Consider the following 54192-nt stretch of genomic DNA (forward strand, 5'->3'; position numbering starts at 1 on the left):
TTCCTACAGACAGCTCCATCCCAACCCAGAATATTAAGCCTTTTCAACAGGACGTCTTCTCTACTGTTTGAATTACGTGTGTGTGAGTGTAAATGCTGTTATAGTATTGAGAGGATATTTGTTGTTATCCTTTCCAATGGTTTATAGTTACATTTCAGAAACATTTTAAATCTGCCACACTACCCTGGAGCAAATCTGCCTTAGAGGCACTGGAAAATTTAATAAAGCAATTTTAACTATGAACTAATGTGCTAATTAAACAAGCTCAGGAGTTCGGTGGCACAAGAAAAGCAGACGACCTTTTTGCTAACTTTCAAATCTGAAACTGGCCTAACCAAAAGAGCTGGGGCCTTAGCATAATGTTCCCACTGCTATTTTTTGAGAAAGCTAGTGGGGAAGCATAATATGTGTAGTTACTTCCAGATACCCTTAAATTACATGCATATGTTAAAAGGCATTACAGGTGGTTGGCCCTACCATTAGTCAATATGAGGTGATAATCTTGGGAAGCAGATGTAGAATGCCATGAAAAACCAGCAAAGGTATTCTATTTTATATTATGGGTGATGGTACAGTCAGCCAAATGTTTATACTGGATTTGGCATTTTTAATATCAAGTTCTTCTCAAAAACCTGGGATAGGCAGATTTGGTGTCAACAGTATTGTAGCAGGATGCAATCTATTCCAAGAAGTTGCTTTTTACATTTGACTGATGGTGATTTTGTCAATACTGATATAGTGTTCAAATGGTGCTCCAGATGATTGGGGATTGTACCCAAGGTGCTTCTTAATATTATCATTGTTTTCTTTTGCCACAGTCTCTACTTCTATCTGCAAGTCTTTGTATTATTCTTTTCCCTTGCCAAGGATGGCGGAGATGCTTTAGAAAATTTGTTAATTATGTGTCAAAATAACTGGACTAGCTTTTATACTAAGCATCTTCTATTTCCCTACAATATATTCAAATTCAAACAATACAGCATCATTTTATTTCAATTTTTTAAAATAACAACTGACTTAGGAACCTTGATGTTGAGAAAGTGCCCTTTATCAGTCAGTCTAAGAAGCTTAATGTTTTTAGCCTTACTGTACTTAGACATCCCAGGACTGAAAGTGAGGACCTTTTGCACTCAAAACAGAATTCTCAGCTACTAAACTACCATTTCTGGGATGGATGGGAGATGCCACTTCAAGCCAATTTGATGCTGTCACAGTTTAAAGAGTTCTTATAAAATATCAATTATCAAGTCAGTGATATTAATGCAAATTAGAATATATGTACATCAGCAAATGATGTCTAATACTGAATCCCTGGGAATCAAATATAAAACCATCTTGATTTATTTTATGTTAGACTCTTGCTTCTTAAGTTATTAACGTATACCATAGTGTCAACAAAGGGGGAGGGAGGCTTTTTTTAAAAAAATCCACATTTGCCTATGATTTCATCTTTAAGCGATATGAATAACATTTAACTTTCTTAACACAGCGGATGCTTTCCAGGTTTCCCCCGACAAGTACGCAATGAATTATTCTTAAAATATATTCACCTGTTTAACTCAGTAGATGGAATAATTTCACGTAGTAACTTCACATACTTCCTAATATAGCCTATATCTTTTAATCCTACTAGTTTCAAGACGTATAAAATTGAAATATCAGTTCTTTTGACCTTCAAGCCAGCGGCGATTATAGAATGAAAAGGTAAACACCAAGTCAATTTGCGCGTGCGGAGAAGTTCCCGGGGATGGTCCAGTCGCTGCTCCTGCTGGGTTCTCGCCCAACCAACGGCACGTGGCTCAGCGGCTAGCAGGGCCAGGCGAGCCCCTGAGATGAGCTGTCCAATGAGGAGACGAGGCTGGAACCGAGCCTTCGAGTGGGCGGGGCCACTGTTTCGGAGGGCACCTACCTTCGGATCATGTGAGCAGAAAGCAAGAGCGCGAGGAGGAGGAGGAGGAGAGGGAAAAGCGGGAGTCTTGTAGCAATTGGCGATGGTAAGGGTTAACGGGCGTGGATGTTGGCGTGGAGGCGCGCGAGCTGGGAGCGAGAGAGAACGAAGGGGAACGGGGACGCGTGTCGCAGGGAGTGCCTGCATTTTTCACGGAGAAGGCTGCAGTGTATTATTACTGTAAAAGGGCCACTTTGGGAAGCTGGTGATTTGGGAAGGCACGCAAGGAATGTACTAACAGCCGCGTGTGAAAGAACTTCTTCCAAGAAATAGTTTTGCTGTTTCTCTGCCCCAGCTAGCTGGGTCGGAGACGGATTCACCACCAAGAGCCGATCTTTTTATCTTGGTTGCCGGGAAGCAAAAGTTCCTGCTCTGTGTTTATTTTAACATCCCCATCCCTCCCCACTCATTACATTGGAAACTGAGTGGGAAATAAATCCTGTGGGTTGTTTACTGCAGATGGCATGTGAAGTTTCCCACCGCTTCTAGTGGAAAATCTGGGCTTCTTGCCGCCAAATGACGGATAGCGCTTTTTTTCCCCAGTCCGATCTCCGCACCCCGAAAGCTTCAGAAACGCGGCCGAGTCCCATCACGCTGACAAACGTAATGGGGCTTCAGGAATCCAGCTAAGCAGGCTAAACTTCTAGAGCGGAGATTTTTACAGGCGCGTGAAGCAACGCGCCTCTGAACGCAAGTAACCCGAGGTTGCCGTCGGAGTCGATCTGCCTGACCTATCGGAAACGCGGAACTCTCTTGATTGATGGCAGACCTGCCCCGTGCTTCGGCTTGCAGGGCGGGACTCTTTGCTCCTTGGGATCTGCGCGAGGGGAAGCGACGCTGTAGTTAGTAGAAGGTGGAACCCGATAGGTGAGCCGAGGAGCGCGTGCAGGCCGGGCAGCCTCGTTCTTGCCATCTGAACTGCTCGCGCCCGGTTACGGAAAAAGCCAAGAGCGTGCGGGTTATGCGAGGCTCGGGATTCCCTTTCCGTGCTTCTCAAGCTCTGACAGCTGAAAGTAGAGCCTTAACCCCTTGTTTACTCTCCCTCCTGAAGTACGCTCCCCTGTGTTCCCCCCGTTTTGTCATTGCCTGTGACCGTCCACTCCTTTGTAGTAGAAAGCACCAGTCCCAATCTGGCTGGGAGTGATCCTCAAATATTAGCGTGAGATTGGCCTTTGATACCTTCGCACCCATTTTAAAACGAACGCACAAATTCTGTAATTGATCCTACTGGCTCACTCTTGAAGGAGTCTCCTGCACATCAAGTTTAGGTTCTGGTTGACAAGTCCCTGTAATTTGCAACAATACAGAAGTCGTTTGATGATGCTTTCCTTGGAGAGACTTTTTCCAATTCCCTAGAACAGTGGTTCTCAACCTGTGGGTCGGGACCCCATTTGGGGTCGAATGACCATTTCACGAGGGTCGCCAAACAATGCAGCCCACCATTTTTTCCCCTTTTCCTTAGCTGTGCTACTCCCTTTTATTCTATTGGCTTTTGAAAGCCAATAGAATAGACTCTCTTGAATAGAGTCAAATTCTATTGGCTTTCAAAAGCCAATAGGAATTGTCCAGGCTGTCTCTGCCGTGCTGAGCCCGCCAAAAGTCCCATTCTGCAAACGGTGCTGCACCAGTTGAATAGTCCTCAACTTATGACCAGTTGAGTAGTCCTCAACTTACGACCGGTTGGGGGTCGCGGCATTAAAAAGGTTGAGAACTACTGCCCTAGAAGCTACAACTACAAACTAGCTACAACTTTAGGATTTTAAGAAGGCCTTCCATCCAAGAACTTACCAGGTCTGATCATGTTTAATTTGTCAGGATGAAGTCAAACCTAGCTGGGCCTTCAGTCTTAAATCTTCTCTTTGCATATTTTTTTTGTCTCTGTTTTATAAGCCTCCAGCAATATTCTCTTCTTTCTGATTGATCCCTGAGATCCATCCAATCTGAATTTGCCTAAACCTAAATAGAGGTAGTCCTCAACTTAAATCATTCATTTAGTGACCGTTCTAAGTTACAACGGCACTGGAAAAAATGACATAACCATTTTTCACACTTATAACTGATACAGCATCCCCATGATTACATGATCAAAAATTGAGGTACTTGGCAACTGGTTCCTATTTATGACGTTTGCGATGTCTCATCACCTTTTGCAACCTTTTGACAAGCAAAGACAATGGGGAAGCCAGATTCACTTAACAACTGTATTACTAGTTTAGCTGCAATGATTCACTTAATTATGGAAAGGTCATAAAATGGCAAAACTCACTTAACAACTGTCTTGCTTAGTTACAGAAATTTTAGGAACAATTGTGGTCATAAGTCAAGGACTACTTGTAGTCCCACCTTCTCCTATCCCCCAAATATTCTGCAAACCATTTCTGCCTTTTTTTTTTTTGCTCAATCTTCTCTCTTTCCTCTACTTGTGACCCTGTGTCCCAGTCTCTTTCTCCCTCCCACCAACATTTCTCTCTAGGAAGAAAAGGAGCAGGTGCAGGGAAACTGGGATCTGTTCCTGTGAGTTACAGCAGGGCTTTTCAACCAGTGGTACGGGTACCACCTGTGGTACATTGGCACCTGGCAGGTGGTATGCGACCATCCTAGAAAAGTAGTTGGGGAGGGAAATGAGCTGAACCGGTGGCAGCACAGCACAAGCCTGAGCGAGAGATGGCTGGATCTGCAGGGCTGTCAGGGCTAAGCAGAAGCGCCAGGATCAGCACTTCGGGGTTGTCAGGGCTCAGTGGAAGCGCCAAGATCAGTGCCAGGCTCCAGCTGGAACTTGGCGCTGATCCTGGTGCTTCTGAGCCCAGAAGAAGCACCGATCTGCTGGACTGTTGCAGGATCTCCAGGGTCTTGTGATTTACATTCAGATGCTTGGCAACTGATTCATATTTATGACGGTCACAGTGTCCCAGGGTCATGTGAAGTGACCAAAACCTGCTGCAATCACCCAGCAGATGGGGGAAATAAAGACCAAACACCCCCCATCCCACCCCCGCTGCCAATCCTCAACAGAAATGCTCACAACAATGAAAACCTCAGACAGGAGGAAGAGCGCCGCTGGGTGGGCAGGCAGGTGTTTTGCTCGGCTGTGGCTTGGGGGGCACTTTTTTCAGTGCCATTTGAACAGTCACTAAGTGAACTACCTGTACTTCATCACTTTTTTCCTTTTTTTTTTTTTTTTGGTCATCAAGTTTTTGACACCTTGCTAGGCGACTGATGGTCCTCGGATATTGCCATATCCTAAAAGTGGTACAATGGGTGAAAAGGTTGAAAATCCCTGAGTTACAGGACTCAGGTCTGAGCCCAGGCAACATCCATATCTTCTCAAAGAGATTGACCTCTTATGGCTCTTACATCTCTCCAGATTCACTGCTCTCAGTTCTTTCCACCCATTTTACTTGGCACCTTCATTTTCTTTAATAACACACTGATGGTCATGCAACTGTTTTGGTCTTTCAGTCTCTTGCTTGTCTTGTTTATTTTAAAACATTTTCTTTCCCCTCTTCAATACTACCAAATTTCCATTTGTTAATGTGTCCATTATTAATGGGATTAATCAAGATTCAGGGGAAATTGGATGGCTTAGCTACATTTGTATATAATATTAAAATCTACATAAATACTAGAATTCAAGTATTTAATTTCTTTGTTCAACAGGCTCAATTTGCCACTGGCAAAACTGATTTTCAACAAAATTAACACAGTATCCAAGATAGAGGAATTGTTCTTATGCCAGATTTTCAGTTAAAGCATTATAAACAAATAATAATAATAATAATAATAGTAGTAAAGTTGGAAGGGACCTTGGAGGTCATCTAGTCCAACCCCCTGCTCGGGCAGGAAACCCTACACCATTTCGGACAAATGGCTGTCCAGTCTCTTCTTAAAAACTTCCAGTGTTGGAGCATTTACTGCTTCTGGAGGCAAGCTGTTCCACTGATTAATTGTTCTCACTGTCAGGAAGTTTCTCCTTAGTTCTAGGTTGCTTCTCTCCTTGATTAGTTTCCACCCGTTGCTTCTTGTCCTGCCTTCAGGTGCTTTGGAAAATAGCTTAATTCCCTCTTCTTTATGGCAGCCCCTGAGATATTGGAATACTGCTATCATGTCCCCCCTTGTCCTTCTCTTCGTTAAACTAGACATACCCAATTCTAGCAACCGTTCCTTATATGTTTTAGCCTCCAGTCCCCTAATCATCTTTGTTGCTCTGTACTCTTTCTAGAGTCTCAACATCTTTTTTACCTTTAATTAGGCTGTGAAACATCCCAATATCCATATTTTTTATGTTTACAGGTCCTCTGTGCAATAGGTAAGATGTCTTTCCTGTTTTAAATAGGTCAAAATTTAAGTGCAAAAAATGAAAATGTTTTATGAACTTGGCCTCCAAGTTCTTTCCACATGTACAAATTTCTTATTTAATTTTTCTTTATACTTGGCTTGCAGTTACATTTGTAAATTGACGGAGTCACTTTAGATATTTCCCATATGGAATAATAAATTGCTCATAGTGTCAATACCTACTGTTTGGTGAACCTCCTGACTTTATGGTTTTTTTCCCCTATATAAATTAAGAGACAATTCAGTCAAAGGTGCTTAAAAACATGTTTTCTTCCATTGCCTCGAAGGGTAGAAGATGCATTACATGAAATGATAGTCAACTGTTGCCTGTTCTGGTATTTTATTATTGAAAATATTTTCCTAGTAATTGAATTATAGTTTAATATGTATGCTTGGACTCTTTATTCCTGAAATTTTAATTACTATTTTATATAATAGCATTACATTCACATTTTGGTGACTGCCTTTAATGGCCTTGTCCAAAGGAGCTTATTGAAATAGAAAGACCGTAGGTAGACATTAGTCTGTTTCTGTGGTGAAGATAGGAAGCATGGAAGCTGAGTCTGTTTCACTTACCTTGATTTTAGATTTCTATTAATATACAAATCTTTTAAATAGATAATAAATAATTTTGCCACATAAAACAGGACAGAATTTGAAGACATTTAAGCAAAATAACATGTTAATTCAGTTATTGTGTTTTATCCATATATTAACTATGGTTGTATTCACAAAAAGCTAAGTCAGTCTTTCTTTCTTTCTTTCTTTCTTTCTTTCTTTCTTTCTTTCTTTCTTTCTTTCTTTCTCTCTCTCTCTCTCTCTCTCTCTCTCTCTCTCTCTTTCTCTCTCTCTCTCTCCCTCCCTCCCTTCTTCCTTCCTATTATTTTTATTTAGTCAATAAACCTTAGTTAAACAAACCACAGCAGTGCAATATGAGAATCCAGTTTTTATCTGCATCCAGTGCGAGTCAGTTCTCACTTGATTCACTGTTTACACTGAGGATGATTTGCTGAGGACAAATCCACTTTGTTATTGATAGAGCCTCTTTTGCAGATGTTGAATGCCTCTGTTGAGACAACAAGTCAAGTTGTTCCCTCATTACTTTATTTTTCAGATATAAATGTGCCATCAAGTATGAAGGAAGGAAACCCCCCCCCACACAGATACTTCTTTGACTTTAAATTGCAAATGAGATTTTTAAGTGGTTCCTGACAACACATACATAGACACACGTGCCTTTCATGCCTTCTAAAAATAATGTCAGCTCTGACAACACAGTGTTTTCAACACCTGCAGAAACTGCTGTTGTTTAAAGATATGAAACAGTGCTGGATCTTCAAAAAATCACTTTCTGAAAGAAAAACTTGGGGGTTAGGAAGGGGAGAAAGAGACATATACTGTAATTAAAAACACTAGTAATGAAAATAAACACTATTAACTAAAAACAAAATGGGAAAAATCTGGTAAAATGTGACCAACTGGTTTTGAATTCTGAACCATGTTTAATTTCTGTTCTAACCTATAAAATGAAGCCCTTTTAAATATTGGCTTATTTGTTAGACTAACAGCCTGTCTTTAGTTTAGTGTGCAAGGTGCCAAATGTAGCACTACCTCCTCTCATTTTTCCCAATACAGCAAACCTGTGAGGTTGATTGGACTGAGACAGAATGACTGGACTGAAGTTATCTAGCTACTACTTCTAGCTACGATGGCTAAATTCCAAGCTTGTAAAGTATTCATATATAGGTTGCTAACAAAGAATAAAGAGAGAACTGGTATAGCTATTTCGAATTCTGTTAACTCTCTTCAGCCAGACTTACTCTTCTGAGATTCGAACCTGGGCTTATCTGCATGTTAGGCAGTTGTTATAACCTCTAAGCCACAGGTTCTCTCCCACTCTGTTAGCTATCAGGACAGAGACAGGGGGAGGAGATTTTTACCTTGAATGTACACCCTGTCAGCCCAAATATGGGAGAAAGAAATCTTTCTTTTTCTTTTGCCTGTATCAGCTCAATCTAGAGCCATCCACAAGCAGCAGTCGCCAACTGCGACATCATTTTACATTTTTAGGTTGCTAACAAAGAATAAAGAGAGAACTGGTATAGCTATTTCGAGTTCCGTTAACTCTCTTCAGCCAGACTTACTCTTCTGAGATTTGAACCTGGGCTTATCTGCATGTTAGGCAGTTGTTATAACCTCTAAGCCACAGGTTCTCTCCCACTCTGTTAGCTATCAGGAGAGAGACAGGGGGAGGAGATTTTTACCTTGAATGTACACCCTGTCAGCCCAAATATGGGAGAAAGAAATCTTCTTTCTTTTTCTTTTTCTTTTGCCTGTATCAGCTCAGTCTAGAGCAGTGGTTCTCAACCTTTCTAATGCCATGACCCCATAATACAGTTCCCCATGTTGTGATGACCCCCAACCACTTATACATCACTGGGTGCCAGAGGTGTGGCCAAAGAAAAGGGGGAAAAAATGGCAGACAGCCTTGTTTGGCGACCCCCGTGAAATGGTCGTTCGACCCCAAATGGGGTCCCGACCCACAGGTTGAGAACCACTGATCTAGAGCCATCCACAAGCAGCAGTCGCCAACTGCGACATCATTTTACATTTTTAGGTTGCTAACAAAGAATAAAGAGAGAACTGGTATAGCTATTTCGAGTTCCGTTAACTCTCTTCAGCCAGACTTACTCTTCTGAGATTCGAACCTGGGCTTATCTGCATGTTAGGCAGTTGTTATAACATCTAAGCCACAGGTTCTCTCTCTATATATATTTAAAATAAGGTGAGCACCAGGGTGATAAAACTATAAAAGTTTAATTTAATTTAAAAATGCCAAGCTTTCGCTGTCACCAGCCGGCATCCTCAGGGCTTAAAACGCCAGGGAGTGAGAGAGTCTCTTATAAGCAAGCCAAAGTCTGCGCCCGGCTCCTCGATCTCGTCATCGGACCTAATTGGTTGGATTGTGCTCCGGTGACTCGTTTCTTCCTGCACCCCTTTTTTTCGCGTGTGTCCTCATTTGCCTTCTTTTCTTTGAGCTCTAAAGTAGGTGGAGCAACCCCCTTGTCTCTCTGATTGTCTCTGTTCTCTCCCTCGGGTTTATCTAGTGGTTTGCATTTCTCCTCTCCTTCTCCCAATCCACATTTGCACGACTATTCTCTCTCTGAATGTTTTCCCTTTCATCCCTAGTACCTCCCCCTTGTGCCCAACTGCTGTCAAGATGGTCACATGTACCACTCTGGGTTAACTGGGGTGTGGTAGTAAGCTGGGATGATTCAATAAGTTGTTTGTCTATGCAGCCAGTCCCGTAGATGCAGCTAAACCCAGTTAATGTGCTCCCCCCTTTCTTTCGTCTCCTGCGTTCTTTTTCCCCACGTTATAAACAAAGGTCTCGGTCTGGGGGGAGGTGGGGTTACGATCCTTCCGAACGTCACAGCATTCCTCTTCCATCCCCCTCCTCGCTCCGTTGCCTCTCATTCTTGCGTGTCTGTGACAAGGATCTTTGGAGTCGATGGGTGCTGTTGATGTGAGGCGCGGTAGGCTGATCCCGCAAGCTCCGCCCTCTCGTGCATTCCTCCATCTGGGTTCGCTCTTCTCTCCGCTCTCCAGGGTGTCCATCGACTCGCAGTCGCTCCTAGAGCTATCCCACACCCCATGCATCTCCAACTCGGTCGGCATTACAGAACGGGGGGGGGGTCGTCCCATCTTCTTCGGATCGATCATCCTATGCCTCTCGAGCCGTAGATGCGGTGTTGGTTTTAACAATCCCCTCCATCTCCGTCTATATTGCCTTCTGCCGTATCAGTTGGAAAGTCCCTGGTGTTCATAGTATGGGGATTCTGGGTTTTAGTTGTTATTGCCCTCCTGGTCTTTTGGGAGCGTGTCAACATTGTGGGGGTGGTGGGGGTTCTCAGACGTTGTTCTTCATCCTCTGGGTTGTCCACGACTAGTCGGGGGGTTGGCATGTTCCCTTTGGTTTTTCCACTAGGTCTGCTGTCGGGCTGTCGGTAATGGGATGGGTAACTGGCCGCACTCCATGATCTTAATGCCAAGTATGCAGAGCAGAGGTCAATGTGTCGATTAATGGAGTTACTATTGGAAAGCCATGGCTCTTTAAGAAGGCACCCTCCCTTTGTACTGTCACTTGCCAAGACGCATACCTCATTAAAATTAAAGCGGTGGCCCAATTCCGCCATGTGAACCCATATCTGGGAGTGCTGCTCGCCCCTTTTCACTGCTAGTCTGTGCTCATGGACCCTAGTCTTCATTCGTTTTGAAGTCTCCCCAACATAGTTGCATGGGCAGTCCATACAATCGATCCTATATATGGCTGCCGATCTTTCCATGCTGGGGAACGGGTCCTTGGGGCGCATGATGGCGGCCCATAGCGTTTGGTTGGGTCTATGTGCTACCTTTATGTTATACGGCGCCAAAATTCTCGCAGTAGACTCTGAGACATTGCAGATATAGGGAAGGGTGACACGTGTTGTCTGTGGCACTAGTTCACGGGGTGGTGGGTTGCTCCGAGATTCCGATGGTATACTAAACCGATTAATGAATCTTACCGGGTACCCATTGTGCCTACATACTTGGAAAAGGTGGTTTCTTTCCTCTTTCTTTGCTTTGGCAGTACTGCAATGTGACTCTACTCGTTTGAATAGAGTTCTGACGCAACTGACCTTATGGGCTGTCGGATGGTTACTCTCAAAATGGAGAATCCTGTCCGTACAAGTTGCTTTTCGGTATACCTTGGTAGTCAAAGATCCATCCAGTTGGCGTTGGACCAATACATCTAAGAATGCCAATACGCCCTGATTTTCCTCCTCCATGGTGAACCGGATGTCTGGGTATACCGAATTCAAAATACCCATAAAGTCAGTCTTGTGCTGCTTCTTGATGACTACAAACGTGTCGTCCACATAGCGGGCCCAAAATTTTGGCTGGTACTGGGCCATCGCTATGTGTTCCAAACGTTGGAGCACCACCTCTGCTATTACACTGGATATCGGAGACCCCATTGGTGTTCCCTTAATTTGTTCAAATATAGTGCCCTGAAAGGTGAAGTAGGTCTTTAAGCAGACTCCCACCAGTTTAATAAGATCCCCCGTCTGGAGGGAGTTCTGATGTTGTTCTTGGTCTCCTTGATTCAACCGGTCTTTAAGAACTGTAACCGCAAGGTCCTGCGGGATGGAAGTGAACAGGGAGACCATATCAAAGGAGACCATGAGTTCGTCTTCCTCCACCCTGAGGGCTCTAATTCTATTCAGAAATTCGTCTGCCGATCTCACAGTGGTGTTATTATTACTGGCCAAGTGGCAGATACGTACGCTCAGCCACTTGGCCAATTCCGAGGTAAGGGTGCCCCTGAATGGGACAATAGGGCAGAGGGGGACGCTGGGTTTGTGTATCTTGGGCAGCCCATAGAACCTGGCAAGAGCCGAGTCGCCAGGGTGTACCCTTCTCAGCACATCCTCCCCCATCCTCCTATTCCGTTTTAAGTCATCAAGAAGCTTGTTGATACGGTTTCTAAGAGTAGTGGTGGGATCTTTATTCACTACTCTATATGCAGTACTGTTATTGAGCAATTCAAGTGCCTTGTTTATATATACCTCCTTATCCATGACAACAGTTGCCCTCCCCTTATCCGCTGGGAGTATGACAATGGTGTCATCTTTTTTAAGTTGGCTCAGGGCTTCCCTTTCACTCCCAGATAGTGTTTGGTAGCGTCTGTGGTTCAACATAAGGCCTGTGACTTGTTGTCTGATAGAACTCCTGACCTCTTCCCCTGCTCCGATATGGTATAAGGCAGGCTTTAATGCTGCTATGAAGTCAAGGGTGTCTGCATCTGCAAGATTATGGCCCACATCCCGTTGTAATAGGGAAAGTTGTGACTGGGTTAATGTTTTAGTAGACAAATTGCATACCACTCTTCTTGATGAGGTGCTGTTGTGGGAGTTATGTAGCAGGTTCATTCTCCTTAGGAATGTCTCCGTCATATAACGAGTTGTTTGTTCCGTAGCTTGTTGAATGTGCCGGTCCAGCATCCAAAAATGCTGGTTTGTCAACTCTAAACTGCAATAGTTCCGATGGTCTTGGATCCATGCTTTTAAGTTCCTTATACGTCTATGTTGGTTGTTGATCAAGGCGTGCAAAGTGCGCCGCTGGAATTGGCGGACTGCTTGTCGGCATTCCAAGGAATCAACTGTCGGTCTCCTCCTCAGCGATTTTGGGGCCAGGTTCTCCTTAATACAGCCGTGCAGAAATGCTAGCTTACAGTAGTTAGATGAAACGCGCTGTGCAAACTTCTCCCACTTCCTGGCTCTGAGCAGAACTGCTCTATCATATCCATGAGAGCAGAGAGAAGAGCGAACCCGGATGGAGGAATGCGCGAGAGGGCGGAGCTTGCGGGATCAGCCTACCGCGCCTCACATCAACAGCACCCATCGACTCCAAAGATCCTTGTCACAGGCACGCAAGAATGAGAGGCAACGGAGCGAGGAGGGGGATGGAAGAGGAATGCTGTGATGTTCGGAAGGATCGTAACCCCACCTCCCCCCAGACTGAGACCTTTGTTTATAACGCGGGGAAAAAGAGCGCAGGAGACGAAAGAAAGGGGGGAGCACGTTAACTGGGTTTAGCCGCATCTACGGGACTGGCTGCATAGACAAACAACTTATTGAATCATCCCAGCTTACTACCACACCCCAGTTAACCCAGAGTGGTACATGTGACCATCTTGACAGCAGTTGGGCACAAGGGGGAGGTACTAGGGATGAAAGGGAAAACATTCAGAGAGAGAATAGTCGTGCAAATGTGGATTGGGAGAAGGAGAAGGAGAAATGCAAACCACTAGATAAACCCGAGGGAGAGAACAGAGACAATCAGAGAGACAAGGGGGTTGCTCCACCTACTTTAGAGCTCAAAGAAAAGAAGGCAAATGAGGACACACGCGAAAAAAAGGGGTGCAGGAAGAAACGAGTCACCGGAGCACAATCCAACCAATTAGGTCCGATGATGAGATCGAGGAGCCGGGCGCAGACTTTGGCTTGCTTATAAGAGACTCTCTCACTCCCTGGCGTTTTAAGCCCTGAGGATGCCGGCAGGTGACGGCGAAAGCTTGGCATTTTTAAATTAAATTAAACTTTTATAGTTTTATCACCCTGGTGCTCACCTTATTTTAAATATGAATATTCCCAGGGTTCATATTTTTTTAGTGTTATTAACCATATATATATATATATATATGATGTCGGCAGAAGCCAGCGAAAGCTTGGCGTTTTTTAATTGAACTTTTTATAGTTTTAACTTCCCTGGTGCTCACTTTTATTTCAAATTATATTGCGTAACTCAATGAAGCTATAAGCTATGCCGTGCAGGGCCACCCAAGACGGACAGGTTATAGCAGAGAGTTCTGACAAAATGTGATCCACTGGAGAAGGAAATGGCAAACCACTTCAGTATCTTTGCCATGAACACCCCATGGACAGTACTAAAAGGCAAAAAGATATGACGCTGGAAGATGAGCCCCTCAGGTCGGAAGGTGTTCAATATGCTACTGGGGAAGAGCAGAGGGCTAGTACTAGTAGCGCCAGAAAGAATGAAGCGACTGGGCCAAAGCCGAAAGGACGCTCAGCTGTGGATATATCTGGTGGTGAAAGGAAAGTCCGATGCTGTAAAGATTTTTTCTCCATAGGAACCTGGAATGTAAGATCCATGAATCAAGGCAAGCTAGACGTAGTCAAAAAAGAGATGACAAGACTGAACATCGACATCTTAGGAATCAGCAAACTAAAATGGACAGGAATGGGTGAATTTAACTCAGATGACCATCAGGTATACTACTGTGGGCAAGAATTCCTCAGAAGAAATGGAGTAGCCTTCATAGTCAATAAAAGAATAGGAAAAGCAATACTGGGATACAATCCCCAAAATGACAGAATGATCTCAATTCGAATCCAAGGCAAACCATTCAATATCACAATAGTCCAAATCTATGCCCCAACCGCTGGTGCTGAAGAGGATGAAATTGACCGGTTCTATGAAGCCCTACAGCACCTTATAGAATTAACACCAAAAAATGATGTCCTTATCATCATGGGGGATTGGAATGCTAAGGTAGGAAGCCAAAAGATAACCGGAATAACAGGCAAGTTTGGCCTTGGAGTACAAAATGAAGCAGGGCACAGGCTAATAGAATTTTGTCAAGAGAATACGATGGTCATAACAAACACTCTTTTCCAACAACCCAAGAGACGGCTCTACACATGGACATCACCAGACGGTCAATACAGAAATCAGATTGACTATGTGCTCTGCAGCCAAAGATGGAGAAGCTCTATACAGTCAGTAAAAACAAGACCAGGAGCTGACTGTGGCTCAGATCATGAGCTTCTCGTTGCAAAATTTAGGCTTAAATTGAAAAAAGTAGGGAAAAGCACTAGGCCACTCAGGTATGAACTAAATCATATTCCTGATGAATATACAGTAGAGGTGACAAATAGATTTAAGGAATTAGATCTGATAGACAGAGTGCCTGAAGAACTATGGATGGAAGTTCGCAACATTGTACAAGAGGTAGCAACTAAAACCATCCCAAAGAAAAAGAAATGCAAGAAAGCAAAATGGCTGTCTGAGGAAGCTTTGCAAATAGCTGAGGAAAGAAGGGAAGCGAAAGGCAAAGGAGAAAGAGAAAGATACACCCAATTGAATGCAGAATTCCAGAGAGTAGCTAGAAGAGATAAGAATGCCTTCTTAAATGAACAGTGCAAAGAAATAGAAGAAAACAACAGAATAGGGAGGACCAGAGATCTCTTCAAGAAAATTGGAGATATGAAGGGAACGTTTCATGCAAAGATGGGCATGATAAAGGACCAAAATGGCAGAGACCTAACAGAGGCAGAAGAGATTAAGAAGAGATGGCAAAACTACACAGAAGAACTATACAAGAATGAGCTTAACATCCCAGATAACCACAATGAGATGGTCACTGACCTCGAACCAGACATCCTAGAATGTGAAGTGAAATGGGCCTTAGAAAATCTGAGCAACAACAAAGCTAGTGGAGGTGACAGTATTCCAGCTGAGCTATTCAAAATCTTAAAAGACGATGCAGTAAAAGTGCTACACTCAATTTGCCAGCAAATTTGGAAAAACTCAATAGTGGCCACAGGATTGGAAAAGGTCAGTTTACATTCCAATTCCAAAGAAAGGCAATGCCAAAGAATGTTTAAACTATCGCACCATTGCACTCATTGCACTCAGACTCCAGCAGTATGTGGATCGAGAACTACCAGAAGTACAGGCAGGATTTCGAAGAGGCAGAGGAACTAGAGATCAAATTGCCAACATACGCTGGATCATGGAGAAAGCTAGGGAGTTCCAGAAAAACATCTACTTCTGCTTCATTGACTATGCAAAAGCCTTTGATTGTGTGGATCACAACAAATTGTGACAAGTTCTTAAAGAGATGGGGTACCAGACCATCTCATTTGTCTCTTGAGAAACCTATATGCGGGTCAAGAAACAACAGTGAGAACCGAACACGGAACCACTGATTGGTTCAAAATTGGAAAAGGAGTCCGGCAAGGCTGTATACTGTCGCCCTGCCTATTTAACTTATATGCAGAGCACATCATGAGAAAGGCAGGGCTAGATGAATCAAAAGTTGGAATTAAGATTGTCGGGAGAAATATCAACAACCTAAAATATGCAGATGATACCACTCTAATGGCAGAAAGTGAAGAGGAACTAAAGAGCCTCTTGATGCGGGTGAAGAAGGAGAGTGCAAAAGTTGGCTTGAAACTCAACATTAAGAAAACCAAAATCATGGCATCCGGCCCTCTCAATTCCTGGCAAATAGATGGGGAAGAAATGGAGGTAGTGACAGATTTTATTTTTCTGGGCTCCAAGATCACCTCAGATGGGGACTGCAGCCAAGAAATTAAAAGACGCTTGCTCCTGGGGAGGAAAGCTATGGCAAATCTAGACAGCATACTAAAAAGCAGAGACATCACCCTGCCAACAAAAGTGCGTATAGTCCAGGCCATGGTTTTCCCAGTTGCAATGTATGGCTGTGAAAGTTGGACCATAAGAAAGGCTGAGCGCCAAAGAATTGAGGCCTTTGAACTATGGTGCTGGAGAAGACTCCTGCGAGTCCCTTGGACTGCAAGGCGTTCAAACCGGTCAGTCCTAGAAGAGATCAACCCCGACTGCTCTTTAGAAGGCCAGATCCTGAAGTTGAAACTCAAGTACTTTGGCCACCTAATGAGAAGGAAGGATTCACTGGAGAAGAGCCTAATGCTGGGAAAGATTGAGGGCAATAGAAGAAGGGGACGACAGAGAATGAGATGGCTGGATGGAGTCACTGAAGCAGTAGGTGTGAATTTAAATGGACTCCAAAAGATGGTAGAGGACAGGAAGTCCTGGAGGAACGTTGTCCATGGGGTCGTGATGGGTCGGACACGACTTCGCAATTAACAACAAAATATATATATACAGGAACAGCAGGTAGAGCAGCGGATCAGGAAGGAAAAGACATTGAGGAAGAGAACATCAATAGGAATGGTTGATGAAAGGCAGGAGCAATATGTTAATCAACAGGTGGGAGGGTTGAAGGAAGGGGGGGAAGGATGACAGGAATGGACAACAAAGGGTGTATGAATCAGCAGGCTAGGGAGTTGGAGGAGGGAGATGAGATAGGAACTGGCAATGGAATGCAAAAACGGCAGGCGGACCAGCAGCCCAACAGGACTCGTGTATTGCCGAATCGGAGGAGGCACCTTGCATTGGGTAGAGAGGAGGGATTGAGGAGTGTGTTAATGATAACAGCGCAGGGAGGGGGAGACAGCACAAGGATGACAGAGCAGAAAAATACAATGTTAGAGTGCAAAAAAGAGAGGGCGGAACAGTTAAGGCAGTCACAGGCAATCAGGAAGAGTGGCCCTGTCACAAGGGTAATTGGATCAGCAAGGGGATAAAAAGAACTTCCCACCCCCTAATATATATGTTTTCTGAGGTTTTCGCGGGTGTTTGTATGTAGGTCTTTGGTTATTCGGGTTTTCTCCCATGTAAAATTGAAAGTGTCTTGGCGACGTTTCGACGAAGTCTCATTCGTCATCTTCAGGCTGGTGCTTTCGGCTTTGTGCTTCTAGGAGCAATGTGTGATTGTAGCTGTTTCCTCCTTTTAACTGCCAGTGGGGGTATGAACTGATTGGATGAGAGCTTGGCTGTGTTCTGATTGGATGGAGGTATGTTCTGATTGGTTAGGAGCTTGGCTGTGCTCTGATTGGCTGGGGGGTTGGCTATGCCCTGATTGGATGGGCACAGCCAACCCCCAAGCCAATCCCTAAAATTACACACTGGAATTGAAAATCAAAATGTTAATAAGATATGTTTGCCCCCTTGAGTTATTATATTTTTATTCCACCTTTCTTTATATATAATAGTAATAACAGTAATAATACTAAGAAGAATGTGCAATAAAATTCAGAGCAAAAAGAAAATGCCAATGTATCACTGGCCAAATAATTAAAAGATAAGCATAGATTTTGTGTCAAATCAATGGCTTTATTAACATAACAATATAAGATATCAGTTTGTTACTAACTAGAAAGTCATTGGATATTTGGATACTAATGCAGTATGCTTCAGGGATATTTTTTTGAATTGGAATGTGTATTCCTACAAAATTAATTTCCAAAAATCTATATTTTGATTTTGTTTCAGCTAGATGTGGATACCTTTAGACAAGCTTGTGGTTGTTTTCTTGCAGGTGGATCTATAGATTTCCCAAGGCCTTCATTACCATCTGATTTGATTACACAGTGTGCAAGTCAACTTTTTATGACGGAATAGACCAACCCATGGTCTCAGTAAGTCATAGCAAACTGCTATCTGTTTCTTGTCCATTGCTTGCCCCAGCTTTTGATCAGCAAGATATCATATTAGATGTTCTCAAGCCTGACATGCCACCATTAAATTTACTACAGGACTGCAGCAATGAACAAGTGTCTGTTCCAGCTGTTACCTCAAATACAGTTTCTACATCAGATATGGGTGTCTCGTTGTCAGTGGTAAAGAAGGAAGTGGAGAAACCACAGAATACCATCTATGAGGCTTACCTCAAACTGCCAGATTTTTGTTCTGAAGTCTCTAGAGATTTCATCCCTACGCTGGAAGAGATTGAGGAGTTCCTCAATGAGAAGAAAGCACTTGTCAAGGATGAGCTGAATGACAAACAACCAGGGGGACAACTTGAGATAAAATCTGAAATCAACTTAAGCAGTGCAGGAGAACAGTCTGCTACTGGGACTGAGCTAGATGAAGGCGTTTCTAGTTCTGTTCAGGCTGGAGTAGTATCTGGAGATATAAACATGCCTGGAACTGTGGGGACAATCCCTGTTCTCCTTCAGATTCAGCCTGTCCAAGCAGAAGATAGCTCTTCCATCCAGAATTCTGTGGGTGATACCCAGGTGGCCCACCTGATCATCAGAATGCAAGGCCAAAACTTGACTGTTTATCCTCAGGTCACTCCAAGTCCTACGAAAGGCACAGACCAGAAGTATGTACGAATAGCTCCTTTGCCTATGGCATTGAGGCCAGAAGTTCTTGGAAGTCCAAAGAGTATAGAGACCAAGGTCCCCAAAGTTTCTCCTTCTGTTATTCGACTCCACAAGTGTACACATCCTGGCTGCACCAAGATGTATACCAAGAGTTCCCATCTTAAGGCACACTTCCGACGTCATACTGGAGAAAAACCTTATACTTGTACTTGGCCTGACTGTGGTTGGAGGTAAGTGGGTGACAGTGAAAACCATTTTCTTAACTAAGCTCTCCAGCTACATCTTTCACAGCTTTTGTAACTATAGGCTTACTGCTAAAGCCAATTTTTAGTATAGTTCACTGTTCAATGAAGCATTTCAAATAAGTGTAATAGTCTTAGAATTCTGTCATTTCTATTACTGTTTCTCTGAACCCACACTGTAATTCCACATATATTTTTACAAAAGACATTCCAAATAGGTTCAGTAAGCCTTGTAAGACTGTTTAGGATTGTAGTCTAAATACAGATCATACTTTGTTTGAAAAATAATTTGAAATGTATTTACCTGATCTGAAAAACAAACACATACCGGTAATCTCAACACAATTGACAGAAACAACTATATAAGCATTTATTAATACTTAGATAATTGGTCAACAGTATCTTATTATATAATTATGTGAAGCAATGTTTAAATAGTGAATATTTAAACAATAGTGTGTGACTATGCTGATGTATATTTAATATAGAGTTGAAAAAGATACAGAAAATGGCAACTGAAATATTCAAATTGCCCACAAGGGAAGATTACAACAATGTGGACTGTTTAGTTACAAAAAAAAAGCATACATATTTGTCCTTTTCTTTTGGGATATATCTTCCAAAACTCTTTGGTAAAAAATGAGGATAGATAAAGGGAAGTACTTCTTCACACAGCACCATAAATAAACTATGAAGTTCATTACCACAGGATTCCCTGAAGTCCGTCAACTTCCACAGGTTTAAAAGAGAATTAAATTTTGGGAGGGTAAAACTATCAAAGGCTACTGCTAGTCCAGGATTAAAGCAATCTGCAGTCTCTTGCTGACAAACATGAACAGAGTAACTTGCTGTTAGGCTTCCCATGTGCAATCTCTTAGGAACAGAATGTTGAGCTAGAAGGTTAAATAGGCATGGCATTTCTTATGTCCTTTCTTGATGAGAGATTGATTCACATACAATAGTTCCTCTGTCTTTTTCTGTTCCCTACTCACAAGGTTTTGATTCGTTTTACAGCTGCCAGCTTACAATAATTTAGCTTCGTGTAAAATAACTTCTTTCCTTCTTAGCAGGACTGTGAAAAGCTTCAGCTGCTGAATTTTTGCTTGGTGTTCTACAGTTTGGGAAAGCCTTAAGGTTAACCTCCTATCCCTTGGGATTGTGTTTAATGTACATTTTCAAAGGCAGTGTGAATTAGTTCCCCATAGTATTCTCCTTTCCTCCAGAATCCTTCCTAGTCTGCAGGCCATTGGCCTTCATGACCTCATCTTCATGTTAGCTTATTCACCCCTCCTCTCTCTCTCTCTCTCTCCCCCCCCCCTGCTTCTTGTAAACTGGCTGGATGAAGAGTTCTGGAACTCTTGAAAGCTCTCTACAGTTTTGCACATATTTTGTTCTGATAAAGAATTATCCAGTCATGGACTGTGTTAGACTGTCATTTTATTTATGCAATTATGCTGATCTTTTCAGTTCTAGCTATATCCTACAGGAGTAAGGTTGCAAAGTTTTGGAAAATTACATTTATGTGCATATATCTCTTCTTCAAGAGAATACTTTGCACAATTTTAAGCTTCCAGTTGTCTGTTTGTCATTGCATCAGTGGAAACTTTCCAAATGTGGAGAAAGGCTGCTGTTAACAGATGTGTAATTGTATTTACGGGGAGCTTTGCAGTAATTGACAGAGCTGTGTTGTTTATCCCAATGACAGTTCTGTGATAAGAACAGGGTTACCATATTTGGGATGCAAGACACCAGATAACTTCTGAAGGGGAACAGAGAGTTTGATTTCTGAATCTTTTTACTGCCATCAAGTGGTCATCCAAATTTTTATAGTTCAGAATAAGGGAAACAAAATTAAACAATATGAAATAAATATATAATTTATTTGCAGAGAGGAGAAACTCTCTCTCTCTCACACACACACACACATACACACACACACACGGGGGGGGGGGAGAGAACTGTATGGATTCTCCCTCTGAAAACAAATTAGTCAAAAACATCTCTCAGACAGCCTTGAATCTCTAACTACCTAGACCAGACTGAACAATTTATGGTATGATTTGAATTATGATTGCAGGCAACCCTGCTTGGCATGGCCAAGGATAACAGCAACATCTGGGGGACCACAGGTTCTGTTCTTCTGGTATAAAATAGTGTGGAGGTTATATCTTTGCAAATTTGAGAGAAAGGAGACCCTTGTGAGAGAAAGGCAAATTGAATGCACTGACTATAGTCCACTGGTAGAATGCATGTGTAGGATTCAGAGGTTCTGTCCGTGGCATGTCCTGTTAAACTTGAAATTAAGTTTACAAATGTTTTGATTGTTTTTTTTAATTAATCATAACATTTTCATTAAAAATCAAACTATTTTGGCTTCTGCAGTGTTTATAGTAAGGTTCTAGAAGCTAGTGATTGAATATTATAGGAGAGATTCTACAGATTAAAGTAGACAGTCCTGGGCTAGTTGGAGAAATAATTTCACCTAATACAAGGGTTCCTGATAAAACATAAAGCTGAAGATCTGAAGCCACCAAGTTTGGGAAATAGCATTCAAAAAGATCAGCAAGACCAGCCCGGGATTTGAGGTAAAAGAGAGAATCCCATTCACTCAACGGAGAAAAGGTGATTGAAATAAGATTTAGTATTATAGAAATAAGACTGAATCTTGTTTCAGCACTAATAATTAAATATCATACCTCAAGAAGAGTTTTAAAGCTTAGGATACTCAGGACAATCTGTGGAACATGTTAAATTCTGTCATTTGTACATCACCTCTACATTCTATGTTCTGTTATCTACTAAATCAGATATTAACACCTCTGCCCAGAGTATGAATGATTCTAGGAAATGGAAAGGGAAAGCAATGAAAAGGTCTTCAACGTTTTTTGTAGATAACAGATCATATTGCATCATAAAAATATTTCAACAAATCACAAGAAAAAACAAAAATACACCAAAAGAAATTAACACAATGATTCACAAGAGAATTTTTTATATATTTAAAGGGGGGGCATGAATGCTAGAGCACAATATTACCTACAGAAAAGTTCTGTCCTTGATATCTCCAGTTAAGTCATGGAAAGACTCCGACGAGAATCCTACAAAATGGCTGCAATAATAAGAATTCTTTATATTAAGAATACCATTGTAGTATAAAGGTGGGGAAGTTAATAGTATTCTTTTTTATTTGAAAGTTCAGGGGAAGTTCTAGTGTGATAAATCCTTATATACTGGTATAGTTAGCTGTGATTCACATGATATTGCCAAAAAACCCTAAAGAACTGAGCTGCACCTGTTCCACTTTATACATTAAGAACTTAAATTCTTTCATAGAGCAGATTGTCCATTCAGAACTAGCTAATTCATTTGTAAAGCTATTAAGAGGATAGGAATTTTTAAAACTAAACTGGCTAAACTGGTGGCATCCCAAATGGTGAAATTACTGTTGACTAAAGGAACAAATTCTATCCATCAGATGTGGTGAAAGAAATTAATGGTCTTGTGAGCAGCTACCTTTAGAGAAACTTGTGAATTATTTCAGTTGTGATATATCCACAATTGATCCACCTGAAGAGTAGTCTATCAATTCTTATTTTGTGGACAAACTTGGAAAATGAGGGCTTCTTCAGTAGGAAATGTACCTTTCCCCAATCCATAATGTCTACACAACTGCAAGTTTTAAGTACATGCTACAACAAATAGGGAACTCCTCCTTGCCACTTTGGCTCACTCTCATTTGCCATACTCTACAATTCTTAGCCTACAAACTATTAAGAATTATGCTAAAAGATTTTTGGCTGATCTGTTTGCTTCCATTCTTTCAACTACATAACTTTGGATGCATTCCCATTTTATTGCAATAATGTACTTATTTTTCTCCCCTCAGAACTCTGGTAAATGTATTAAGAAATGGATCTTTGCTAACTCCTCTGATATGTTGACAATGAGTGGCTTTTAAATGAAAATGCAAGTGGGAGGAATTATGACTAGAACATATTTCAGATTCTACATTACCTTATGTAAGCTTCTATCATGTTTTGGTAACCAGGAATGCACTCCCTTAGTTTGAAACTATGCTGCTTCATGGAGGTGGGTATTCTAGAGATTTTGATTCCCTTCTGGCCAGTTGATTCTGGATTAGGAGAATCAAAGTCTGATCCATTTAGGCAAAAAATAAGTTGAGAAAAAATGGTAGTATTTTAAAGAAATATTATCATCTATCATTGGATATAAGCCAAAAGATGGTGTTATCTTTCTCCCTATTTCTGACTTGCCACGATGCCCAGATTGGTCACTGTGGGAAATTTGGATTTTAGATTTATCTTTGATCCAGAGCTGTCTTGTGCTTCTTCTAGTAAGAATCACTAAAACTAATAAACTAGATGATGACAAAATCTATTATATCACAGTGAATTTCTCGGTTTTATCCTGCTGGCTCTATACAATGGCAGAGTGGGATTTTGATAGAGCTTGAAAAGAACAAGCCACCCAGTCTGAGTTGCCCTTTTTATTTCTGTGAGACCTTCAGAATGACAAAGGAGACAGAGTAAGTGAACCAAGAATACCCACCCATACATATATAACTCATACATATAAATAGGTAGAACAAATTGATGCAAACATTAGTTATCTAATAATTGTGTTCATAAGTTTGCTTCTTATTTATGCTGGCTCTGTTTTAAAATGTTTATTGCAGAAGGATAAAAAGAATTGATCTTAGATTGATTCTAATCCAAGGGCCTGATGCAGCATTAAACACATCCTACAACTTGGTTTTTAGTTTGTTCAATAAACCACAATTGGGAGCATTCGCATAACATGGTAATACAATATGTGAACCAGGTCAGGAAAATGATGAGTGGTATAAAACTATTTTAGAGAAATTATGTTTATCCAGCATCAGATCTTTGGTCTTTGTAGCGTGCAGTACTGAAGTGTAGAAAGAACTTTCTTTTTCTCCTTTTAACTTGGGCTATCAGATAGTATTTGAACAGTTTTACTTGTATATATGGTTAAAGCTTGAACTATATTTCATTGTTCTTCAATTCTTTTAATTTGATGATTGATGCTACTTTGTAGTGATAACCTATTGTATGGCCAACTGTAACTTTTCTTATTGTAAACTGCCTTGGGAAGGCCATAGTTATGCAAAAGAGTTAATAATGAAATAAATGAATGAATAAAACTGAAGCAAATAACTTGCACGCTTCAACATATACATACATACATACTGGAGGACTGTAGCTAATCAAGGCTCTCTTTTTAAATATTCAGTCAAATAAAGACTTTTGGCATTATGATATCCATGTGCATTATAGGTATGCATGCCTGCTCCTAATTTATTTAAATTTATATATTGCTATTTATTTTATTTATGACTTGTTATATACTATTGCTCATTTATGCAAATGCTGGCCTTCAGAGCATTGCTTACTTATATGTATAAACAAACAATCTGTTTAAAAGATCCAAAATATCACTGGAGCTATTGGCTAGGAAAAGCTAGCCTAAACATTTTCAGAGAGTGCCTACAACAAGCCAACTTTGGAGCTGATTTTGTTAGAAATGACATCATTGTTCAGAAGCGGTGTCATTATGATGGTGATGGCCTTAATCATAAGGACTGCGTAGCCATCTGAACGTGCCCTTAGTAAAGAGCTATTGCTCATAGCCTGGAATTGGTTTTCATCAGGCTATAGTTCCTGAGTGAATGGATAAAATAAGTTAACATTATTCCATTGAATTGGGAATCCTATTATGTCAAGAGCCACATTCCTGGGAAGGTCATTTGCTGAAGGTGCTGTATGAGTTATCATGGATAGGTCAGTGATAGGCATAGCCAGAATCTACAGCAGTAGGGTTACCTCTTACCCCTTCAGAAAGTTTACTTTTGCCTCCCTGTCTTTGTCTCTTTTTTTTGAAGTCTCTTCCCCTCACCACCACCCTAAAAATTCTTTGTCATGTAGGCAGCCAAAGAGAGAGACAGATTGCTCAAATCAGAGAACTGAACAGATTGCTTGGAAAGAGTTTTGAAATTAGGTTGATGGCTGCATGTTACCCAATACTTGCCTTACATCTTTACATTTGAACAATGATTCCTTTCCAATTACAAGGAAAATCAATCTGCTAGGGAGTAGTTTGTGTTCTGAGCTCAGTTTGAGATCATGTCTAGCCTGTTTCTGAAATGTTACATAAGAATAGACAAGCAGTGTTTCCTTCTGTATCTCTCTTTACATTATAAATAGAGAACTGGTATTGTGCAAAGATACAATGGCTTTATTAAGATTTGTTAAGGCCTTTGACTTTGTATGTTGCAAGATTTCGTAGGAAGATCGGATGTGCAAATCTGCGTATGAAAATAAAACCAAAGAAACTATAAGAGCAATAGAGAAGACCAGACATGCACAAAGATAAAGTAACATAAGCCTTTATTGTTGTGAACTGGAGAAGTGTCATGTCTCCTCTCTTATTGAGTCATATACAACATGTTACATACGTAATGTATATGTGTGAATTTACATGAGCCAAAGTTTGATTTACAAGGGAAACTTCATAAGTGGAAAAATGCTGGTTTCTTGAGATTCAAATAAAGATGACATCCATTTGATTATCTTTTCTATATCCCAGAAAACTTTCCTGTATTCTGTGGTTTGGTGTTGATGGCACAGGGGAAAAAGCAACAGTCTCTTTGGTTTTAACAAATGTGCGATAAAAATATTTCCTCTTCTCTCTGGCAGGTTTTCCCGTTCAGATGAGCTCTCTCGCCACAAGCGCTCCCATTCTGGACTCAAGCCTTACCAGTGTCAAATATGTGAGAAGAAATTTGCCCGCAGTGACCACTTATCTAAACATATGAAGATCCACAAAGGGTGATTCAGTTCAGGAAGTCAGTCAGCAGGTTGTTTTCGTAATAGTTAACTAACTCTCTGTTTCCTTGCCAAGGGAAGATTTCCCATCAACTCAAAGGACAGCTGAATAGAAAATCAATTTTTCTTTAGGAGAGAAGTAATCAGAAAATGACTTGTTTAAGTTTGGGGGAATTGTTTGAATGTGCCTTGCAATTAGGGTTTGCCTCCAAATCAAGATGTTTGGTACTTGTTAATAATTGTACATTATATCTGAGAGGAAAATGTGACCATTCAGGATGTGGAGAAGAACAGCATGAGATCCTGTTTCGTTATGAATTTTGTAAATACTCTACTGTAAATATCATTCAGGAATTCTGTATCTTCTATTAAGCTGCACACAAGGGACTGTATTCAAATGCAAGTTACCTTTTTCATCATCTCTCAGCCTACTCCTATTTGATCAGCCTGGCACTTTTTCTAAAACCAAAAGAATGGAAGAAAATTATTTCAGGTTGAAATGCAAGCAAGTGAACATAAACTATAATAAATCCAGCAAACGAATTATTTACATGAACTCCAAATTCCTCTTTTAAAACATAAGACTTCCTAAATTTATATTGTGCTGCTTCGAAGTGAATTTCACTGCTTTCTCTGTAATATGCTTTCTTTTTTTGGAGGGTGGGGGAAAATGAATTGTATTTTAGATTACTGTGAATGATTATATTGTCTCTTAAGAGCCACATTTAAAATGCATATTCAATGGAATGCAGATTGCCAGAGCTCAGAATGGTACCCAAGGTGAATTTATACACTTCTTGCTATTTGTCAAAGTGCTGCATTATTAGAGAGTATCTACTGCCTTTCTGATGAGGCAAGCCAGAATGACTCTTCAGTCCATTTTAATTAAAACAATAAAGGGCCTGATACATTACAATTGATAAAATACTAATCAATGTATTATGATATCTGCTATATATTACTGTATAGAAAATCCATGCATTGGTTTTGCTATCTCAGTACAACCTATGGCAATGCCTTTGGCTGATCTCAAACAACCTAAGCATGTCAGATCTGGTTGATACATGGATGGGACCAGGAAACTCCAAGGCTATAGATAGACTATGAGGTTAAAAAACATCTAAAAGAATAGCAGTATGCAATAACATTCTACGTCTATGATATTTAAAAAAAAAAACTACATGAACGTGTAGCTGTCAAAAATCCAGCCCAAGTGAGGGAGTTTTCATCTTTAATATGGTTACTTTACTAAGTATTTGATCTAGTTTAAGTGAACTGCTGGCGTAAAATTTAGAACAAATGGTCTTCTACGGTTGCATGTGAGCACAGAAAACACCTTGTACTTAAGAGGCTACGTGCATCCTCAAGCCAGCCAGCCAACCAGCTTCTTATGCATCTCCAGCCTGTCTCAAAATGCAACAGTTCCTGCCAGAAGAGGGGAGCATCTGTATATCTTGTGTAAGACTAGCAACCATGCTTACTCAGAAAACTGTTTCTTAGATATGTTATGGCTTGCCTTAGATGTTATAGCCTCCTTCCCCTATGGGCACTATTTTCATTTTTTAGCATGTGCCAACCTGAATTATTCATGTCTCCTTTCTTTGCTCCAGTGTTTTCCACAAGAATTGTGTACTCTATGTCTACCACTCTCCGTCTTCAGCTAGGACTTTGAATAATGTATAAAGATATACTACAGTGATTTCTTCGACCACAGAACAACATTTTGTTGGCATAAATCAGGGGTTCTCAACCTTGGCAACTTTAAGACTTGTGGACTTCAACTCCCAGAATTCCTCAGCCAGCTTTGCTGGCTGAGGAATTCTGGGAGCTGAAGTCCACAAGTCTTAAAGTTGCCAAGGTTGAGAACCCCTGGCATAAATAATCAAAAGATTTTTAAAAGCACCTCCTTATCCCCAGCAAAAAATTGTACCATGGCACAACAAATTGTACTGAAAAATCCTCAAAGCAAGTTGTATTTGCCAATATAGAAATCCAGAATTCAAGCCCAGCTATGCAGATATGTTTGTTTATTAAGCGTATTTCTATCCTGCTGCAATTGAAATGCTCTCAGAGGCATACATAAAATAATACCATTTAAAACAACCATAGTACAATTTTAAAATCTGAACATATAAATAACAATAAAAGAGAACCTCAAGAGAGTAACCATAAAAATATATTTTTGCAGATATCATAGTAAGAGATCAAACTTGAATCAAACTCCTTCCTAATTTGTGCCTTATTTCTTACTTCCTTATGTCTGAAAGGAAAATGTCAAATTATCTCTTTTCCATTATTTCATGAATAGGAGAAGTGATTGGTGAACTGATTTCCAAGGATTTGTTGATGTAGCAACCATGTACTCTAAAAGAAAAATAAAGCTGAAATCTATTATAACAGATTGTAGATATTGACCTTCACATAATAGAATAAAATTAACATAGATAAGCATTCAACATTGGAACTAATTGTTCTAAGAAATAGTAGGATTTCCATTGTAAGAGATATTCAGGAGAAAGCTGGAAAGCTGTCTTCTGGGGATGCTTAATTTGGATTCCTATCCTGAGCAGGGTGTTGACCCAATAGCCTCTTTCAACTCTCTGATTCAATGAGATTTGAACTAATACCACCATTACACAGCAAGTGCATATTCCTACATATGTACATATTCTTACATATGGGAGTTATTTGGACTCAGATATCTTAATTTTTTCCCATAACTACTACCATTCTTTAAAATTGTTGTTAAAAGCTGAAAGCAAGTCCTAATATAAACTCAGATATATCCTACAGTTGTGATGATTTGTGTAATATCCAGTTACAGTTTTATGAGACACTTTTTTCTTGCACAATAGGGCTGCCAATTTTTTATACTTGTTATAAAGAGTTATGTTGACCTCCAGGAGGCAGTAGGAGATGATACTGTACATGATCTTTATTGGGAACCATTGGATGAATATATTAGATGTTTGTTCAAATCTCCAAGAACTAAATTTATTGACCATTGCATTTTAGATGAATAAATATATTGCATTAAACCAGAAGTTCCCAACCTTTGGGCACCAGGGACCAGTTCCATGGAGAGGGGTTTTTCCACGGACCGGAGAGTGCATGGTTTTGTGTGCTGCCTGCATCCCACGGATGGGGCTTTGCTTGTTTGTGTGGACTGGTTGCTGGCATGCTGTGGCTTGGGACCGGTCCATGGACCGGGGGTTGGGGATCCTTGCATTAAACTTTAGAAGGTATTCAGTTGCCACTGCTGTTGTCAGACAGAATATATAGAATCAATCAGAATGGTATGTACACTCTGTTTCCCTTCAAGCTTTGAGGCAGTGTGAGAGAAAATTTTACATTATTTTCACCTTCCCCCTCATCCTAGTGGTGGTGGATTTACTTATTTTTACACAATGTATATAGTATGTGGTGTTTTCAGTTAAACTGATTACCAGCAGGCAACATAGACTATTGTAGTTTCATCCTTATTAGGAATTATCAGATGTACATAGCCAGATTCTTATTCTATAGGGTTCTGTAGGGGTCCCCAATCCCCGGCCCACAATTGGGCCATAGCCTATTTGGAATTGGGCCATGCAAGTGGCTGGCTGGAGCGCACACACGTGCATACAGCTCAACTTGTGCGAGCTGCGGGTCGGTGGGCACTCGCATGTATGCACTCTGCCCACCAATTGTGCATGCTCATGCATGCTGGCCTGCTGCTCATGCCATCCAGTTCCCCTCTCCTTTCCCTCATAGCCAGGCTGCCAAGCTGCAAAGGTTGGGGACCGCTGCTTTACTGGAATCAAATGTTGTGTAAATCATTGTGTGGATTTTAGCAGAATAAGCATGGTTGATTAGTGAATGTGGAATGGGGAGATACTTTAGAAAAACAGTTTGTTTTGTAATAAATGTCACTGGATGACCATGCTCTTGATTCACTCTTTCAGTTCAGATTTGCCTTACAGGGCTAATGTGAAAAGAAAAAAAAAATAGGCAAATCAATATTTTTTATCCTGTTGGGAATTCCTTGAGAGAAGACTAGGATGCAAATGTTACAGCAAATAACTGTAGCTCATGCAGTGGTTGTTTGAAAAAGTAAACTCTATAGCAGGAACTGAAAATATAAAATGGTTTTATGATATTTATTACTGCATGTTCTTGACCGAACCTGGCAAAAGTGTAAATCGTTTTACTTAAAACTTGTAAAATACAGCTTTATCTTAATTGCAGGCAACAGTTACTAAGGAAATACAAAATCAGAAATAAAAAACAGTTCAAAAACATGAATCTTGAGTCTCAAAACAAGTGACTTTTTAGCTGTGTTGTCATAACTTAGGCCACGCAAAGACATAGCAACATGCTATGCTTGATTAGCATAACCCTACTTGAGTATTTTATAGTTCAGAGAAAATTCAGACCATATGGTTACCTTATGGTTTTCTACAAATCCAGAAAATAGATGACATTGATAATTAAATTAAGCATGCCGTATGAACATAATACTAAGCTTTTCTGAAACTTTTTGAAACTTCTGAATCTTTTTAGAACTTCTATAATTGAACATACATAAAATTAATGTTGCAGAATCTATCTTTCCTTCTGAAGAAATGGAAAGGGTCAGTAAAAGACAGATACCTGGATAGCAGACTGGCTGACTTTGGACCAATCACTGTCAGCCCAACCCACCTCAGGGTTGTTTTTGTGGGCAGAAGGAGGAGGAGTATTATGAATGTTTACCACTTTGAATTACTTATAAAGTAATAAAGGTGGGATAACAAAATCTAAATAATTCAAATAAGTAAATATAAAATCCATAAATATTGAGCTCTGCTAGACCAACATGGTAAAAATATTTAAGTTTGCAATGTTTTCAGTACTATTTTTCCATTAAAGTGTTATTACTCCAAAACTGTCTAAACAAAATTGAATACAAATGTTTTGGATGAACTCATTGATACTATGACATCACGTGTTAGCTTTTGTGAGGACATGTATGTGCCTACCAAGAGCTTGTGCATAAATAATAATAATAATAATAATAATAATAATAATAATAATAATAATAATAATAATAATAATAGCTTGGTTCCAACAGCTACCTCGTGCCAAAGAGGAGGCCTACAGGAAAGGAGATAGGATTTTGTACAGTCAGGCCAGGAATGAATAAACAAGGGAGATCAGGATAGCAAAAAGAAGCTACTCTGAAAAGCTGAAAAATCAGTTCTCAGCTAATGAAATCAGCAAATGTGTGGAAAAGCCTGAAGAATATCACTGGCTACAGCAGAGCTCCCTCCTTTACTGAAGAGAATTGTCATCTGGCAGATGACCTGAATGTATTCTACTGTAGGTTTGAGAGGAGACCACTGTCATCTACCGCTACCTTCCTCATCTCAGATACACCAATAATAGCCAAATCTCCTACACCTATCTTCATCCCTCTGGGCCTCCCACCTCTGGTGATCTTAGAAAAAGATGTGGTCTATTTCATAAACAAAATATTGGAAAAGCACCAATCAAAAACTCCTTCCTGCTTGAAAGCCTGTCCTGAACAACTGCACCCCCCATCTTCACTCACATCTTGAATAAACTAGAGATCTGTTATGTCCCTTCTTGCTTCAAACACTCTACTATCATCTCTGTTCCCAAGAAACCTTCCATCAAGGAGCTGAATAACTACAGACTGGTTGCTCTGCCATATGTAGTTAAGATCTTTGAGAGATTAGTTCTGGCCCACCTGAAAATCATCATGGATCCTTGTAGTTTGCCTATCGAGCAAATAGATCAGCAGATTGTTCTGTTGATGGCACTGCACTATATCTCGCAACATCTTGAACCTACAGGGACCTATGCATGGGTCCTTTTTGCAGACTTCATCTCACATTCAATACCATAATTCCAGAAATTCTTCACTTTAAATTGATTCAGCTAGCTGTGCCTGTCCGTACTTGTAGGTGGATTATTAGCTTTTTGATAGATAGAAAACAACAGATGAAGCTAGGGAAAATCGCATCTCTAGGGATCCCACTGTTAAAATACTGAAGTTTACAGATGATACAACATTCATTGGTCTTATTTGTAACAGTGAGGAGTCTGCATATAGGGAGGTTGAACAATTGGCCCTGTGGTACAGCCAGAACAATCTGAAATTGAACATGCTTAAAACTATAGAAATGATACTGGATTTTAGGAGGAGCCTTTCTATTCTACCACCTCTTACTATATTCAACAACACAGAATCAGCAGTGGATTCCTTTAAGTTTTCGGGTTCTGCAATCTCCTAAGATTTGAAATGGACACTTAACATTAGAACCATCATTAAAAAGGCATAACAAAGGATGTTCTTCCTGCATCAACTGAGGAAGTTCAGACTGCCCCAGGACTGTGGTGCAGAGGAATTATTGAGTCTGTCATCTGTACATCTGTTATTGAGTCTGTCATCTGTTTGGTACAGCTACAGACTCCAACAGATAGTTAGGACTGCAGAAAAAACAATTGTAACCAGACTGCCTTCCATAGAAGATCTGTATATTGCACAAGTCAGGAGGGCTGAGAAAATATTTTCAGACCCCTCACATTCAGGGCATAAACTGTTTCATCTCTCCTCCGGACGCTGCTACAGGGCATTGCATGTCAAAGCAACTAGATATGGACAGTTTCTTCCCTTGTGCTATAACTCACCTAATTCTCACGGTATTGTCTTATGTCTAAGTATAGTTACCCATGTTGTATGGCTGTAGTATTATCTTTCCCATATTGTTTATTACCCCCTTATTGTTATCATTATTGTGGTTATTACTCTGTTGCTTTGCATGCACACTGAGCTTTGCACAGGAGACAAATTCCTTGTGTGTCTAATCCACTTAGTGAATAAAAGTATTATATCCAACTAAAACAACAAAACTTACCAGTCATGCAGGATTAAACAATAGCTCCCAAGTTGCCCTTATTACACATGTGACTGGTGAATTTGCTTTATTTGGCCCAGTAGAAAGTGGGTGGTCTGAATATATTGTTTTTTCCCAGAACAGGTAGCTGAACCTGTTTGAATTATTGCTTTGATTTGACTGGCTGGAAAATGTGTGGTCTAGCTGTTCTGCCTTTTAAAAAAATCTTTATTCTTATTATGTTTGTTTGAATATTTTATTTGTTACCAAATTCATTCTGATCTGGAATGATAAAAACATCATGAAATTAAATTCTTTATTCGTCACCTATGAACAATGACAACAAGGAATTAGGTGGGCAGCCACAAATACCCCCTCCATCAAACACAGGTTATATACATTATAATTAGCCCCCTTACCAAGGCACCCATTTCCGTCCTCACATCATTTTTATAAGAAATTTCCTTCCTTCCCTTCCAGGGCCTCTAGGTTTTCTGAGAATATTTGCCTAAGGAGAAGCTATCCTTGGAACGTATACTTTATGTCACTTTGCTGGATAAGCTACTTTCAAGGTGTGTTAACCATGAAATGTTCTAGTTTCTCAGTTCTTTTATGTCCGCACAATATGAAATGCAAAGTGCGGGGGGGGGGAACGACATTCTCTGAATTTCAGACCAGCAGCCTCTTATTCTTAGCCTCCTATCCCTATCGTTTTTTCACTTTCAGGGTTGGAAGTCATAATGTTAATAAGAATAAACCAATAATGGATTGTTAAAAATAAATAAACCACGCCTCAAGGCATGTGGCAAACAAAATGAGCGTGCTCATCTAAAGAAAACCTCTGTTTTGTTTTGACTTGGTAATAAGCTAGTATGCTAGCGCTAATCCTCATAACTCTCACTTTCTAGCTCTCTAACTGGCTAATAAAAGCAAATCTCCCAGTTACAAAATACTCCAATGACCAGAAAGCCTTGCGGGCCGGAGGCGGAAGAAATCTTTCATTGGCCCAATAAGTTACTAAGATTGACGCGATTGGGCTCTTTCCTCTCTTTCACAGGGCAGTGGCGGAAGTGCGGAGTACGGTGGCCGTAATTGGCCTGGGAAAACCTGTGTGTTCCGGAGTAAATGCCTGGTCTGCTAAGCTGCTCTTGCCACTCGGCTTCTTGTTTCGGTTTTGCCCACGGAGAGAGATGGGGAGCCAGATTTCGAGTCTCCGCGGAGGCGGCTGGCCATGAAAGGCGGGCAGTCGGCAGGGAGCAGCTCCAGCACCTGCCATTGCACAGGAACAGCTTGGCGCGGGGGGGCTGTCCGCCTGGGTGAGTCCAGGGTCGGCTTGGGACCCTTTTCTCTCCTTTCCCGATGCTGCTGCCTCCCTGCCTCAGAACCCCTCAAAGTGTGTTGGGCGATCTGCGCGCCCTGACCGCTACTCTCCTATCTGTGCGGAATTTCTTTAACGGTGGCGCTGACAGAAAGACCCTCTGCGTATGCTCAAGAGTCCCTTCCCTAAAACTAAGCGCATATTAAGCGGTTAAGCTGCTGCTCTTGGATGATGTTCCGGGCCTGAGGCTCCTCGTCCTCTTGCTTCCCCGCACCGTGCTTCCAGATTCCGACTCACGAGCAGGCAAAATTCTGACGTGCTCCAGCTTGTCTCGGCAGACACATGGGTCTCTCTCTTGTGTTCTTTATCATAGTTAGCTGGTTTATTGTTTTCTAAGAAGTATTCCCATGCAACCGTTGTCCCGTATGGCTCATAATTCTGGCTTGTCATGATATGCAAACACAGCCATACTATGTGAACACAGCCACTAGGCTCAGTAAGGATTTGGAAATGTCTTCCTGATCCAAACATATCAAATCTCTACCTACGGTAGAAGTTTATATTGGCTCCACTGATGTTTTGACATTTCCCTCCCACTCTTAGGGCTTAATTCTCAGCCTGTAAACCTTAATACTCCCTTCTTTTTCTGCTTTGAGGACCTCAGATGTGGCTTCTGAAACTTGCTGGGATCTTCCTAACCAACCTGCAGTCTTCAGATTCTGTTGTCATGGCTCTTCTGGAATCCACTGTGCTCTCCTTCATACACTTCTAGGTATTGCCTTTATGACAAATACCTGATGCTGACCATGCATGGTAAGCAAGCTGGGTTTGAAATTTCTGTAGGATTTATGGACATGGGCATAAATTTTGCACTGGTTGCATGTTTCATAAGGCAAGAAATCATGTGGGACAGATGCTTTTAGTTTAGTATCTAGAGTAGTCATATATAATGTATGCACGTGCTATGTAAAGAAAGGAGAAGTTGTCTCCTTTTTTCGTAATGATCACATGAGAAGCAATTCTTTAAAGACAAGGCCATAATTCAGCTTTTCTATATGAATTATCAGTAATGTTAGAAATTATTTTGTATATATGATCTCTGCTTGTACAAGTTAAGTTTAATTCCTTGTTGATAATGCCCCAGTTTTTGCTATCAAATGAACCACCTCATTCTACCAGTAAATGATCACTAGGAAAAAGGATAAATTCTGGACTGATAGTTTTCTCTAACAAACCTGACTGTGAATGTGAAACCAGTTTTTAGGACTATCCCAGGCATTTCTCTGTTTGCTCCTACAGTTTTCATTCCAATATCTCTTTCTTCTGGAACACATCAGATATTTATTTCCTACTACTGTTCCTTTCCTGCTCCAGAGTTTTGAGAATATAATATTCTTTTTCAAGATTTATGCTTCATTTATGATCACCTGTAATTTTACTCTGACAAGTTTTATAGCAGTTTGTTTACTTTTGCTTTGGACAAAAGATTTTTCTCTTTTCTTGATTACTCTTAGCTTTCATTGCTGCATATGATAGCCATCTTCTCTCTTATTATACTGAAAACTCTTGTATTCTTCTTGGCTGGCTGTATGCTTGTTGCTAGCTTCGTGTTTTTGCACTATTCGAAATATTAGCAGAGAGGGATGACACATGGAATAGACAAACACAGCAGAACTTTTTGGTGATTGGTAGGAACTGCAAATGTAATTTGTATAAATACAAATAGGAAAATGCTCATATTACCATCTTTTGGTATTTGCACCTGTTCTTTAAGCAGAACCTTTCATTAAATCTTATTTGTCAGAGAATCTCGTCTCACAAGACAAAAGCTGAAAGTGTTGCACTGTATTCAAGTATTTCACATTATCAGTGTGTCTAATATTGCTATAGATCTGCAGACAAATTTCTGATGGTTAATTTTTATACAGTGGGTGAACAGATTCTGTTTCAGAGTCTGTGTTATATATATATGAAAATGTTAAAGGTTTCCTTTGTGGTGTGATATGGATGAGGACACTTGTGTATTTGTGTGCTTCTGTATATATGCCAGGAACATGGATGAAAGCAGCTACAAAAACACTGAAATCTTATAATTCAATAAGGATGTTGGCTTCTGAAAGGATATAGTAGTTGTGGGATCCTTGATGCTTTCTGAGTATGGCTGTTTTTTGCAGATGTTTCATTAGCCAAACTAGGTAACCTCATCACTATTAGATATAGTTATTTGTACTGAACATGGCTTGTTTTTTCTACTGTGAACGTTCATTTCTTCAGTGGAAATGCTTATTAGATCATAAGACTTGTGTAATATGTACGTATACATATTTTGCTCATAACAAGGACAGATTGTCTTGAGTCAACCAAGATGGCAGGAGCCACTCACAAGAAGAAAATTTCAATTAGCATTCCTCAGTTTCAATATGCTTGCACTTTCTTTACTTCACTGAGACAAAATTGGGGTCAGAAGATGTGCTCTGATGGTGCTCATCCCATTTCCCACATAATTCACCTAGTCTTCTGCAACTTGGTGCATAAGTATACACTGGAATTTTATCATTCCACCAGAAAGCTCACTCAGTAATTTTGTGACAGTTTTCTGAACTCAAACTTTATTGTGAGAATAAAATGACAGGCTATTTCCATTCTGTCTGGGAAACCTACAACAAATACAGAAAACACCAACTTGGCGGAAGCTAGCTAAGATCTTAAGTGCTGTTTGCTTTGTCTGGTTTTCCAGGTTATTACTTTTTCTACTTAAGTCTTTGTAGCACCATTGTTGTGACTGCTGTCAGAAAAAACATATTAGATATTTTTGCAGGCTTACAAATTAAAAAAAGATTAAAAAAACCAGAGTGAAAAAAACATTATATGCTTGCCAAAGTCTGAAGTGTAGCTGAAGTACTTCAGTTAGGACTACTGCTAGCAAAGCTACTAATATTTACTATGACAAACATGGTTCGTAAGAGATGACCTCTGAAGCTGAAGGTTGTTTTCAAAGTTGCCTGAAACAGTACAGTGTTCTGCTGCCTCAAGAAGAAAAGTAAATACAAAAATGTGCATAGAGTACAATCAGCTAGCACATGTAAAATAGTCAGGGTGTGTTGGTCTGCAAATTCCAAAACCTCTGGAGATCTTGGAAGGTAGGCGAATATTGCATTGCATGCACAAATTGGCTTTAGATGTTGCTTAAATGGAATTATTTTGTAAACTTCAATTTCAATCTTGTATGTATTTAGGAGATTTTTGCAGATTTTCAGACTTACGGCCACAATTGAGCCCAAAATTTCTGTTGCTAAGAGAGACATTTGTTAAGTGAATTTTGCCTATTTATGACCTTTCTTGCCACAGCTGTTAAGTGAATCACTGCAGTTATTAAATTAATAACATGGTTATTAAGTGAATCTGGCTTCCCCATTGAATTTGCTTGTCAGAAGGTCACAAAAGGTGATCGCATGATTCCAGGACACTGCAACTGTCATAAATATGAGACAGCTTAGTCAGCTGAATTTTTGATCATGTGACGAAGGGGATGCTGCAACAGTTGTATGAAAAAGTCAGAAGTTTCTTGTGCCATTGTAACTTCGAACAGTCACCAAATGAACTGTTATAAGTTGAGGATTACCTATATTTTCTCATATAGGGAAGAACATTTTTTTTTACTTTTGTAATAGATGGAGGTCATTGAAGTTTGTTCTCAAGTTGCAAAGCTAAATGGACAAAACAATTTTAAAAAGGAAAGTGGTTTTCTTGTTATTTAAGATTTTAGAAGCAATAGAAATAGATCCCTTAAGACAGGGGTGCCAAACTGCCGGCCCACAGGCTGGTTGCATCATACGTGGCTGCGCCCATCCCAGCTCTGGCAAAGCAAAAAAAGTCACGATATATCACGACATGTCACATGACACGGCAAGTTTGACACCAGTGCCTTAAGAGGTACAAATCTCTTATGAGTGCATCTCAGATAATGTCTTCTGGAATGCTTCAATTTTGAACTGCAAGTTTGAATTTGAGTGATAAGGGACAGTATACTAAAATATGCAAAAATATACATCAAGCATTCTATAGTTGGAATTGGATTTTTTTCTCTCTTAACATATTACCAATTCTGCAGGTTTGGGGGATGTTCTTTATGGGAAATAGTGACTCTTTTGTGATAGGATCTAGTGTGTGTGTGTGTGTGTATGTCTATTAAATACACTCACGTGAGCTGGTACACAAAAAAATAACCTCCAAAATATTCAGTCACAAACAATTTTTTGTATTATAATGATTGATGTACAGTTTATATAGGAATAAAGAGTATTAAAAACGTTACTAAAATGGAAGCATCTTTCTTGCACATATGAAGTATTAGATAGAGGATGCTTGTGTAAAAAATTCCTGCCCCAGGAAAATTAATTAGAAAAGGACCTGTCTATTAATATAGTATCTCTAAATATACTGTACCATATATAATGGGATATATTTATGATATTATTTACATACTGCCCCTTTCCCAAATTTTAGATGCTTTACAAATTACATTTCAATCCCAATCAAGATAAAATCTGAAACAAAAATGGCAGTTCAATGTCGTCACTAAAATTCAAGCCCAGTGCTGAACAAGATTCTTTTAATTCCCTCAAAAAGGAATTTAGGTCGCAGGATGTAGCTCTCAGACAGCTTAATTTTAAACTCTGTCAAGCTGGAGAGAAGTATTGATTAGTGTACCGCAGGGCTCCTTTCTATCCCTGTGATTAGAAAATATTTGTATCCAACACAAATGCAGGCAGATTGCAAACATTTAGAAGCTAATATCAAAGTTTGAAGGATCTTGATAAGAAAGATCAAGAAATCAGCAAGATGAATTTCAGCAGGAACAAATGCAAATTCCTGTAATTGGGTAAGACAGTCACAGACATGTGTATAGGATTGATGATAACAGCACGTGTGAAAAGGATTTTGATGGCTTGATAAATGAACGTGAACCAATATGGGGAGACTCCAAGATCGATAAGCAATGGTTTTGAAAATGAAGTTTTGTAAATGTCTGGCCATCGTATTTTGTGCTAGGTATTGGCTTAGGCATTTTTCAAAGAGACTCCATATAGAGCACATTGCATTAATCTTAATAAATTGTGCTCTAAAAGTGCATCATAGTTTCTGGGGCTTCCTTTGCCTATCATATGCCTATCATAACTATGCATTGCCTGTTCCGCAACATACAATAAGAGAAAGAACTTTTGGACATTACAGTATCTATGCTATAGCTTTTAAGCCATACAGAGAAGGATTTTTGATTTCTGTAGTGACCTCTTGAGCCATTCTGTCCTGGCACTTAAAAAGCAACTGTTTTATCTTTCTGCTTGATTCCTAATATTTCATCAAACTTTACTAACAAACACGACAGACAAAAAAAAAGTTACCTTCGACCCATTCTTGAAGTTATGACTGCAACGCTCCCGTAGTCACGTGATTGCATTTTGGGCACTTGGCAAAATTTTATTATCAGTAGAAAAGCAGGATACAAATGAACACAATGCTTCCCTTTTGTGTCCCTTATAACTTTGATTGTGCTCTCCTAAGACTGCTGATAAAGAGGGTTTCAGAAGGCTTCTTCTCACTCTTGATCTACTAGTATTGATTTCAGTCAGAGTTGGACTAGGAAGCAAATACGATTTTCTACCCGGTAGTCTTCCCTTCCTGTCCACTCATTCAGTGACTGTTCAACATTATGGTGTAGTTGCAGCCATTACACCATTCCTGTAATTAAATGATCATGACTGGCAGTTGACTTACAATTTGTTGCAGCATTCTGCAGTCATATGATGACATTTGTGATCTTCACTATCCATTTCCAGCAAGTAAAATCAAAGGGGAAGCTGGCAAGAGTTCACAAATTGTGATATCTGTGACCATTGTGACCACTGGGATTCACCTAATGACTGCAACTGGGACTGCTTAAGATACAGGAGGACCTGGACAGACTTGAACATTGAGCACTATCTAACAAAATGAAATTCAATGGTGAAAAAAGTAAGGTTCTACATTTAGGCAAGAAAAACCAAATGTACAGGTATAGTATAGGGGGTACCTTGCTCAATAGTAGTAACTGTGAGAGGGATCTTGGACAATCACTTAAATATGAGCCAGCAGTGTGCTGCAGTTGCCAAAAAAGCCAACACAGTGCTGGGTTGCATTAACAGAGGATAGAATCAAGATTACGTGAAGTATTAATACCACTTTACAATGCCTTGGTAAGGCCACACTTGGAATACTGCATCCAGTTTTGGTCACCATAATGTAAAAAAGATGCTGAGACTCTAGAAAGAGTACAGAAAAGAGCAACAAAGATGATTAGGGGACTGGAATGGTTGCTGGAATTGGGTATGTCTAGTTTAATGAAGAGAAAGACGAGGGGGGACATGATAGCAGTGTTCCAATATCTCAGGGGCTGCCACAAAGAAGAGGGAGTCAAGCTATTCTCCAAAGCGCATGAGGGCAGGACAAGAAGCAACGGATGGAAACTAATCAAGGTGAGAAGCAACCTAGAACTAAGGAGAAACTTCCTGATAATTAGAACAATTAACCAATGGAACAACCTGCGTCCAGAAGCGGTGAATGCTCCAACACTGGAAGTTTTTAAGAAGAGACTGGACAGCCATTTGTCCAAAATGGTGTAGGGTTCCTGCTTGAGCAGGGGGTTTGACTCGATGACCTCCAAGGTCCCTTCCAACTTTATTATTATTATTATTATTATTATTATTATTTGGCGTAGTCATGTGATTTAGGCAAGTTGCACCTTACAACTCTGTGTTGCTGAGTGACAAAGTTCCCAATCACCACTGATAAGAAAGAACTACCTGTGTTCCTGGATGCTAAAAGTAATAAGACTTGTCAGAGACATCTGGTTTTCTGGTGACCTCCATTTCTGCCTGTTTTCTTAACTGGGCAGCCTGTGGACATCAATTGTCACAAATCTTCTTGGAAAGTATCTTGAGTTCCTTTACTTGAAGAGATTTATAGTGTTAAAAACAGACAAAATGATAGATTGTATCTCAAGGAAGGAGACAATTTCTCCAGCAGAGACTTTAAATGAAAATGCTGAGCCCTACTTAAGCATTATGCAAGTACTTTTCTTGAGCCAAGTATGTTCCAATATGTCTTCTAAAAGGACCACTTTGTAATATTCTAGAATTGGTAACGTAATTTTTTTCTTGGTACTTATAGAAAAAATTACTATCTAAACAGAACAGAACTATTAACAGAATTATTATCTAAACAATTTATTTCTTAGACTATAAATTTTAAATACAATTGCAAACAAAGTATATTATTTATGCTATTTGGAAAGTAATTGGCTAAGACTTCTTCATTTTTTTTCTTCCAGTAATTTTGTCACTAGTCTTTAGATCCTGATTCCTCATTCACAACTGTGTCTGTAACCTGGAGGATTGAGTACCAAAGTGAAAATCCATTTATACCTGCTGCCTTCCAGATGTTTGGGTTCACAACTTTTGGAAATCCTTATCGTTGGCCTTACTGGCTGGGGCTGCTGGGATCTGATCTTCATTAGACATGTGGATTTTTGTAGAAGGTATATTTGTGGTGCTCAAAAGAAGGAGGAATAACAAGGCCATAATGTCAATAATTTCATCTATAAGAGACTCTTCCTATTCTGCTGTTAAATAGCGCTGGGATCTTCCTTGTATTATTTAGTTATAGAAATTTTGGGGAAATTAATGTAAAAATCAATTTGAAAAACCAAGAAGAAGTTATTTGAACCATTTCATGTTTTGCATTTACCTGAAATGAAGATGACTCTCAATGTAAGATAGTGCCTCTCTAGAAAAAAGATTATAGAGAAAGAAAATTTTCAGTCTCCATTGTCATATTTTCTAGAAATCTAAAATGAACCTTTTTTTATAGTTAGATTTCTCCCAATTGATCTGATTTAGCAAAGAAAGCTAAAAAAAAAAAAAAAGAAGTGCAGATTTTATAGCAAATATGGGTCCCCTGAATTTGAGTTGACTTTCTGTGGGCAACCCCTCCCTTTGTCAGATAGCACTAATGGTTGCTCACCACTGGAGATGCATTTGTTCCCAAAGTATTATGCATGATCTTGGATACAACCTTATCTCCTCTCTTTTGAATTTCAGTTCATTGCTATGGACAGTGCTATCACCTTGTGGCAGTTCCTTTTGCAACTTCTTCAGGAATCTCGGAATAAGGAGATTATCTGCTGGACCTCAAATGATGGAGAATTCAAACTTTTGCAAGCGGAAGAGGTGGCCCGCCTTTGGGGAATCCGTAAAAACAAGCCCAGCATGAACTATGACAAACTCAGTCGTGCACTTAGATATTATTATGTAAAGGTAACTTGGCCTTTTGTTTGCCTCAGATGTTTAACTTTCATTGCATTCCAGTGGCTCTAGAATTAGTGTTTTTCTCTCTCTGATTTCAATGGCATGGGAATGCCATGAGAGTTTATTGAGCTAAACTGGAAACAGATAAAGTTGCTTGCCCATCTGAGTAAATATATTTCTTTCACGAATTAGCAACAACCAGTACTACTGTTCTACCTAACCACTTGTTCTGTTTTGAAATAAGTTTATGTACCTCATTATTTGACATTTTGATTTATTCATTTGCATTCTCAGATTTTTAAAATATGTTAAAGGCTATTTTAACAATAAATATAAATAATATTTTATGCAGAATTTCCATGGAACATGTAAATGCATACAGTATGATTTACCCCCCCCCATGTTTTCTGGAAAATTCTCAGTATGTTCTTGTTCTGTCCCAGCCTACGAGAGTCCTTGGTATACACACAAGGAGAAACCCCTCTTCCAACAAGCAGGCAGAAACCGCAGGAAAAAACCAACCCCTTTTATTCTCACAGACTGAGTCAATGTCCAAGGCAAACAAACACAGTTCACAGAAACTTGATACTCAATACGAAGGGTTGCCTTTGGCAACTAGCATCTCCCACACCTTCTCTTTTATAATTCAGCCCAAGGTGTGGCTTCCTAATGCCTTTTCCTTTTCCTTTGGAGCCTCTCCATTGCCTTCCTCTGTTCTACTCACTTCTCTTGCCTGCGCCTTCGTGCATCCTGTTTCCCAACTGTTCTTCATCACTGTCCAACTCAGGCTCCCAGCACAGCTGTGTCTCAGCCTGAGCGTGAGTAGAGGGGCCAGGCTCCTCGTCCGACTGTAAGTCTTGGAGCTCCTCAGAGCCTTCCTCTGATTCTAATGTCCCTCCAGGTCCCTCCTCCTCATCTGATTCCTCAGACTCAGCTGCCGGATCCACAGGCTGGCGAGGAATCACAACAGTTCTGAAAAGCTTAAGCTGATGTGCTTATTAGAATTTAACCTGGAATAATGTTGACTTGACTATTAAATGCTGCTTGTAATTTTATGATACGTGGATTGTAGCACTTGACATGTTGCTATAGAATAACATGAATGCCATTGAATACTTTCTAGACACTTTGAAATGGTTGCAGTTTATACCGTTCTGAATATTTCAGATATACATTTCCTTTCAGCTACATGAAAATGTTATGTACAATCAACTTTTAATACTTGATGCTAAAATGCATTATTGATATTGATGGAAGTATTATGTCTGAGATCAAAATTGGCTTATATTATATTGCCTTCTGAATCAAAGAAATAAAATATGCAGTTGACTGAAACCATGTTTATTATGAACAAACTTTTTTTAAAGCTTTGCTATGTTTTTAAATTCATTATTAATTTTTTATTATTGATGGATTTGTTGGCATGTGGCTGGCCTCACAGTGAAACACGAAGATACATTCTTGTTTTCCCCAGTGCTATATGCTTCTAGATAAATGGATGTTGGGTACGTGTTCTGATTAGTATATGGATGTGTATCCACAAATCCCTTTCAAAACAAAAGTGAAGAAAGATATAAATTTGAATTAGAACTACTTAGGGATCCTATAGCTCATTGAGATAAGTGGGGCTTAATCAGTCACAATTCTCTCATCTTTAGTTAATCATACTGCCTCCTTGATTAGCTGAACTCTGTTTGGGACAAGTATTCAAAGAGGGAGTGCCTAATCTCTGTTTTATTTTTGATGTTTTCACAGAACATCATCAAAAAAGTTAATGGTCAAAAGTTTGTTTACAAGTTTGTATCTTACCCAGAGATTTTGAATCTGGATCCATTGGTTCTTGGCAAGATTGAGGGTGATGCTGAGGCACAAGCTGGCTTTGTTGATGGTAGCAACTCTACAAAGGACATTGAAACTTATGGGAAAGAGAAGCATCAAGCCAATGCGAAATCCTCTAATCGCAATGATTATATCCACTCAGGCCTATATTCTTCATTTACTTTGACCTCTCTTAATTCCTCCTCTTGTACAAAACTGTTTAAGCCAATTAAGATGGAGAATTCAGCTGAGAAGCTGACAGAGAAAAGAACTACTCAGGATTCAACACCTTCAGTCATAAAATTTGTAACCATGTCCTCCAAAAGGCCTTCTATATCTCCCCTTGCCTCAGCTACTCAACTGACCTCTACTATCCCAGCTGCCTCTATCATATCTTCAGGTTCAGATGAAAGCCTCCAGGCCTTGGAATCTCTAGCAGCATCTAAAGGTGCAGCCACCGAAAGTTCAGCATCTTTGCCAAGCTTGACCTCTAATTTTAATTCCACGTCTCCTACAACCTCCACATCTCCTAGTCTCCAGGTTTCACCCAAATCTCCTTTGCCACCACTAAGTTCTAATTCTGATCTGGTTATAGACACAGAAGCTGAGTCTGTAGTTTGTCAGCAGTTGGAGCACTCTCAGAATCAAGCCTTGGAGGTTAAAGAGATGGGTTCCTCCATGTTTGAAAAGAATCTTCGTCATAGCAGAACTAGAAAGCCCAAAGGACTGGAGATTACTCCCACTCTGGTTATTACTGGCAGTGACCCCAGTCCACTGGGAATACTGAGTCCTTCTCTACCAACTGCTTCTCTTACACCAGCACTTTTTTCACAGGTAATTCTGTCTTTTATTTGGGATCCAAATTCTGTACATGGACTGGTAATAGAATAGAAATTTGCCTGCTAATTCTGGGGATATTTAAGTTTGGGAATAAAAGTAGGAATTTAAGAGGTTGGCTATCTAGCTAAGGTTATCATTGAACAGAAAACTGACAAAATCTGTTTAGTATATATTATTAGTCTGTGCTTGATGGAGTTGATGCAGAACGTTGTGGGTTTTTAAATTTTACTTTTCTTAAGAGACCTAAGCTTCCTAGATATTTTATAATTATTGCTAGTAAGGATAAAAGAGACAGTTTGGCTAGAAACTGGGAGACAGAATTCTAGTCCTGCGTTGGATATGAAATGACTTTAGACCAGTCACTTGCTCTCGGCCCTTGGAAGGAAGTAATGGTAAACCATTTCTCAAACCACTTGACCGGGTAGTCTCTGAAAACTGGACACGATTGAATGGAAGAGTAAAAAAAAACAAAAATACTAACATTTCACTATTTAATCATGTTTACCTATTAGGAGTTGCTACCTTCTCTCCCTTTTAAGGAGAAATTTCTTCAACTGTTAAAGACCATATTTAATTATTATGACTACAGCAACATTATGTGCAGCATAATTTTACTTAATGTAAAATTTTAAAAATCTATTTCTAGATGGTTTCGTATTCTAAATTAAGCAAGAACCCTGATGTACTTATAGCTATAGTTAATTTTGCTGCACATATAAAAATTGATAGTAATGAATAAGCAACTTGAAATGTAATGAAGAATAGAGAGTTGATGGAGAATAGGTGACGCAATAGAATGAGTTAACTATTATTAAATACTTTGGATTAAATCCTAAAACAGCAACCTTGAATAATGTCAACCCACTTATTAGGGATGAACCCGCCACCAAGCAGTAAAGTTCCAGAAAATAGTTGATCAAAATGAAAACAAAAGTAGTAACAAACTTGAGCTGCTGCTTTAGATTCATGGAATTCAGTGAACATATCAGAATATGACCACTTGTCTTATAAGTAATTAAAAAATAATGTGAATTCTATCTCTGTTTTATGACTATTTGTGCAGAACATTTTGTTACATAGGTTATCTGCTTAATTTTTGTCCCATTAAGTTTCCTTGGACAGGAAATAAAGTAATTTAAAGCTGTTAGATTTCCCCTCCATCTCATCATACCTGTTTAGGATCTGACACTTAAATGGAGAAAATCTCTGTTCATCTCCTTCTCTTGCTGTATCTGGAAGAGGAAGATAGTTAACCAAATTGTCTTCCAGTTTTTGTGGCGTGCCATTATTCTTAGTGCCTAGACTAGACACTAGACACTTAATAAAGGATAGAAAGTTGAACTATTTCGACTTTCTACTTTTATTAACTGTCATATTGGTGTCTGATCCCAGACTAGTGATGTTAAAACATGTCTTGCCTTAGTGATATTAGATGCTTGTTAGTCATTTTGAACTTATTGAGCATTTCCAAATGATTAGTTTTATCCTATTGTTCTGTATGTCCCACAGACACCTATTTTACTGACACCAAGCCCCTTGCTCTCCAGTATCCATTTTTGGAGTACTCTCAGTCCAGTTGCTCCTCTCAGTCCAGCAAGATTACAAGGTGCTAATTCTCTTTTTCAGGTAAGTTTCAGATCATGTCAGCAAACAAAGTCAATGTAGCAGATATTTCCTAAATAGTCACATAAGAGTCAACCCTTTTCTTCATTAGGGCAAGATTATGCAACTTTAAGCCAAGGGCTAGACTTGGCCTTTATGCTCTGGGAGAAGGCTGCACTTCAAAAAAGGTCAAGAAGGTGACAAAGGGGTGAGCAAGAATAGGATAATTACTTTTCATTTAACTACAAGTAATCATATTACTTATCACATTTTAACCATTTATTATATTAAGAACTGCAGTTGACAGCTATATTCAGAGATGATCTTAGAAGATTTGACAGGTTTAGCAGCAAAGCTCCCTTTAAATCACTCATATTTCCTATCTGTTTGCAGCTGCTAAGCTTAGCAGTTTAGCAAAATAATTCAGTCCTCTACAACCTAGTTCCTTCAGATAAATTGGGACTCCAACTCCTATATTCCCAGGGACGGTTGTTGTTTTAATAATATTTGTGTAAATTAAAGGTTGAGGAAGTCTAAAATAATACATTCTATGATAAGTAAATGAATTAGTTTACAACCTGAGTGAAAGGACAGTTAAAACAAAAGCTTGAGGGTGCCTTGAATTGAGCCCACTCTTCTGATCACTGTGACCAGGGCAGCAAAACAAAAGTGAATAACTGTTGCCTTTCAATAGTTGTTTTTTGAGTTAACCTTGCTACCACCTCTGGAATTTTCAGCTGATGCCCCATTCAAGTACTAATTTAATCTTCACTGTGGAACCCTATGAGTTCAGTGTTAACTTCTTCAGAATTGTTAAAAGCTTGTTAAATTTGAAGAACAAAAAGGAAGAGGCAGAGCATGTATCTCACCCAAAGCTTCATCCTCCAAATGTAGATGGTGACTCTGACTCTGCATTGAGGGCTTTTTAATCTGTAGGGCTTTCTAATCTTCACACATACAGTATAAGGATCTTAATTTTTCAGTGTTACAAGAAAGTTGGCCTCTTAATGTGGAAAATATTATGAGGATAGGAATAGGTGTGATTGTTAAGCTTATTTGTGCTTTTGTTCCACTTATTAAGGTTTTCCCCCAAAATAAATGTGCTTATCTGTATCAGGGGCTCCATGTTGATCAGGGATGAGCATTCTGCTTTGGGGCAGGGACTCATTTGAAATTTTAAGAGGAGGTATAGTCAAGAAAATGGCTGCCATAGCAGACTTCCCTGTTCATGAAATAACTACAAGGACAGCATGAACAAAAGGTAAAATAACCTTATAGGTTGATCATCCCTGTGAGGATTTTGTAAAGCCCAAAGAACTTCTAGTCAATAAATAAGATAGTGTGATGCCTTACTATGCAATAAAATTATACAGTACTGCATCTTGGTCACACCTATCCTGGTAATCAGTCCCATGAAGCCATATGGTAGCATCATTATCCTAGAATCAGACTCTTGGAACAGACATGCTATCTGGGGTTTGGGAGTTGACATCCACACACCTTAAAATTGTTGAGGTTGAGAAACATTGTTTTAGGCAAATGAGTCCATCCTCCTGATTATGGAATTAGAAGAGGAAAGTTAAAAATGGTTGCATCATTTTTGCTTGAATTTGAAGGGAATTCAATATTTCTGCAAAAATAATCAAAATGCAGAAGAAAATCAATAACCATAAAGACACCCTGCATTTTAAGATTTTACTGTATCATGCTAGAAGAAATGACTTGGTAACTTGGGCGCTTCTCTTTTGAAGCCATTTTGATGAAATCATTTCATATGAATAAATAGCTGGGTAGCTTCCCTCTTGAAAAATGAATATGAAATTGTTACTTTGTCTTAAGCTGAAGAAATTAAAGCCTGTGGGTGTTTTGTTGGTAACAAAAGCAAACCAGTGGAAAAGCTAATTGAAAATACAGAAATTACCTTATAGACAACTGTAGCATTAAATTTCTGTTTCTGTTTTATAGTTTCCATCAGTGCTGAATACTCATGGACCATTTACTCTGTCGGGAATAGATGGGCCTTCCACTCCTGGCCCCTTCTCCCCAGATTTACAGAAGATTTAATGTACAACCTTTTGAAAATGGACAGCTTGGATTAAATAGAGGAAGAGATTTTATTAAAAATGGTGCAATCCAGGTTTTAAGAGACAATTTTTAATTCCATAGAATCAATTTAAAGTGACTTGGTTTTTGCTATTCTCAGTTTAGATGCCTTTGCAAAATTCTCTTTTAAGACATAGGAGAATTCATAAGGAAGTGCCTTGACTGTGGAGATTCTTCTCTAGAGTTTCTCTCCCCCCTGTTCCGTACTGCTTCTTTTGAATGAAGAAGTCTATTTTTAATAAAGAAAACACTTTTGTATTATAATTAAGTCTTAGACAGAACAGCCAACTGATATCAGATGGGGTTTTTTTTTTTTACTGATAACCATTCATTCCTTTGCTTTTTGTTTTTTTATGTCAAAATATTAATTCATGGAAGCTGGCATTCCAAGAAATATTTGGAAAGTGAATAAAAAGATTTATTTTTTACAGTAAATTCCAATGACCTTAAAAAGCTTTAGCATTGCAACTTACAGTAGTGTAGAAGAGAATTGAGCAAAATTTTAAGAATGGTTGCTAAGGGTAAGAAAGCTCTTTTTTCTTTGGCAAAAATGTCAGTTCATCCCTCATATACTATGGTATTTTGTATGTTTGAATGATTTAGTTATGCGTAGATCATGGATTGAGTTGCTTTGATCTTCCCAAAATATTTAAAGGTGTTAATATTTGATAAGCCAAGTCAAGAAAAACAAAAGCAAATCCCTTATTGTATAATTAACAATTTAGCAGGTTGAGTTAATTATAGAACCTTGCAGTGGATATGTGGTGGCACTGGATTAATAAGCATTTATTTGACATGCAGTGGGTTATTGTTGTCTTGCTTTTTGTTAATGTTGTACGTAGGTGTGACATTTGGGAAGTGAACATTTATTGTTTATTCTTTTCCCCTCTCAAAGAAGGAAAGAGACATACCTTCTCTTGGCCTCCTACATATCTAGGTGTTTTAAATATAAGTGGATTGAAGTTTTGAATGTTCAAGCCTTTAAAATTAGAAATGTGACATTATTAGAAAGTACTCTGACTAGTTAAGTGTTTGAGACTGGAGGGAGAAAGAAAAAGTGGCACATGCTGTTTGTAATTTGAAAGGAGTAAAATGTCTTTTTAGCCTGTACTTAATCTTGTAGGAAGATATTCATTGGATAACAACTTCAGCATGATGGTAGTTGAGACTTCTTTGTAAACATATGGTAACATAATGATGCCTTGCTAAAGTGGGAGACTTATTTGGGGGACTAGAAATTGAAAGTAAAAGATCTAACATCACTAATAGTAGTTGTCTCTCAGTTGAATTGCAAGAAGATTCACTCTTTCTGCATATTAATTATATTCAGGCCCTATTATATTTAAAAAAAACACTTTAGATCTTGTTGCTTCAATAGCTTATTAGAAAGTTGAAGTAGATATCAGTAAAGCGTTTTAATCCTTTTTTCTGTATCGAGGTGGGCTTGGTTTGAAAAGGGCTAATAACCTGTGGGTTTTTATTCATATACTTATTCAGGCATTCTGAACAGACCTCATAAGTTGGTTAGTATGCAAGAGTGCCTCAAGGTATCCGACTAAAGTAGGAGACTTGCTGATTTGTCTACATTAAACTGTAATTGGTTCCCTTGTTCAGGCAGGGATTCGAAAGGCCCAATCCTGTCTCTTGTTGAACCTAATTGAACATATATGGATCTCTTTCAGTATAGATATGTAAAATATTGATGGCAGGTAACAAAAGAGAGCCAGTTTGGTTTAGAGGTTAGAAATTTAGAAAGCAGGAGTGTCACCTTATCCATGAAAGCCAGCTGAGTGACCTTGGGCCAGTCACTGTCTTTTGTTCCAACTTACTTCAGAGGTTTGTTGCTGTGGGGACTGCATGGACGGCAACACGCCAGGCTCCCTGTCCTCCACTATCTCCTGGATTCCACCCAAACTCACACCCATTGCGTTGATGACACTGTCACATCCTCTGCCGATCCCTTCTTCTTTTGCCTTCAATCTTTCCCAATATCAGAGTCCTCTCTTCTCATTTGGTGGCCAAAGCATTTGAGGTTCAGCTTCAAAAGGCGGGATACAAATACACATAAATAAAAATAAATTAAAAACTAGATGTCTTGCATTCTTACGTTGCACAGCAGGCAGTATCCAGTTCAGAGCAGCATTTAAGGGCAGCCATTCTAGACTGGCTGCTGACAGCATATGTATTAGATAGGAAAGGTTTTAAAAATGAAATTTTGCTATAACTAGCATTGGAGAGTAATGGTGGTTAAAATATTTGCTGCTCATCTCCTTTGCCACTCAGACGACAGAAAGGACTGCAGATTCCAACTGAATCTTAGGGAAAAAAATAACTGATGGACTTAGAGCAGCCATTTGCATGGGTGCTTTTACTAAAATTCCTGCACTGTAGAGAAGATTTGATGGCCTAAAATCAGTGTTCCTCAAACTTGGCAACTTTAAGTATATGGACATGAATTCCTAGAATTTCTCAGCCAGTGCTGGTTGGGAAATTCTTGGAGTTGAAGTTCACACATTTGAAAGTTGCCAAGGTTGAGAAACATTGGCCTGAATAGCTTCTGCCTTCTTTAGGAGGTGGTGTGTGTCTCCCTTTTTCAGTATTGTGCTTTCCTATATGGTACAAGAAGCAACTGCTAATAATACATGTATTTAGATTTGCAAGTGAACCAGAACTTAGATCATCCTGAAAACAGTTTTGTTTATCCTAGTTTCATTAGTCTAATAGGCTCAGAAAAAATGCTCTGCTATAAACCACTGGCCCTCTTATACCAAGATCCAGGTATAGGTTTCCATTTTTACTGAGTTAATAGAACTGTTCTTTGGTTTTACGGAAATTTATGTGAGAGAAATTTTGAATTTCTCCTTGCTTCATCATTAATAAATAATTTTCCTCTTATTTTCTATTTAAGAATGCATTTTGGGAGCCAGAACTGGAGGTGGCCACTATATTTGATATGGAAGATAACAGTCTTTAGGCATTACATAGTGACATTACCTCAAAAAGCTTCCCTGTAATAAAAAAAAATCCCCATTGCTAACTTGTCTGTCATTTATTTAGACAGATATTTTATACTGGTCTATTTCCTGGCTGGTTGACCTACTATTTTCTTTTTAATTTTACATGCTTACATTTTGAATATAATTTTTGTCCTATTGCAGCTATTCACCTCCTAGGTACTTCATTACTATTTTCTAAAAACCCATTTAATAAACTCTAACCATCGAGGATGGAGGAAATGCAGATTGAGAGAGAGAGACAGTAAAGGGTTAACCTCCATTTTACACCCCAGATACTACAGATGATTTTTATTTCCAGATACCAGATCTAGATTTTATTTTGCTTTTCATGTATGTTTTCTTTAATTGTGTTAGATAATAAACATTTTCATGCTTTCAGCTGCTAGATCATGTTAACATACACATTAGTCAGATGGTATCTTACTTTGATACGATTACTGATTAAAAAATATTGGGTACTTTATTGAGTTTTCTTAATGCCATATTTTTATTATCTGATGATTAGAGAAATCAACAATCTATATTTATCTTTATAATATTATGTTATGTTAGCATGAATTGATATGCATTGATTTTTATTTAATCAGTGTTTAAACAAATGTTGTGTCTCCTAAATAATTCATTACATATATAGAGAGAGTTACTCTTTTATTGCATTTTTATATGTGAACACATACAGTATAAACAATCATTCATTCAAAAGAGCTCAATATTCTGTCCAGATTATACTGGTTAGAGCTGTATATGCCATCAAAGCTAAATTGGTTCAGCATCATTTATTTTCATTCTGTTGAAAAAGATCTGAATGGATTGGCTCAAAATAAGATTTCTGTGTAATGACAAACTTCCAAAGTTGTATAGCTAGTGCATTCTTCAGTGTGAGCATTAATCTGGAATCCTTTTACAAAGCTTTCTAGAAAAAAAAAACCCTGTGGATCACACCAAAAATCTTACTAGTTCATGATCAGTCACATGCTACTAGGAAGGCCAAAAAGACAGCTTGAAGGTAATATAAGCATGAGGGGAGGAATTGGGAGGCAGGTTCACTAAGTATGCCGCTTTGAGCTCTTGAAAGAAATGTGGAGTATAAATAGATTTCATTGTGGTTCTCAATTAATACTCAGTTATCCTTGTCCCGATTTCTTGTCCTAATTTTACTATATTCCATTTCAAAGCATTTTAAAGTCTGATATAGAACAAATTCTTTTATATTACTTATACACTACATTAATAACTGGAAAATTTATTTTCAAACTGTCTTCATATCTGGTTTTATTTTTTTTTCTTTAAATAAAATTTGCGTTTAGTATGCTGTGAGTAATTAGAAGGGAAAAAATAACGAAGTTTTCCAATAGATCCTTTAAGCTGCAATATTTTGTCTTTGGTACTGCTTTAACTATAGTTGATATTTGGTCTCTCTCTCTGTTCAGCTGCACAGAATTTTAAATACTATAAATATTAGAATAAAAAATACTAAAGCTTATATGGGAAAACCTCTTCTTCTAAATCCATGTAACAATGCAGTGTTTGTATTTTTAATGCAGTTACCAAATGACATGTACACATAGTAGTCTTGAGAATATTTTTTTATATCGTCTATATTCACAGTTGACATATTCATGCAAGTTGTAAGAATATACAAAAGAAATCTAGGTGGTGGTGGAGTGGAAGAAATTAGACTAAGCCTTGATGTATATGTTGATATAACAAACATTTTTTAGAAATGAAAGCTGTCACAATTAAATATTGTTAAAGAAATGCTTTTAGTGCTTCACAAATACTTCTGCCAGAATGCTGATTAAGCTAGTACAATGGTGGCGAACCTATGGCACGGGTGCCAGAGGCGGCACTCAGAGCCCTCTCTGTGGGCACGCGCGCCATTGTCCCAGTCCTAGGCCTTCAGCTGGGTTTTATAAAACCTTTTCGCTTTAGGCCTCCGCTGCTGTGTGCAAAAAAAAAAGAGGTTAAATCAATCAGTCAATTTCAACTTCTCGCGGAAAAAAAAAGATCTTGCAAAGTTGGAATTGAACTTTTTAGTCCCACCCAGTCCCACCCAGTCTGCCGTTACCACCGCAACCACGCCCAGCCAATGGGCCACATCCAGCCAATGGGCCACACCCACTCGGCACCCAACGATACCTAAGTGGATTTTGGGTTGCAGTTTGGGCACTTGTTCTCTAAAAGGTTCGCCATCACTGAGCTAGTACATACACTGCAGCTGCAGATAGTGGACTTCTCTGCAAGGCATGGGTAATCATGAAAGCTACTATGGAATCTCTGGTTTACATTGATGGTGAGCAGTATCAATTAAAGCTAC

The 54192-nt window shown here is 39.3% G+C and overlaps 2 protein-coding genes across 8 annotated transcripts; both read left to right on the forward strand.

Annotated features, from left to right (window-relative positions):
* The first annotated feature begins 1559 nt into the window (after positions 1-1559).
* Positions 1560-30231, forward strand: LOC120305845 (Krueppel-like factor 15). Of its 5 annotated transcripts, none has more exons than XM_039338147.1 (4): positions 1560-1994; positions 18054-18153; positions 18271-19073; positions 25823-26494. In XM_039338147.1, the coding sequence occupies exons 2-4, from the start codon at positions 18145-18147 to the stop codon at positions 25956-25958; spliced, it is 948 nt and encodes a 315-aa protein (XP_039194081.1). In that variant the 5' UTR covers positions 1560-1994; positions 18054-18144; the 3' UTR covers positions 25959-26494. The 5 variants fall into 5 exon arrangements, 4 of the variants coding, with proteins under 4 accessions (XP_039194081.1, XP_039194083.1, XP_039194082.1 ...); XR_005556108.1 differs by adding an exon at positions 27810-30231 and having other exon boundaries at positions 1561-1994; positions 18054-19073; positions 25823-27676; XM_039338148.1 differs by lacking the exon at positions 1560-1994 and adding an exon at positions 2022-2815.
* Positions 30232-33901: 3670 nt separating this feature from the next.
* ELK4 (ETS transcription factor ELK4) lies at positions 33902-53809 on the forward strand. 3 transcript variants are annotated; one of them, XR_005556109.1, is made up of 8 exons: positions 33902-34148; positions 34815-34963; positions 41520-41726; positions 42289-42504; positions 44251-45147; positions 46663-46779; positions 46868-46963; positions 48721-53809. XR_005556109.1 is itself a non-coding variant. In XM_039338151.1 (7 exons), exons 4-7 carry the CDS (start codon positions 42298-42300, stop codon positions 48817-48819), a joined length of 1320 nt encoding a protein of 439 aa, XP_039194085.1. In that variant the 5' UTR covers positions 33902-34148; positions 34807-34963; positions 41520-41726; positions 42289-42297; the 3' UTR covers positions 48820-53809. The 3 variants fall into 3 exon arrangements, 2 of the variants coding, with proteins under 2 accessions (XP_039194085.1, XP_039194084.1); XM_039338151.1 differs by lacking the exon at positions 46868-46963 and having other exon boundaries at positions 34807-34963; XM_039338150.1 differs by lacking the exon at positions 46868-46963.
* The last annotated feature ends 383 nt before the right edge of the window (positions 53810-54192 follow it).

The sequence above is a fragment of the Crotalus tigris genome, unplaced genomic scaffold, assembly GCF_016545835.1.
Source record: "Crotalus tigris isolate CLP2741 ecotype Arizona unplaced genomic scaffold, ASM1654583v1 scf7180000017692.518282, whole genome shotgun sequence".
NCBI lineage: Eukaryota > Metazoa > Chordata > Lepidosauria > Squamata > Viperidae > Crotalus > Crotalus tigris.

Coding starts and splice junctions, on each gene's coding strand:
- LOC120305845 (XM_039338146.1), top strand. CDS start 18,145: ATGGTCTCAGTAAGTCATAGCAAACTGCTATCTGTTTCTTGTCCATTG. Junction 19,074..25,822: donor TGGCCTGACTGTGGTTGGAG/GTAAGTGGGTGA, acceptor TCTCTCTGGCAG/GTTTTCCCGTTCAGATGAGC.
- ELK4 (XM_039338151.1), top strand. CDS start 42,298: ATGGACAGTGCTATCACCTTGTGGCAGTTCCTTTTGCAACTTCTTCAG. Junction 42,505..44,250: donor TTAGATATTATTATGTAAAG/GTAACTTGGCCT, acceptor ATGTTTTCACAG/AACATCATCAAAAAAGTTAA. Junction 45,148..46,662: donor CACCAGCACTTTTTTCACAG/GTAATTCTGTCT, acceptor TATGTCCCACAG/ACACCTATTTTACTGACACC.